This window comes from Marmota flaviventris, chromosome 9 (assembly GCF_047511675.1).
Source record: "Marmota flaviventris isolate mMarFla1 chromosome 9, mMarFla1.hap1, whole genome shotgun sequence".
Taxonomy (NCBI): Eukaryota; Metazoa; Chordata; class Mammalia; order Rodentia; family Sciuridae; genus Marmota; species Marmota flaviventris.
This window is the reverse complement of record NC_092506.1, coordinates 125,395,743-125,467,831: the sequence shown is the minus strand read 5'-3', so window position 1 is coordinate 125,467,831 and position 72,089 is coordinate 125,395,743. Positions and strand designations below refer to the sequence as shown.

Sequence of the window (72,089 nt, the reverse complement as noted above, 5' to 3'; positions counted from 1 at the left end):
TAAGTAAGGCGCCTCTTCCTCTTCTTCTTCCTCCTTTTCTTCTCCTCCTTGTTCTCCTTCTTGTTTTTCCTTTGCGATCGCTTAGAGCTTTTTGGTTTTTGGCTCGATGGAGAGCGTAAGTTCTCAGAGCTTTTTGGTTTTTGGCTCGGTGGAGAGCGTAAGTTCTCAGAGCTTTTTGGTTCAGGTTTGGTCTTTGGCTTGGATTGGTTTGGTTGGGTTGGCAGCGTGGCCGTCAGTGGAGAGTGTAAATTCTCCCTGGCAGTGGTGACAGACGTGTCCTAATCCACAGGCCACTCCTCTTAGGGACGCCTTAGAGGATTCGGGGGGGGGGGGGGGTGGCAAAAGTGCCCCCAGTTGGTAGAGGGACAAGAGTGCCCTCGTTTGTACTCTGCTGCCAACCCGTTTGGTTTCGCCGGCAATTCTTTCTCTCAGATTGGATTCACAGTCTGTCTTTAATCTTTGCCTCTAAACTTGTGATAACCGTTTACTGTTTGTCCTTGTCTCTGTGTCACGTTTGTATTGTCCCTGTCTCTGCCTGAGTAACTCCCAGTATGGGACAAAGCCATTCCACGCCTCTGTCCCTGAAGCCTTTCTTGGTCCCTACCTCCACTCCGACCCCTTCCCCCAAGATCCTATCACTCAATCCTTCTGCTTCTCCCCCTTTTCCCTCCATTCTCCTTGAATCACAAGATTGTAGATCTTGGGGTTGTGAACGGGAGCTGCATGATGATCTTTGTGTGTCATTTTGTCTGTGTCTCTGTTAAGTGTGATGGCATTGTTTTACTTTGGACCGATGCAGAGTCCCAAATTCCAAACGGCCTTAGATGTGTGGAAGTAACTTTAGCTAAATTTTAACCTAATGCTTCTCCTGTGAGGGACCAAAAGTCAATAGAACTGCCAGCTTTTCTGTTCTCACCTTTACACCTCTCTTAGCTGTGTTTTAAAGAACTTTGATAAACTTTACCCCCCTTTGTTAAGCGAGATTAGGGAAGCAGTGTTTTCTTTTCTTCCCGTAGTTGGCTTGAGCACACCCACTGCAGAGGGAAATGCCTGGGGTCTAAAAACTTTGATATCTCGCTTAAACTTTTCTCAAACTTGAAACAACTGCAAGCAGAAGATGAACTTTTTGGGAAGCTGACTACTGAAAAGTTAGAAGATGTGAGAAATGCCTAGTGTCTGGGGTCAGACCAAGCCAGAGGAACTAATCCTATAAGTAAAAGGTGGAACTAAGGGGCTCCCAGCAGCTGCCAAAGCCATTTTGCTTTGGGGAGTCTCCTCCTTCCTTACCTGCACTTTAGGGATTACCCCACCTCTGTTTGCTTAACTAAAACGTTGGTCTGGCTTATTGAAATGACATTAATTAGCAACAGTCTTGGAAATTTTTAAGGCTTGATTTTGGATGTACATGATAAAACTTAATACTACTTTAGAAACTTCAGAACAAAGGAAGCAGCTTAATGATCCTGAGGGAATTTCCTCTGATGGTGGCCTTTATATTATTTTCAGTTTTGCGTGAGCAAGTGTTTCTAATGCAAAAAGATATAAAGATATAAAATTTTGAAAATTACATCTTAAACCTCGAAATTATGACTTATAGCTAAAATGCCTTAGGCATGAGGTTTCTGCTCAGAATTCCAGTTTTCCCAGTTCCTTCCAGACCTCAGCCAGGACTTAAGCTGATATGCAAATAGAAGAAGCCTGGGGCTCAACAGAGGGCAGATTTCAGGCCCAAGGAAAAAAAAAGTGTCTTTTTACCTGAACTCAAACTAGACCCCAACCCTAAAGTAAATTATATGGTATTTATTAATTACTGGCCAGTCATCTTTTTTAGGACTCTTGCTTTTTCTTAGATTCTGCATTTTTTTTTTTGGAGTTCATGATTTTAATCCCACAGACGGGTTAATGTTTTCTGATCAGTTCTATTTCTGATCAACTGTGGAGATTTCAATGGAGATTTCACCTGAAAAAGCTACAAGGGTGTTACACTTGTGTTATGTGTTGTATGTCGGTATGTCTATATGTGTGTATGTCCATATATCCTGCAGTGATATGACAATTGACAGATGAGGAGCGCTCATAAAAAATGGATCCAAATATCTTTGATTCACGTGATTCAAATGGTTCAATTTAAATTGGGTAAACAGATAAAATGATGGTGTCTATAAAATAATCTGCTTAAATTCAGAAATTTACAGATATTGTTTTAAAGTGTAAACAGAAGGATGTTAACAGATAAAAAAAACTAGAAAGTTTTAGGTATGGATTTAATAGAGGGAAAATGTGTTTCTGGATAAGAGAGTCAATGTGATTAAGTAATTAAGGTTTAAGTAAGTGATAAAAAAGGTTTGTTTAAGTTGGTTATGTGTGTAAGTTTTTTGAGCAAATAATCTTAAAGAAATTAAAGATTATACAACTATGGTCAAACAACAGCTGTTATTTTTCAATATTGTAATGTTGTTACTTTAAAAGCTAACCTCGGTAAATATAAAAACATCAATGTAATTATGGTGCTATTAATGTGTTCATATCTTCCAGGTATACAAGTCTATAAGGTAGAAGCTTCAAAAGAACATTGTATCAAGCTGGTGTTCTAAAGTTGTATGGTAATTTTAGGCTTTAAAAAAAAAACATGTTGGAGATTTATTCATATCATTTGTGTTCTACAACTGGACTTGTTATCAATAAGATATGTACGGTTCCATGTTACTTTCTACTCTAAGATACAATTTATGTATTTTTAAGTTAATGAGAGCCTAATCTGTGTGAAGGTTTTATTGTAAAACACCAAAGTACTTTGCTACTTTTCTACAAAAGGTTAAAAGCTTTCAGCCTTTAATTCATGTTTTAGGTGTGATATTATGTTGTGTTAGCTAATGTTCATGTAAACTTGAACAACAATTTATGTAAACTTTGTAAAATGATCAGCTTCAGAACTATAGTACTTGAGAATTATAAAGAGCCCTGCCTTACTTGAGATAAGGCTCTATCCCATCTCACTACATGTGAAAGTGGCTATGAAAGAAGTAAGCCAGATTTCAGTACAGTTAAAGTTGTGTCCAAAAGTAGGTTTTTGCCAAGATTACTAGGATCTCAAACAGGGAATTATGATGTATAACTCTGCCAGAATTCAAGGTAGCTATTATATAAGCTAAATATGTTTTTACCCTAGTTAGTTTTGTTTTGTAGTTTGCTTATAGATGGTTTAAGGATTGCCTGTTAATGTTTTAAAGAGGTATTGCTTTAAGAACACAACCTGGGTCAACATAAGATAAGGAGTTATCACCTACAGGATAGAGAGATAGACATTAAAGCCCAGTGCTCTTAATATAAGGCTGTTAACTTATTTGCTGGATGTTTAAGATCAAGTTTTTAAAATTAGTTAAATTAAAAGGGCCAAGAAAACCAATATTCGGCTCTTGCCCTCTGAGTCAGTCTGAATCAGGGAATAGGGGACTTCTCCAAAGGGCTCAGCAACTCTAGGCCACATAACCTCCTGAGCAGGGAGATTAATGAGACCAGTGGAGGACAGAGAGCCAATTGGTGCATTTGCTGTAAAGAGGAGGGTCATTAGAAAGGGGAGACATCCCTGATGCTTCCGAGGGAAGCCACATGGTCAAGCAAGACCTGGACCCATCCTAAGGTAAATGGCACTAGCAGAACTGAGAAACTGCTATGAAGTTCCCCGAGGACTCCCAGGGAAACTCAGCTGACTGTTGACAATAGATAAGAACAAAAGTCAGTTTGACTTGCTTCATCTTAAACACTTAGCAAAGATAGTTAAAGCCAAAGCACAGCTGTTCCTAGACATTTTAAATTAAATAATAATTAAATGTATCTTCCAAAAATAAGTAAACTGGAGGCTACAAAAGAGATTCTCAGACAGGAATGTCTGATAACTATTAAAAGGAACTACCAGAGTAGTTTTCAGTTTAAGGCCCACAGATATTCCTAACCTACACAGGTAGGCTTGGTGTTTGCTAGTATGGTTATCCAGCCCTAAGTAGCAAAATTAAAGGTTTCTCTATTAGACATAGGTCATACTAGTAAAAAGGACATCTGTAAACCTAAATGTTAGTTGTTGTGTTTACATCCCTGACATTTCTGGCAAGGTGACAAATATCCTTAAAGATTTACATGCTTAGATAGAAGCCATGTCCTCAGCAACTTTGTCGTGGAAACAATATCTTAGCTTCTGGTTCTTGGTACTTCCTGGTGGAAAACATTGTTAGTCTCTGTCTTGGCCATTATACTCATTGGCATATTCCTGTGCTGTGACATTTATTGCTGCATCAATATGGTTCCAGTAAATTAATAAATTCTTGTTTCTCTTATAGACCACCTATCACTCGAATGGCCCTCCAGCCTAATACTTCTCAATTGAACTTTTATCATGGACCACTCGATAGACCCGATATTTTTAAAGGGGGACTCCAAACTGCTTGCCCCACACCGTCCCTTTTCAGCCTGAAGAAGCCAGAAAGATTCTCTTCGCCCCCCCTTCCTTACAGCAGTAAGGAGTTCCCAAATTAGAGGGGGGAATAAAGCCAGATTTTAAGTTAGGTAGTCAGTGTAGTTAGATAAATCGGGGTCTAATACTGAGTGGAATCTAAAATGGAGGCCATGCTGAAAATGATTCCAGGGAACGCAAAACAACTCATGAAATGTGAAACCCTTCAATAATCATGATGCATTACTTTTAAGATTAAAAGTAGACAGAAAAAAGGAGTGGGGAATGTAAGGGTAAAAGAAATTGAAGTTAAAGCGTAAAAGTTAAAGCGTAAAAGATCGGGTGTTGTAAAAGTTTCTAAGCTGCAAGGTCTGAGTTAGCTGTTAAGACAATGCTTAGAACCACCCAGTAAACATTTCCCCTGATTGGTTGTTTAATAACTGAAGGGGTCTGTGTGGTTGCACGCAGGCATTGCAGGGCCTGGACCAATCAGTTTAAATGTAACCCCCTCCTTAGGAATGACCTATCACTACAGCCTGACCTGTTCCCGCCAATGAATGAACCAATCATGTTTAGGAGTTGTTGTTCAATTTTCCCGTGCCTCATGATGATTTGTTCTGATGTATACAAAGCCCTCCGCCCTCCCCAAAAAGTGTACTTAAGCAATCCTCAGCCCCTGCTCAGGGCTCTGGGCTGCTTTCCCTTCTTTAGTGGGCACGGAGCCCCAGCATGCTGGTTCAATAAACCCCCCCTTCTGCCAATTGCATGAGTGGTCACTTGGTGGTCTCTTTCTCCGACGTTTCGCGGGACCCTTACAATCATCTTTGTAGGAATGGTGGAAACACTCCATAAACTCAACAAGCAGGACTGTAGAGGCCTGTCACAGAAGAGAAGGGGGAAGGGGGAAGAAGAGAGAGGGAAGGGGGAAGAGAGGGGGAGGGAGATGGGGAGAGGGAGAGGGAGAGGGTGTTGATATTTATGAGCTCAATGGGGATGAGGAGGAGCAGTGGGGAGTGGGCTCTTACTTCTTTATTGGCTGAGAGTTCACGCCACTTTGGGGATTTGGAGGTGTGCCATTGTGCCATTAAAAGTTCACGCTATTCAGTGTCATGGACCTGAGCTCCTGGAAGAGAAATGCTCCAGGCACCATCTTTTTTTTTTAAGAGAGAGAGAGAGAGAGAGAGAGAGAGAGAGGAGAGAGAGAGAGAGAGAGAGAGAGAGAGAGAGAGAGAGAAAGAATTCTTTTATTTTTTATTTTAGTTTTCAGTGGACACAACATCTTGTTTGTAGGTGGTGCTGAGGGTGGAACCTGGGCCTCACACATGCCAGGTGAGTGCTCTACCACTTGAGCCACATTTCCAGCCCCTTCAGGCACCATCTTTACCAACAATCCGAGCTTTTTACATATGAATAAAGCAGAATAAAATTAGTTGACATTAAAAAGTATTAATCTCTTCTAAATGAGGTAGTGTAATTTATGTGTCCCAACAAAGGTCCTCAATTCATTTTGTTTTCATATGTAAATCCTTTTTATTAAAATAGCCCTGACACATAGAAACATTCCAAACATTTCAGTATACACCTTTCTCTGGTGTGGCAGGAAAATAAAAGTGGGACTAACTTGAATTCAAACGACATGAACGATCAATCTCTCTCTTTCTTTCCTTTTTTTGTTTTTGTTTTTGTGGTACTGGGAATTAAACTCAGGGCCTCATGCTTAGAAGGCAAGCACTCTACCAGCTGAGATATATCCCCAGTCCCATATTTTGGGAGGCAAAACCAGGGATTGAAGTCATGGGCGCTCTACCACTGAGCCACATCCCTCCCTTATTTTTTATTTTTACTTAGAGAAATGTTTTCACTGAGTTGCTTAGCTTCTCACCATTGCTGAGACTGACTTCAAATTCAGGATCCTCCTATCTCAGGCATGCACCACCATGCATGGTCAACTTCCATCTCAAAAACTAAAGTACACAGCAAGTTAGGTCACAGGCTGTCAACAAATAGGTACACTATGTAAAAAACTATTTTTTAGTTGTTGATAGACCTTTATTTTATTTACTTATATGTAGTGCTGAGAATTAAGCCAAGTGTCAGACAAGTTAGCTACTGTTAGACCAGGACACAAGAAAAGACCACCGACTCCAATTAAAATCAAATTAAAGCAAGCTTATTATTTCGACCGGCTGGGCTGCCTCTCCCTCCCAAAACGGCGGGAACAAGACAGCACTCCAGCTTTCCTGAAGCCCAGCTTTATAGCCCAGAAAGTTACACAAAGGGGGGTTACAGATAACAGAACTCTGACAAGCATCACACTAATGGTAGTTTACATTTTTTTGCTGGCCCCAACATCAGAATTTATGAGGACCATTAAAGCCTCAGAGAGGGTCGTTGTCTGGCCAGGGAAGGCCAATATTTATGAGGTGTCACTAAGTTTCAGAGAGGGCTGCTATCTGGTCAGAAAGCCAGGCATGGGTGAGTTCAAGGCATGGGCAGTCATTTCAAGTAGGTTCAGAATTTGCAGTAATTTATAGTAAAGCTGAAATGATCTTTTCATGGTTTTGTGGCGAGATGCCCAATTTTAAGAAAAGATCAGGTTGGGTCTATCACTACCACTAAGCTCCAGCCCCAGCCCCCTGGTATATATATATATATATATATATATATATATATATATGGTGGATACTAGAGATTGAATTTAGGAACACTGGACTACTGAGACTCAGTCTCAGGGTTATTTTTTACTTCATTTAGAGATGAGGTTTCACTGAGTCATTTAGCACCTCACTTTTGCTAAGGCTGTTTTGAAACTTGATCCTTTTGCCTCATCCTCTCCAGCAACTGGGATTACAGGCCTGCACCAACACACCCAGCCTTTGATATATTTTCAATACCTATTATAAATAGATTTTAACCAGTAGCCTTAAGTCTTTTCTAATATATGTTTGGATTCAACCCATAACCCAGAAATCAGTGAAACAGAGAATCTAGTTTTATCTCCAAAACTGTTTCATCTATTAGAGTGTCTGAGTTAAGATTACCCGTTGAAGAATTTACTGTATATTGTGGTTTCATCCTGACCTCCCATATGTACCTCATTCTGAGTTTTAGAACAGTCTGAAAAAAGGTGCCCACAGATACCAAATATCTCGGAGTACTTAAAAAACACCAGTATCTGAGTCTTGCCTTCTAGGGACCAGTTTTAATTTTAAGTGTGTAGTTTCTAAAGGCATTAGTTGAATAATCTGCAGCTGGGAGGCATTTTCTGATAATACCTTTTATCTAAAAGGCACTTAATTTGTTTCCTTTTATTAGATACTGTGAATGAAGATACAAAAAAAATAGAAGTGCAGCAATATCTTCAGCAAAAGGATTTCAATTGTTTTACATATATACCCATTTTTTTAATTTATTTTGAATTTAAATTACATGCAAGTTCAATCTATCTCTTTCTCTCTTTTATTTTATTTATTTACTTATTTGTGGTACTGAGGATTGAACCCAGGGATTAACCCATGGGCATTTTACCAATGTGCTACATACCCAGTCTCCACCACTTTTATTTATTTATTTATTACTGAGACAGGGTTTACTGATATGCTTAGGACTTTGCCAAGTTTTTGAGTCTGGTCTCTAACTTGAGATCCTCCTCTCTCACCCTTCTAAGCCACAGAGAGTACAGGCATGTACAACCTTGTGGTAGTACCCCAAATTATTATGTAGCATTTTTATTTTGGGCTTTTAAAGAACCTTAACACTTTTTTCAAAAATATATTTATTAATTTATGCTATTGCCAACATTTTTTACATGTTTTTGTACCCTGAATCCTTATGTTTATTATTATTATTATTATTTTTTAATTTTTGGTTTGGTGCTGAGTATTGAACCCAGGGGTGCTTTCCACTGATACACATCCACTGTCTTTTTAATGTTATATTTTGAGACAGGCTCTCACTAAGTTTCTTGGAGCCTTGTTAAGTGAATGAGGCTGTCTTCAAACTACCTATTCTCCTGCCTCATTTTCCTGAACTTCTAGGATTCCAGGCATGTTTCACCACTCATGACAATTTTACATTATTATAATAGCCATTACAACAGCACTGTACAGGCTGCAGGAAATTCATTTGATTCATGAATTAAATTGCTGAGGCAAGTTTATGTGAATTAGCCAGTGTAAAAGTGTTGTGTAAAGATTCCTTGGGAATAAACAGGGATTTTTTTTCTAACCTCTTTTGTGAATGACTGTTGGAAACCATAGTCCATAAAAGTCCTAGAAAAAAGAATGTATATTTATTTGTTTGCAGTTTACAGATATTTGCACATGCCCAGTCGCCTTTGCATCTAAAACTTTAAACTTCAGAACATAGTAACTCGAACAAAATTTGTTAAAATTGAGACACTGCACAAACAAAAATTTTTAGGAGCAATTGGTAGTTGTGGAGTTATTACTGTGGTCAGCAGAGTTGGGCCAGGGCTCTGGAAGGTCTCACTCAGGGTATTGGTGATTTACTTTATTCTACATTATTACACCCACAATACAATACTCCCAGCAATAGTAATTGAGAAAATATGCTGATAATGTCTTGAGCTAAACTGGCACCTTTGATATTTGCCTACTTCCCTGCACTGATCCCAGCTGAGTAATTAACATGCAACCAGAATGTGAATAGGGTATTTCCTGGGCCTATTGTTTTGGGGTCAGCTGCTCCATTAGTGTGTGTGGGGGGGTCTGAAACCAGGCTGGTGCAAGTATTTTTGTATATGTTCCTTTGCTCTGGCTGAGGTCTATCATTTTAAATGACAAAAGATTTAGAGTAATGTGCTTGGACTTATTTTTCATACACTTCACAGTTTACATCAAGAAGAAATGCTGCAGTCTGTCTGGGCACGAAGCCTTGTAGGTTCAAACAGCAGCACTTTATTTCAACTCTCACCAGCACCGCACGCGTGCTTTTTCGCCAACACCACTCACATGGCCCTTCCAGCAACCCCCCACACTGGAAATCCCTCCTCCAGCACTTCCCCAATCAATGGGCACTCTCTGGGAATCCCCAGGAGAACTCCAAAGTAGAGCAAGAACTTCAAAGTAGCGGGCGCCCAAGGCAGCAAGAGCCACCCCATTGCCTGACAGTAAAGGTCAAATATACAATGCAATCAATCCAGCATCATAGCAATTGGATATAGCTTAACTCAAATCATCATCTCAATGGTTCCCTGGCATAACCTTTCAAACATTCCCTCTGGCAAATGCCAGGCGTCATTCTGACTGGCTGTGGCTCTCAACAAAGAAACAACAGCTAGAATTTATCTCAACACCCCTTTACATACAAAATATAGGTTGTCATTGAATATGTTGGAAGTTTAATCAAGGTTTATTAATTAGAGAACAGGCTGATCTAGAGAGAATGTAAAGTACCACCAAGTCCTATGTTTTCAAAACAAAAAGAAATGTGAGATATATAGGCATGCAGAATATTTTTTTAAATTTTTTCTTTGTTTATTTTATTTCATTTTTAAATAGAAAGCAAATAGAGGAAAAAGGAGACCAAGGTGGGAAATATAATTACTGGCAAGACTATGAAACATTAAAAAATAGAATCTAGATTTCAGTAAAGAAAGATTTGACATATTGTATTTGGAGATGTGGATGGCATGAGTGTCCATGATAAGAATGTTGTAAGCTTCTGAAAGAAAATTGATATGGTGAAAGAAGCTTATGTAACCCAGATCCTTACTTAAGCCATTTTCTGCCCCCCAAATAAGCCATGCTAGGTAAACCACTGCTTGACTCTACTGCTGAATACTGAATAAAGAAAAGATTGCCAATGAGAGGTTTGCTTCATACCTTCCACCTTTGTCATGTTTGTGTCATTTATGCTATTGTTAATCAATCCAAAATTATACAAACAGTAATGACATTTCAGCCCCTTTGAAATTTGTCAGTGGATTCCTGACCACTTTGATGGAGGCTCATAGCAGGCCTATCAGGTGCCCTGGAGAAGACTTGGACCTGAATGGCAGCATTAGAACCTTATTTTCCTCCTTCTGAAATTAATCAATATTTTGAGATGATTTTCTGGCTGGAGGCAGAAAACAGGAATCATTTCAGAAGAATTGAGTCAGCTCAGAAATGAGTCAAACCTAGCTGGGCACTCAGCTCAGTAGTTCACTGGTTACAAATATCTGCAGTGGCCTCATGATTGGCAGCCTTGCACAAAGAAAGATCAACCTTGGTGCTTTCCCAGTTTCCAGGTAAGTCACATGGATCCCAGGCATTGGGCACTCATCTGCCTTCCTAATAAACCTGCAAAGCCACTTTCCAGTTGTTCATTCTTAATAGTTGCTGAACACTCTGTGCTTTTCAAGGCGAATAAATAAATAAATAACAGCATCATGACTGCTCACCTGTTGGCAGCAGGTCCACCCTGGCCCCTGGAGCCCAACCTCCACTAGTTTGTTCTGCATGCCAGTGTGGCCAGCTCACAAGGCCATGGCGAACTTGCAGTTTTTCTGTTCCTGCTTATCCGTCTGAGACATATGTGTCCCACGGGAATGCCTTGACCTTTTCTGGTCTGATGGACTTCTTGTTAAGGGAGGTTTCGGTACCTGACAATAACAGATGTTGAAACTAAATTTCTCCCCCCTCCCTTCTGCTTTTGGGTAGTTTTCCACTTCTGCTGCTTGGGGTATAAAAGAAAGTGTGTTAGCAATAAAGTGTGTGACTCCTGGATGAAGAACCTTGGTGTCCTGTGTGTCTTTTAACCTCGCCATCCCTCACTGGACTCGGCTCCCTTGGCCGGACGCGGCAATTGGAGGTTCCACCGAGATCTGGAAAGCAGGGGTAAGCGGACGGGGCTCACCTTCTAAGAAAGAAGGGGGAGGATTGGTTTAAAGAGACAGGGTACGTACCATGGGTAACTCAACAGTGAAGGTTCATCTGGCCAATGAACTGAAAGAGCTGTTAAATACACAAGGAACAGGAATAAAAACTAAGACTGCAACCGAATTCGTTGAAATTATTGCCCAGGCTTGTCTTTGGTTTCTGACAGGAGGATTTCTTAATAATAGTGACTGGGACCTGGTGAGACATGACCTTCAGAAATTATTGAGGGACCGGGGCTCGGACAGTGTCCCGGTTGCCACCTTTTCCTTATGGAGGTTGGTAAAGGATGCTTTATTAACAGATAAAGTAAAGATCAAGTATCAACTTGCTGAATGTGAACAGGCCCTTAATCAGGTGCAGGAAGAGCAAATGGCAGAATCCTTAAAGGATGAGGGTCCTCTTGAGGACTTGGGCTCGGGGGTTAGGAATTGTCTCCAGATTTCTAAGCCCGAAAAGGATCCTGAGGACCTCAGTTCTCTCTCTGAGGAAGAGGAGGGATTAGAAAGGGAGATAGAAGAACTAGAACATCGCCTTAAAAGGGCAAATGTGAGGGTGCCTAGGGCCCCCTCAATTGCCGCACCTCCTCCCTATAATCCTGATTGGAATGAGGATGCCCCTACTAGATGGGCGGGGGTCCACTGGGGTTCTAGAGCGGCTCAGGTTTTTCCAATGATTGAAAACGTCGATGCTGATGGACAGCCGGCCAGAGCCCATGTCCCCCTAGCCTTCAAGGACATAAAATAGCTTAAGGAGGCGGTCATTAATTATGGACCTCATGCCCCTTTCACATTGACCCTCTTCGAGTCTTTCTCAGCCAGTCAACTGATACCCAATGATTGGCAGCAACTTTGCAGGGCTGTGTTATCTGGAGGGGATTTCTTATTGTGGAAAAGTGAATATCATGAAAGGTGCCACGAGCTGGCTCGGATTAACCTGAATGCGGGCCATCAACGGCGAAATGCCGAAATGTTGACAGGAACTGGGCAGTATGCCACCATAAGCCAACAAATTAGTTACGACCCAGGTGTTTATGCTCAAATAGCCTCAACTGCGGTCCATGCCTGGAAAGCCCTGCCCATTTCTAAGACTGAAGCAAAAATTTCCAAGATCTCTCAAGGGCCCTCTGAACCTTATTCGGACTTTATAGCCTGCCTAATGCAGGCGGCTAGAAAAATATTCCCTAATCTGGAACAGGCTGTGCCACTTATTAGACATCTGGCATATGAAAACACCAACACTTACTGCCAAAATGCTATTCAGTCCTCCCGGGCCAAAAGTATAGATGACATGATTCGAGCATGCAAAGATATAGATGGGTCTCATATTACTGGTCAGGTTTTGGCTGCTGCCCTTAAGACTGGAATGCAAAAATCTGATAACAGTGGAACCCACTCTAAGGGGTGTTTTAAATGTGGAAAAGAGGGACATATAAGGAGAAACTGCCCGGAAAGGAGCGAGGGTGCTGGCAGAGAAATGCCTGGACTTTGTCCTCGATGTCATAAAGGAAATCATTGGAGTAGTGAGTGCAGGTCAAAATTTGACATCCAGGGTAACCCAATACCTTCGGGAAACGGGAGCAGGGACCTGCCCCGGGCCCCGGAAGACGACGTGTACGGGGCAGTGCAGGAACAAAACAGTGCCCTGGGGAGTGGGCGTCTCCGCCGCCTCCCCCTGACCAACCCCTTTCTATCTGGGAACTCCTCAGGGGAACACCAGGAAGCGCAGGACTGGACCTCAGTTCCACCTCCCGAGCAGTATTAACTCCCCAAATGGGACCCCAGACGCTGCCTACTGGGGTTTTTGGACCCCTGCCAGAGGGGACGGTGGGACCAGTGTTGGGACGAGGTAGCACACCTCAGTGGGGCTTGAAGATTCTTACGGGGGTTGTTGATGCTGATTATCAGGGAGAGATAAAAATAGTAGTAGAAGCTACCCAAGGAATTGTTATTCTTCCCCCCGGGGAGCGTATAGGTCAATTGCTGCTGCTACCCTTAGCTTCCATTCCTGGGCACACCCTCCGTGGGACCCAGGGCGATGGCAGCTTTGGCTCCACTGGAACTCCCCAGGCCTTTTGGGTAGCTCATTTGGATTCGCGTCCCAACCTGACCATTGAGATACAGGACAAGGCTTTCAAGGGAATACTAGATACGGGGGAGGATGTCTCTGTCATTTCTGAAAAACAATGGCCACCTGCCTGGCCCCTCCAGATTCCCTCGGCCATATTACAGGGGATAGGACAAATCCGACCAAAAAGAAGTGCCTCCTTTTTAAAATGGAGAGATGGCGAAGGACATAGTGGCCATTTCCAGCCTTATGTAGTGACTGGACTCCCCACGAACCTTTGGGGGAGGGACTTGCTTCATCAAATGGGGGCTATTCTCACTACCCAGACTTTGAAAGGAAATAATGACTTTGTTAATGATACAATGCTAGACATGGGATGGATCCCCGGAAGGGGACTAGGAAAGAGACATGAGGGCAGAATATCACCCGTGGATCCAGCGGAACAGGTTACCCATCAGGGAAGAGACCGGAGAGGACTGGGAAATTTATCCTAGGGGCCCCTGAAGTGCAGCCGCCTCCACTGTCCATTACTTGGTTATCAGATGACCCTGTGTGGGTAGAACAGTGGTCCCTATCAAGGACAAATTACAGGTCGCTTCCCTATTAGTTCAAGACCAGCTTAAGTTAGGACACGTGGTGCCCTCTACCTCCCCTTGGAATACCCCTATTTTTGTTATACAAAAGGGGTCTGGAAAGTGGAGGCTTCTTCAGGACCTACGGGCTCTTAATAAAACTATGCAACCCATGGGACCCTTACAGCCAGGGCTACCCTTTCCTACTGCGATCCCAAAGGATTGGCACCTTATTGTCATAGATTTAAAAGATTGTTTCTTCTCTATCCCCTTAGACCCAAGAGACCGAAAGCGTTTCACTTTTTCCTTGCCTTCAACAAACTTTAGGGAACCTTACCAACTGAATGGACCGTCCTACCTCAAGGGATGACTAATAGTCCTACAATGTGCCAACATTTTGTAGCTGAGGTCTTACGACCCTTTCGACAGCAGTTCCCACAGCTCTACCTCATTCATTATATTGATTACATCTTACTGGCAGGGCCCAAGAAAGAAAGGCTTCTTCAATCTTATGAAGTCTTCCAATCCCTTCTAAAAGGGGCAGGGCTGGTCATAGCGCCCGAAAAGGTCCAATTTCAACACCCTTACAATTATTTGGGATACATCATTAATAACAGGAATCTTTCCCCAGAGACCCCAGTTCCAGATAAATCAGCTCAAAACTTTACATCAGTGGCAGACATTCCTCGGAGAAATACAGTGGCTGTGCCCGTCCTTTCATATTCCAACTGGAGAGCTCAAACCCCTGTATGACCTCTTGCGAGGAGATCCTTCTCCTACGTCATGTAGAGTACCTACACCAGAAGCCTTACGAGCACTGAGGCTAATAGAAGAGGCTCTACAGGACATGCAGATTAAGCAGATAGATTATTCTCTGCCCTTGTCATTTATAGTTCTACCTTCTAAAATTACTCTCACGGGAGTGTTTTGGCAAACGGGTCCCATTTATTGGGTCCACTTGCCGGCTTCTAACCCCTGGGTACTGACTCCCTTTTATGAGCTAGTTATTAACTTAATTTGGGAGGCTAAATATTTGGGTGATGCATTGTTTGGAAAAACCTTTGACATACTTATTCAACCTTACACTCAAGATATGATACACAAGTTACAACAAGAACATGACCTTTGGTGTCTTTTCCTGTGCAGCTTCAAGGGTCAGATTGATAATCACTTCCCAACATAGACTTTTGGAGAGCTTTAAAAGGTGTCCCATTATCTTCCCAAAGATTATGAAATGGGAACCTATTCCAAAGGCCCAAACTGTATATACAGATGGGGCCAAAAATGGATTTGCCGTCATTTTTGATGGATCTCAAATTCTCCGACAACCTGTGTCAGGTCAGTCGGCCCAAAAGGCGGAAGTTGAAGCTTTAATCATAGTTCTCAAAGTCTATAGTTCTATTCCTCTTAATGTATATACTGACAGCTTGTATGTAGCCAATCTGGCTCTAGTCATAGAAACAGCATCATATATTGGAAAGCAATCAACCATCACAGAACAACTACAGGTAGTTCAGCTTCTCATTTGGGCTAGACGAGATCCTTTATACATCGGCCACATCCGAAGACATTCAGGGCTCCCTGGACCTTTGTCAGAGGGCAACGCAAAAGCAGATGCTGCTGCTCATGCTGTCGGCCTTTCCTGTGTGACGACCGAATATGATAAGGCCTTACAATTCCATAATAAATTTCATTTAAATGCACAGTCTTTACGCTTCCACACAGGATGTTCACGAGACCAAGCTTTACAGATTGTCTCATTATGTCCATCCTGTGCACCATTTATTCATTCTCCTTCCCTTGGGGTTAATCCAAGAGGACTACAACCTAATGATGTCTGGCAAACTGATGTTACACACTTCCCTAGCTTTGGTAAGCTCTCCTTTATACATGTTTCCACTGACACATATTCTGGCTTCATTTTTGCCACCTTACATACTGGAGAGAAGGCTAAGGTCGTTATCAGTCATCTTCTAAAAGCCTTTTCCTCCATGGGCACCCCACGATGCCTCAAAACCGATAATGGTCCCGCATATGTAAGCCAGGTGGTTCAACGGTTTTGCACCCAATGGGAAATTAATCATAAGACTGGAATCCCCTATAATTCACAGGGACAGGCTATCGTGGAACGAGCCCATCAACATTTAAAAACTTATTTACAAAAAACAAAAGAGGGGGAGATATACCGGAATTGTCAGGGACCACAAGCACTTCTAAGCATAATCCTATTTACTTTAAATTTTTTACTCACTGACACTGGAGGGCGCAGGGCTGCACAATGCCACTTTTCCCCTCCCACTGTACAAGATGCTCAAATAAGGTGGAAAGATTTATCCACCGGAAAGTGGCAACCCCCGGCTCCACTCTTAGCTAGAGTGAGGGGAGCTGTATGTGTTTTCCCCCAGGAACTGAGAAGCCCATTTGGATCCCAGAGCACTGCACCAGACCGGTGAATGAAAATTCAAGACAAAATGAAGTTCCCAAAATGGCTGATCCTGCCGCTGTTGTTCTCACCCCTTCAAGTGAGTGCCGAGACACACCTCATGAGCTGGACCCTGCTTGTGGCATTCCTTCTGGACAGGTTTGCTGAAGGAGGGCTTGACTCCCCACCTGGGAATATTCATGAATATCTTTTTGGAGCCCCTTGTGAGTGTAAGGGAGGGCCCTGGCACTCGGCCCCCTCTGTTTATATCCAGAGCATTGATTGTGGGACTAAAGTAGCCTATATGGCGGCTGAACTCAATCAAAACATTGGAGGATTTAAGCAACCAAAATGGGTATGTGTTAATAAGCCCGGACTTGTTGTCCCTAATCCGACCGAGACTCTTGGAAGCTGTTCTGCCACTTGTCGTTACAGCCTGGCGATGCACATCTCCTGTTATACATCGGCCTCAATTTGTGTTAATAATCAAGGAAAACAGTATTTTGAGGCCATCCTAACTAACCCCTGTGGAGAAGGGGGGACCACTTATAATTTTATTCCTTTTCTTGGTGACCGGGAAGGGGAAGGCATCACGACTCGGTTAACGGAGGCGGGATGTGAGGGCGTCATGGGTAAACCTTCCTGCTGGCCCATGCAGGCCCCCATCGGAGTCTCTGACGGAGGGGGACCGACTGATGCTATCAAACACCTTCAGGTGATTAAGCTTTTAAAGCCAGAGATCCCTAAGCCTACATACCACCCCTTGATATTGCCCAAATCCCAGTTTCCTGATTTAGATGCCAATACATTAGATATCCTAGAAACTACCTTTTCTTTACTTAACAGTTCCAATCCTACCCTTGCTGGTGATTGCTGGCTCTGCATGACGGCAGGTGCAGTCATGCCATTGGTGGTCCCAATTAATTATGCCATTGGTGATGACAACACATGTCAATCTGGGCTACCCTTTAAGGTGCAGCCTTTAGGTGGTTTTATGTCATGCCTTCTGGGCATGATGCAGAATAATACCTATGATGTTGATGTTGGAGTCTCTTCCTTTGGGAACTGCTCATTAGTAAAGAATTACTCCTCACCTACTCCGCCCATTTGTCCCCCTAATGGTACAGTTTTTATGTGTGGTGGAAATTTAGCTTTTCCCAGGCTCCCAGCAAATTGGACTGGTGGTTGCGTTCTGGCATTACTACTTCCTGATACCACGATTATCTCAGGAGATGAACCCCTACCCATTCCTAGCCTAGACACCTTAGTTAGAAGACACAAGAGAGCTGTGCAGGCCTTACCACTCCTTGTTGGCCTTGGAATAACCGCTGCTGTGGGTACAGGCACGGCGGAATTGGGTACGGCTATACATTCTTACCGCTGCCTATCTCAACAGCTTATAGATGATGTGCAAACCCTATCGGGAACCGTTAAAGACTTACAAGACCAGATAGACTCCCTAGCAGAAGTAGTTCTTCAGAACAGGTGGGGTTTAGACTTGCTTACTGCCAATCAAGGGGGAATTTGTTTAGCCCTTGGGGAGAGGTGCTGTTTTTATGCTAACAAATCTGGCATAGTTCGCACAAAAATTAAACAACTCCAAGAAGACCTAGAAAAAAGGAGGAGGGAATTATTTGAGAACCCTCTCTGGACTGGACTTAATGGATTTTTGCCTTATCTTCTTCCCTTATTGGGGCCATTGTTAGGCCTCCTTCTAGTAGTGGCAATAGGACCCTGCATTGTAAATAAGATAGTACAATTCATTAAGGATCAAATTAATATCGTAGCCTCTAAGCCGATACAGGTTCACTGTCAACGCTTGAAGATGGATGATCGCCCCTCTGAGATATACTTCAGACTTATCCGAAGATGAGTGTCCTCCTTAAAAGAAGAACTCCTGCCATATCTTTTCTCTATGCATACCTCTCCCTCTTGCCTTCCTGTACTAGGATCTTTGCTGTCTAATCTCTTGGTCCAATCACATCTGCCATTCGGCGGAGATGGTCGTGGGTCCCGTAGGTGGAGACGGTTAAGCGTTCACCACAATAATGTCTTGATAGGTCATAACACCTTGAGCTGATCTTGTAGTACCCAGTGACGGGCAACTTTCACGCTTGCTGTGCGACCTAAGCCAGGGAATCGGGGCCTTCCCAGAGACGGGTAAGCATCACAAGGGCTGTGAATGACCTAAGACCGGGGCTACTTGACTCCCACTGGCATGCAAAAAACAAAAGAGGGGGACTTGTTGGCAGCAGGTCCACCCTGGGCCCTGGAGCCCAACCTCCACTAGTTTGTTCTGCATGCCAGTGTGGCCAGATCACAAGGCCATGGCGAACTTGCGGTTTTTCTGTTCCTGCTTGTCCGTCTGAGACATATGTGTCCCACGGGAATGCCTTGACATTTTCTGGTCTGATGGATTTCTTGTTAAGGGAGGTTTCGGTACCTGACAATAACAGATGTTGAAACTAAATTTCTCCCCCCTCCCTCCTGCTTTTGGGTAGTTTTCCACTTCTGCTGCTTGGGGTATAAAAGAAAGTGTGTTAGCAATAAAGTGTGTGACTCCTGGATGAAGAACCTTGGTGTCCTGTGTGTCTTTTAACCTCGCCATCCCTCGCTGGACTCGGCTCTCTTGGCCGGACGCGGCACTCACCCCAGTCTGCTTGTTTTTATGCAAACAGAGTTGATCTGTTTCAAAACGAGCTAAGTGGGGCTGGGATCCTGACTCAGTGGTAGAGCACTTACCTAGCATGTGTGAGGTCCTGGTTTCGATCCTCAGCATCACATTAAATAAATAAGTAAATGTATTGTGTTCATCCACAACTAAAAATTATTTTTTAAAAAGAGGCTAAGTGTTCTGTTTTGCTCCCCAAGTGGTGCAAAAAGTCACATAATCATTAAGAGAGACTCAAGAAAGGTGCGGGCAGGGCGCGCCAGCAGGAAGAAGTCCACAGCTGAGGAGGGTCTGACTCCTGGAGCTCAGGTATTTCTAGAGGTAAGAAAAGGAACCCAGCGCCTCCCTGGGAACCGCGCCCCAGCGGCGGGCGGCTGGGTTCCCTGTCAGCCAAACTGGATGGGTTTCCAAAGGGTTTCTCGAGGTCCCCAGTCCTGGGAAGGCAGTGTTCCCTTCTCGGTCTTTCTTCTTCTTTTAGTTCCCTCGGGTCTAGGGTGGGCACCAGGTGAGCAAGTTGCCTCTGGAGTCAGAGTTCGCCCATGCTGGGGCTGGAGGTCAGGCCCGAGGGCAGCAGAGCCTGGAGCAGGAGAGGCTGGAGCTCCCAGTCCCCTCTGTGGAGAGGGCAGGAGGCCTGTATTGGCTGTGGGCTGTGCTCCGGGCTCCATGCACCGGGTCTCGTCCCCGGATCGCTGGGCTCCGCAGGTTCCAGGGCTTGATGGTGTCTCTGGCACTCTGTTCTAGGGCTCTTACTTGTCACTCTCCGTCACTGTGAAGGGAGCAGTGTTGGAGCCCGCTTTCCTAAGGCTGTGGGTGCTACCTGCTGTGTGCCCTTGAGGCCAGGCTGCCTGGCTTCTGGAAAGGACCAGAGCGCAGTGTCTGCTCCAAGACCCTGAAAGTGCCTCATTGGGGAAACCGACACCAGTATGGAGCTCCTGGTCCTGAAGGGATCTCAGGGGACATGTGAGTTAGGGTGTGGCCTGCAGAATGTGGGTCTTGGGAGGAGTTGGCAGACCTTATGCCAGGTGACAGCAAAGAAGCCCCCCAGTTTACTCTCTGGGCTGGCTGCCGGCACTGTCATGTAGGGTCACCTGGGGCCAGAGGTGGGAGATCAAAAGGATGAAAACAACACCTCCAGTCCCAGAATGGCAGAGCCTAATAGAGGGACATTTTCTAAAAGATGAAGAGATGGAAAATGGTCAAAACTAGTATATTTTAAAGTTGAAATGAAAGCTTGCAAAATTTTGGGACTGTATTTTTGTGTAACTTGTGCCTAAATAAATATTAGGTCATTGACTGTCTTCTACATTTTTTTAGTTTTTGCTTTTATTTTATTTTAGCAAAGAATAGGTTTTGCCAGCATTTTCCTCAGGAGCTGAGCATTACCCACAGCAGGGAAGACAAACTTACAATTCTTACATTGATTTTGACTTCAAGTCTGGGATCTAGCACTTCTAAATGTAGAGGAAAATCATTTCTTGCTGTATTTTCCATGTGTGATTCCTTCCCTTATCCTCAAGGACCCAGTGATATTTGTTTATTGGTTTATTGGTTTCATAAGCATCTATTTAAATGTAGATTTTGTATGAAATACTCCCAGTTGCCACAGCGTGTAGTTTTTCAGAGAAAGCTGCTAGTGGCTTCACTTTCCAAGAATGTAAGTCATTTCCTTTCTTTGATTTCAGGGAGTTGATATTACACAGCATCTGAACTTTGTGGGGACAATTTTCCATAGTACATCTGTCATTAAAAAGGCTTTTGGGTTTCCTTCCTAAGAGTAGTGCATAAATTTAAGCCAAGCAATGTTAAAGGATAAGAAGTTTTTCAGCATCTAGGGTATTATAAGACTACTATAGAAATAAATTTTAACAACCAAGACCTACTAAAACCACCTCCACATGGTACCCAGACAAGCTTATCATTCATGCAAATGATCATTGGTCAGTTGCTTTGTAGGTGCAACTTCAGAAAGCATATGTACTGAAGCCATACTAATATTATTTTAATCATCTAGAATACATATGCAACTAAATCTGTTACATACTCATCATTGTGCTGCTGTAAACAAACAAAATGTCATGTGCTTATGCAACACAATATTATATATCTGATATTTTTTTTTCATTCACTAGAAATAGATCCTTCAGTCTATGACTTAAGGCTAGTGTTGTATGCTCTCTCAAAGCAATTATCTGCATCTTAGTCACCATGGATGAATTTTAAAAAAGAAAAAAAAAATGTACCTCATCCTTGGGAGTAACTAGAGTTATAGGAATGTACCATTAGGTGAGTTTGTATACTCAACTTTAAGAATGCTACAAAATAGCCATGTACACGGTCATGCACTTCAATACCAGTGATACAGGTTTCTGATGCTTGAGGATCAAAAGTTTGAGATTAGCCTTGACAACTGAGAAAAACCCTGTCATAAAACAAAGAAGAAAAAGATCTGGGAGTATAACTCAGTGATAGAGGAGTTATGAGTTCAATTCTTCATATTGCTAACTAAGTTAGAAATATGAAACAAAGAATATGATTAAAATTAATACTATTAATATTTTATTATATAGACTTCTCTCTAGCTGTAAATTCATCATAATTTTGCTCAGGCATTGAAACCAGTGTTCTAACAGAAAGCACAGAAATTTTACAGGATGAATTATATTTTCAAATTAAATCAAGTTTTGAACTGTAACAAATTGTATAGATAAAATGAGAATCAACAGTCTCCTGATTAAAATAATATTTCCTCATTATGTGTCAAAACAAGTCCAATGTTTAAATATTAGGAAATAAGACACCATTTAAGATGGGGTGATTTTAACAGCTCTCTTTCTGTTTGACATCCCAATTCTGCCTTTGTATGAACTGAAAAGAACAGGTATGGTGATGTGTTTCTGTAATTTCAGTGACTCAGAAGATTTAGGCAGGGAGATTTCACATTCAAGGACAGCTTCAGCAACTGAATAAATACTAAAGCAAGCAAACAAACAAAACGACGACTGTGTTGGTCAAGGTGCACACAACCATAATCCCAGAAGGATGGGAAAATGAGGCAAGAAGATGGTAAATTCAAAGTCACCCTCAGCCAAAGTGAGACCCTAGACAACTCAGTGAGACTCTGTCTCTAAGTATAATACAAAATAGGGCTGGGGATGTGGCCCAGGGTTAAGTGCCCCTGGCTTCAATCCCTGGTACACAAAATAAAATAAAATAAAATGGGGCTGGAGGTGTGACTTTGTGTTTAAATGCCCCTGGGTAAGATCTCTGGTACAAAAGAAACAAAAATTCTGCTCTTTTGAATAAGTGTCACTATCTAACATCCAAGAGAATATGAAAATATTGATAACTCATGCAACCTAGAGGAGGGGAGTTTTGGCTTTGAGATAAGGTAAAGTTGAAACTGAATTCAAGTAAAGTTACTTAGAAAATATTCTTGTGAGACTTAGCAAATATTCTTTCACACTGAACACCTATGTGAACCTCATCTATTATAAAAGGTACAATAATCATAAATGCCAACATGTAACAATTCTTCAGCTTCATTTATATACAGAAAGTAGATGATATGTTTTTACTCCTACTCTAGAAAAATGGAGAATGTGTTTCCAAAACTTTGAACATGGTCTGTTATTATTTTTTATGAATTATGTAATGGTGTTTGCTATGAGAGTATTAGTCAGGTATCTGGTCAAGAAACATTTGAATGTTTTTGTTTTTGCTTTCAGAACACTGGTACCTCCATGAGAACAAGCCCACAATACTTTTTTTTTTTTTTTAATTTTATTTTTTTTTTCAGTTTTCGGCAGACACAACATCGTTGTTTGTATGTGGTGCTGAGGATTGAACCCGGGCCGCACGCATGCCAGGTGAGCACGCTACCGCTTGATCCACATCCCCAGCCCCCCACAATATTTTTTAATCATGAGTTATTTTGGGAAAAACATCAGGGTGTTTTATTGGCAGCCAGATTACACTCTAAAGTTCAGTGTATTTACCAAACATCAGCTAATTATATGCAGCAAAGATTCCAGGTGAACTGAGCCTAAATTGACGACCATCCCAAATATGAGCTAATAAGTTTTAGAATGAGTTAATTAGTGACAGATAATTAGTTAATTTATTCACTATAGGCTGGATGCCAGGATTCAATCACATGATGTGCAGAGGTTGTATGAAAAACAGCAGTCATCTTATAGACAGTGATTTATTTTTTCTTCATTAAAATTTTGTTGACTCTCTTAATAAACTGTATTGAACTATAGAAAAAATATTTATAGACATATATGCCTTTAATTGTGAAAATATTCTCCCACTACCTTATAAATTTGGTATGAATATTAGCACAATTATAAAAGCCAAATATTTCAATCCTGCCTCTAGGGTCAAGGTAAAATTGCAAATAAGTTTCCCTTTAATGCACTTATATTGTAGAGTCTGGGCTACTGAAAAATCTGAAGACCTGGCACCATCCACCTCCTGTGACACCAATTCTTTATGTTTACCATGTGGGATCTGAAATGGGAATGAATCTGTTCTTAGAATCTAGTGAGAAATAATGCCCACATTTGTACAGTTCTGGGTTAGAGCTGCCAGCTGTCTCAATGTGCACTGTCTCTCCTGTTCTTTGGCCCTGTTGAGAATATGTCCAGGAAGTGTATTCCATCACCTAGGACATAAAAAATGAGTGGTTCAGGCCTTTCATCTTGCTGATGTGAATGAATCCATAGCTCTCAATGTGAAATTTGGATACAGTAAACTGAGATATGCCTGAGACTTCAGGTAAATAGTGAATATTAAGATGGTTTTCCAAAAGTGCATGTATGTATTAATAAATTCATAGTGTCAAGCCATGATAATATATTGAATATAGAGTTTTTAGTTACAATTTGTTTAAGCTCTTATTTTCTTCTCCTTCTCCTCCTTTTCCTCCTCCTCTTCCTCCTCCTCCTTCTTTTTCATTTAAGGACACGGTCTTACTGAGTTTCTTAGTGCCTTACTTTTTGCTGAAGGTAACATTGAACTCAGAGTTCTCCTGCAAACACATCCTGAGCCACTTGGATTACAGGTGTATGTCACTGTGGCTGACTTTTGTTTTTCATTTTTAATTTGAATAGAAAAAACTTTAAAATTATACTTGTGAGTCTCTTTTTAGGGGTGAGAGATATGGGGACCATGATGCCTAAGGAAATTGCTAATGAGTTTAAACCTCAAGCTGTTTTTCATAAGATCAGTGAACAGAAAAGTTAAATAAAATTTTAAACTAACTGTGATATCATTTCCATCAATAAAAATATATACATATTTATTCACAAATTGCTTTAACCTTATATACAGTGATAAATGTCAATGCACTTCTGTCTGGGTTAGGTCCTACTATTGGAAGGAAATTCTCCCTCAAAGTAAATCAACCCAAGGCACTTAATGCAATTCACAGCCACTCAAAATAATAATAATAATAAGAAGAAGGGTAGGGGGATTGTAGAATTGTGATGCACACCTGTAATATAAGTTTCTTGAAAAAGCATCAAAGGAAAAATTTATACTCTCTCTCTCTCTCTCTCTCTCTCTCTCTATATATATATATATATATATATATATATATATATATATATATATATATATATGTTTATGGGTACACAAGTAGTGAGGGTACACAAGTCTAAGACAGTCCTTTTTTTCTTGAATTTTTATTTGTTGCTGTAGATGGATATAATATCATTATTAGTTTGTTTCTTTGTTGTTTTTTTAATGTGCTGCTGAGTGTTCAACCAGTACCTCACACATAATAGAAATGCACTCTACCAGAAGATTCTGACCCCTTTTTTCTTTGATATTGAGGGCCTGCTATCCTCTCATATTTTTAATTGCTGGACTCAGCAGTTTTAGGTGTGCTTCTTTTCACATTTTGACACCATTGTCAGCAGATCCAAGATCTTAAATTAGATAGTCCTTAATACAAAGTTTCACATTTTGACTTCTTAGTTAAAGATTAAAGATTAGTTTCCAAGTATATTTAGATGCAAAGTATTATTGAATTAAATAGTTTTTATTTGAGTTTCTTTACAAAGGTCTTTTTTTGTTTCTTTTCTTAGGTCACTATGTTCTCAGGATAGAGTATTAACAGGAGATGCTTTCAGTTCATGGGAAATATAATTTTTTTAAATAACAAAAAAGAATTCTTTGAGGGCTGGGGATGTGGCTCAAGCGGTAGCAGGCTCGCCTGGCATGCGTGCGGCCCGGGTTCGATCCTCAGCACCACATACAAACAAAGATGTTGTGTCTGCCGAGAACTAAAATAAATAAATATATATATATATATATATATATATATATATATATATATATATATATATGAATTCTTTGAATGAATAATAATGATTTTAATGGAGGAAAAAATGATTTGTTGAGACACATAAGGAAAATTGACAATATTAAAATCATGTTTAGGATAGACTAGAAAAAAAATCATAATTAATAAAAGAATAAGTGCAAATCATCCAGAAAAATTTTTAAAAATTTGAAAATGCCTTTCCCCCATAAGCCTGCAGAACCATCATTGGATGATGATAGTAGCATAAAATGTTTTAGGTTCTAAGGTGGAGACTAAAGAAAAAGAAAAATGTTGATGGCTTCAGAAGTTCTTTTTCTCCTTATGAGTTTTTTAAAAAATTTTTTTATTACTTTTAATTTGGTGGAGAGATACTGAAAAACTTCCATGGCCCAGGGAGAATTGCCCCACCTCTCCACCTCCTATGCCCTCCACCCATATTTCTTTTTTTTTCCTCAGTCCACCTTTGCCCCCTCCTCCGCCCTGTCCTTTCCCCAGTGACAGGACTTGGCAGCGGTCACTGCTGGGGAGGAGGAGGGAGGGATGGCCTTGCTCCTGAGCCTCCTCCTCTGCTCCAGAGCTCTGGGCAAATGCTGAGATGAGGAGGAGGAGGGGGAGGGGTGGAGCAGGAAGAGGAGGAAGAGGAGGAGGGGAGGGGGGGAGGAGTGGAGCAGGAGGAGTTGCTAACTGGAGGAGTTACAGCATGGGAACTTGGCTGCAGCCTCAGGTACAGCTTCAGCGGCAAAGGTCAGCGCCCTGGGCAGCCGGCACCTGAAGGAGGATGACAGTAGCCAGTCACCGCGCCTTCCCCAGGGGCTGCGAGGGCGGGTGGGAGGTAGGCGGGGGCTCTGGGTCCCCACCCCCTGCTGTGAGTGCCCGCGCGGATCCTGGAGGAGCCGACCGCCCCCAAGAGGGCTGTTTCTGGGTGCGGGCACCGCTGTCTGAGTGTGCGGAAAAGGGGAGTTGCATCCCGGAGGCGCCATGGAGCTGGGGAGTTGGGGTTTGGGGTGGGGAGGGCGGGAAGCGGCGGGGGAGAGGCGGAGTCGCGGGAGAGAAAGGAGGCCTCCAGCGCCTTGGGAGAACTCGGGAGACGAGTCCCGGACCCCGGTGCAGGCCAGAGGTGAGCGCCCAAGCGGGGGGGGGGGGGGGGGGGGGGGGCACAGGCATGGACCCCACTGGAGAAGCGAGTGCCTGCTGCCCAGACTGGTGCGGTGTTGGAGACAGCCTAGGCTCCAGCTCTCCCCAGGGCAGCCAGGGGAGGCAGGACTCGGGAAGTGCTGGGGGTGTGTGAAGGTGAAGCCCAGTGTCAGAGGCGGCTACCGGCTGAGACTCTAGGAGGAGAAGGAGGAGGAGGGGAGCCCCGCCCCGCAGACAGCCGCCCTTGTCAGCGCCAGGGGCGCTGCACAACAGGAGCTGCAGCAGGCGGGCCTGCTGAGGCTCCCGCAGAGCAGGCCAGGCTGCGGTTGGGAGCCTGGCCAGCAGCGGTGGGGGTGGGAGCCAGGGGCGGGGATCGGGGGCGGGGCCTCAGAGGCACCAAGGTCGCTCCCCCGTGACTTAACTTTCTGGGTAGACATGTGTGCCAGAGGTGCGCTGGGGCCAGACGGGGCAGGAGGAGTCCACCCATATTTCAGCTCAAGGAGTTCTTGATGTCTAAAAATTTTGCTTTATGAAAAGAACCAACTACTCTCAACTTATCTTTTATTCATTGTAATTAAATTATTCCTTTGTACATGGAATAAAAAAAGAAATTATTAAATTTATTTGAAGACATCCGAATAACATTTGGTTATGCAGTCTGCCTATTTTAATATGACTTGCAAAATTGAAAACTGCAGAGAAATTCTAAGTCAATAGAAAAATCTCTAAACTTTTTTAAGGACATTCATCTCAAAATGTGGTTTTAAACTTAGGCACTTCTCCATCTGACACAGGAAGAGAAAGATAAGAAACCAAATAAAATACTAGCAAAGTCTGACAAAACTCTCTTTCCAAAATTAGACTTATTAATCTTCACATGAGAGACCCCATTTTCTACAGAGGGCTTATTTTTTAATATACTGGACCCCCTCTCCTCCCCACTAAACTCAGAAAATTACACTGGTTTCTTGGGGCTTCTGCCCAAGTTTCTTCCTTATGTACCACTGACATTTCTGCAAACCTCCTCTAAATATTGTGAGAGATAGAAGTGGCTTTTTATTTGGAAAAGTAGTTGTGATTTAGGATTATCAGTGAAACCCCTTGGGGCTTTATTGAATCATGTCAACAGCTGTCAGTAATAATATGTACTTTGCTGGCCACAACATAATGTATTGATACGTATAAAACAATGTTACAAACTGGAAAAAATATGTTTTTTTTTTAATAATTTATATGCAGTCTTATGAATAATACAGAGCTCTTTGTGAGCATTATGGTGCTGTAGATAATAAATTTATCCTGTTCTCCGGCCTGCCAAGAGAGTTGTAAAGCAGAATATATTGGTTCACCTTTGTGAAAATAAACAATTTTAGTATGTCAGTACGTTCTAGCTAACATTTACTTCTGAGGTCTTAAAGAATAGTGTGCTCTAAATGGTTCTGGGAGTGTTTATACTGGCTCTGACTCTCCTGGGTAATGTTTCAGTGAGTGATATGATCAGATAACAAGTGGCACTATTTCTCAAGTATTGATATTGTGATATCTCCTGTAGTTTTATTGCCTGGAGTAGCTGATTTTTTCTTAACTGGATCTGTAGTTCTGTGTATGCATTTTTAATATGATTTTTTAAAAGTGGTTTATAGACTTGTGTACATTTTCTAAGTGATATCACCCTTCTTTCTCAGTTATTTTTGCATGGATCAGGAATCAATAAGTCCTTACTGTTCTTGTTTTATCTTCTTGACAAAATACAGACACCCTTATAGGAAATGTTTCTCTTGAAACTGTAATAGAGATCAATTCATCACCTCTTCATGTGTTCCAAATGGTAACAAGACATCTGTATTCATAGCAAATCATAATTGATTATATAAATTAATTTATAGTAACATGTTTACATAAACTTTGTGAGAATAGCCAAGCTTTCTGTGTTTATTAATTTCTCCTACAATAACAGTAAGGGTGGTGATTTTTGCATAGGAAGAAAAACTCTGATATTCAATCAATCTTTTGGCTGATAACATACAACTGAAATTTTAACATGTTGTAATTTCCTCACAGGATAACAAAGAAGAAATAAATTTATAAGCAGCACTTTATAGAAGGTAATAGCTTTTCTACAAGGGGTGAAACATTTCATTTTGTTCTTATTTTCTTAAAACTGCATAGACTAATTCTGAGAAAGTACTGAAGCACTTTCTTTATTTATATACATTTTTGGATGTTGATGGGTCTTTATTTTGTTTATTTTGTTTATATGCAGTGCTTAGATGAAACCCTGTGCCTCAAACATGCTAAGCAAGTGTTCTACCATTGAGTCACAATCCCAGCTCCAGGCACAAACACAGGTCTTTCAGCTCTTTCTTGATGTGTAGAATTTTTCACCCATGCCTCTGCTGTCTTGATCTAAGTATCCATACATTTACTTCACACTGATACAGTGATTTGATGCACATACACAATACCATTTACTGCAACAAAACAGCATGGTTTATAACTTAAATCCATTTTAAGCATTCAAGCTAATTAGAGTCATAAAGCTATAAGAATAGGGCCTTTTAATCCACTGGTATATTAACCTATATAAGATGGGTGGGCGTTATATACAAAAAATCCTGAAGTAGTCCTGAAGAATATTTTGATTGAAACAGGTGAAAAAAAAATGGTTGAGGCCCACTGCTCTTTTGTGTTTCACTAGTATTAATGCAGAGACCATTAGGAGCAGCACACTAGCTGAGCTGAATAAAGATGGCCAATTTAAAAGAAAATCAGAATTTCTATAATACAGGACCTTTTAGATCACATCAGGTTGACTCCTTTGGAAAGCAAATGTGTAAGCCATGCAGCTCACAAGACATGGCATGGATCATCCACATTCCGCATGGCTTGTGAGGCCTCTGTTTGGCAGCAGAAGACCCTCAACACTGGCTCCCACAAAAGAGGATCCTGCAGTCCAATATTGGGATTAGAAAATTGTAGTAAACTATGGTGAAAGCAATTTTGAAGACAGATGCCTTCTGTTTGTTTCCAGAAAAAAGACAGTAAGGAAAATATGAGTGAAACAGTCCTTTTCCATGAACTCCTATTTGTTTTGCTTTATGAGCATACCCTATAGAAGAAAATAGAATTCTGACTGTGAGGGGAAATCTGGACCTTCAGTGATTGTTATAGAAGAATAGGAAATGTTGACACCAAGGGTATGCTATCAAATACTTAGCATAGGACTGCCTACTTCTTTGAGAGAGGCTTTGTGGTAAATAGAAAATGCTGGTAAAATCTTTTCTTTTGGTTTCATGAAGCCTAGAGTTTTATTTGATGTTTGAGATCCATTGTGCTTTGAAATATAATCTTCTTAGCATCCCTGCCATAGGTTTATGTGAAAGGTGATTTAGCGTACTGTGGTGGGCTAACCTCCATTGCTTCTTTCCATGGGAAATATTTTGTACTAAAAAAAATAAATACTCTTTAATAGGGAATTTTATTCATCATTGAGTGCAGGCTTTCTTAAAATGCTTTTATTCAAACACACCTTTTTTGAGAGAGAGAGAGAGAGAGAGAGAGATTAAATATTTATTTTTTTTTAGTTTTTGGCGGACACAACATCTTTATTTGTACGTGGTGCTGAGGATTGAACCCAGTGCCATGCGCATGCCAGGCGAGCATGCTACTGCTTGAGCCACATCCCCAGCCCCCTCAAACACACCTTTTATTTAAAATATAGAAATGACTGGCTTACAAAGCCAGTTATGTAAAAAAAAAAATCAGACACTTTAAAATAAAGTAAACAGATCACTCATATTAAATTTTCTACAAAAATATTTCAGTTACCATTATATTTAGAAAAATATAAAAGAATCAAATTATTTTACATACATAGAAAAGTTAACCTTAGATAAAACATATATACATTTATACATAGTGTTCTAGAGTGCACATGCACATACATATTCTAAAATATATATATAAGATTTCAACGACTTGGAGAAAAATTCCAGGAAGTATCTAGTATTGATATTATTTAATAAACTTTCATGAATAAGTAATTACAAAATCGTGTCTAAACTTGTGAGTAATAGTTTCATATGTTATCTATATCCCAAGAAAATAAGTTTTCAGAGATTTATCAGAGGATAAATAATCTGTCATTCCTCACAGTCTTATCATGCATTCACTACTTTTCTTATTTTTAGCATGGATTCTCTAGTACATTAAGACTTCTTTCTTCATTTGTATATTTAGTTTTCCACTTCTACCTATTTTGTTTTACTTTCTTAATCACTCTTTGTATTCTGTCTTTCTGTATCTCACTCAAAGAATAGATTTAAATGAGACAATATATTATTTTTTAATAAATGAATATATTTTAGTTGCTTCAAAAGTATTTGCTTTTTTTCATAATATGTTACACTTATTCTTGAGTATTACAAACTCCACAATGGAATATATAAAACATTTCAACATATATAAACATGCTTTTTTATTTTTGTATATAAATATTTTATTTCCTCTGAATTTGCTCACAATCTTTTATAACATAATTTTTAGATTTTATTCTAATTTGTTATAAAATACAGTAGAATGCATTGTAATTCATATTACCCAAATAGAGTACAATTTTTCATATCTCTTGTACACAACAGAGTCACACCATTCATGTCTTCATACATGTACTTAGGATAATGACATCCATCTCATTCCATCACTTTCCTATCCCCATGCTCCCTTTCTTCCCCTTCCTCCCCACTGCCTTATCTATAGTTTTTTTCTATTCCTCCCATGCTTCTCCCTCCTTTCCATTACATATCAGCAATTTTATGTGAGAGAAAACATTCAGCATTTGGTTTGGGGGGATTGGCTTACTCCACTTAGCATAATATTCTTCAGCTCCATCCATTTACTTGCATATGCCATGATTTCATTCTCTTTAATGATGAGCATTATCCTATTTTGTATAAAAAGAACATTTTATTTATCAATTCATATACTGAAGGGCATCACAGCATACGACAAAAATGCAGCTACAACAATGTTTATAATAGCACAATTTAAAAAATGATTTTAACTATCAGATTATAAATGCTTTTTCTAAAAATCTAATATAAAGGTATAAAAACGCTACATGGTTTCTATTGAACATTGTGGATGTTGAAGGTGTTGAATATTTTCTTATATATTTATCATCAGAAATACTATTATTTCTACTAATAAAATGTTTCTAAAATGAAAATATTAAATGGAGAAGCCAATAAAGTAATAGCCTTGCCTCATAATGTATTAGGTGTAAGAATTTGTGAATATTATAGTATTTTTTAGGTGTAAAACCTTAGCTAGATTTCATTTGAATCTTAGCTTTTCTCACTTAGTAACTTTATAAACTATGATATATCACTTAACTCTGGGATTCTCAGTTTGCTTATCTGTCAATCATTAATAATTGCTCTCAGATTTTTCTGGAAAATTTGAACATGCCCAACATTGTTTTCTTTTTCTTTTTTAAAAATATTTATTTATTTATTTTTGAGAGAGAGAGAGAGAGAGAGAGAGAGAGAGAGAGAGAGAGAGAATTTTAATTTTATTTTATTTTATTTATTTATTTTTTTTGTCTTTGGTGGACACAACATCGTTGTTTGTATGTGGTGCTGAGGATCAAACCCAGGCTGCACACACTCCAGGAGAGCGCTCTACCTCTTGAGCCACATCCCCAGCCCTGTTTTCTTTACTTATATGTTATAAAAGAATTTTTCAGAGTTCTCTAAAGTAAAGTAGCCCTGAAAAAAAGCAAGTGCTCTATACAATGTAGACATGCAGTGGTCATAACTTTTGAGATCAGAACTACATGAAGCTTGGTTTGTATACTCCATCAATTCAAATTTTGTAAACAAGGGACAAGACAATGTTTTTATACCATGAAGAAGACCTCATAGCAGGACAGGTACACACTACAGTCACTTATCTCCATGAAGTCCCAATATCACATCCACTTATCACATCCACCACATTTGCAAAAAGACATCTCATTACATCAAAACTGGTATATGAGATGTAACCTCACTAAAAGTCTCACCAAGCACAAAAATATTTGGACACCATACATGGGAGGGAGGAAGCCAGGACCAGATCAAACAGAAACTGCTTGCATTAAGACCTGTAACCACCTTGGTGATGTAGCTGAACACAAAGAAAAACCAAAGCATGAGTATTGGGGTTTAGAGATAAGTGTGCAAAAGGCTTAATTGTTCTAAGGCAAGGAAGCAATGTAAACCATAATTGTAACTATGCAGTTATAAATCACAATTTTTTAAAAAAGGACAGAAAAACAGGCAGAAGTACCGAATTAAAGAACAGGATAGAGTTTTTAACTCATAATAGAAGACTTGACAATCCTTACCAAAGGGGTGAATATGTCCAGAAATTTTCCTTTATGAAGGTAATTTGTGGAAGGAGTGAGTTTTTCGTTTCTGAAGAAAATTTTGGCAGAAAGTATAGGATAAGAGAAGGAATAGCAAAAGCACAAAAGTCACAGAAGGAAACTAAAGTCTAGTAAGATGTTCAGTTATAGGGTTGGGGATATAACTCAGTTGCTAGAGTGCTGGCCTCACATTCACAAGGCCCTGGGTTTAATCCCCAGTACCACCAAAAAAAAGTTCAGTTACAAATTTTTATTGTGTTTATCATGATGTCATTTAGAATTATTATTAGTATTATTATTTAAATCAGGAATTGAACCCACAGGTGCTTAACTACTGACCCAAACCCCAGCTCTTTCTTTTCTTTTTTCTTTCTTTCTTTTCTTTTTTTTGAGACTTAATCTTGCAGAATTTCTGAGACTGGCTTTGAGCTTGCAATTCTCATGCCTTAGTCTCTAGAGCCAACCAAGATTACAGGCATTCGCCACCATGTCCAGCTTGGAATTTTTTTAAGTTATTTTATTTTTATATATCAGGACTTCATCTGACAATGATTGTATTTTCTTTTGCTAATGTTTTGAATAGAATCTGTACCTTATACCACAAATAACCTAAAAACTCACTCTTTATGTAAATATGATATCATCTTGGCGTGAGTGGAATGACTCTACAGTTCTTGAAGTGACTCCCCAAGTATTGTCAAGCATAATGTCAAATCTTTGATATCGTTCCATAAGAAATTTGGAAAAGAATGTGGCACATTAAATGTATATTCTAAAAAATTAAAAAGCCTTGAAAAATATGTTCCAGATGCTTGTGCTTTAATCCATTAGGAGTAATGTTTTAGACTGTATAGTTGAGAAAATAAATGTTGTTTAGAACCCCACATCTCAGTGATTTATTTAATCAATGTTTATTTCCCACTCTAAAAGGTCTAAAGTGAACAAAATCTAATGGTCAGGCAGGTCTACTGGGTGGCTTACATCTGAGATAGTTTTCAGAACTCTGGAGTTCCTGCATTTCATGGGTTTTATGAATCATTTTTCCTCTACAATTTGTTAGTATCACAAGAGTAGGTGTTTCCATCAAAAATATCCACCTTAGTCTCCCAGACTTTAGAAATCTTCACTTTGTGATGGTGTGCTGTGGGAGAGGCATTAGCTTTCAGAATCAATTTCAGCCTTCAGCACACTTGTTTGTGCTACTTGCCATCTTGAAGTATTTTTCCAGCATAAAGTATGCTTAGACAGTTATTTTGTGTATGGAGAAAAACTTGAATTTTTATTTAACTTGCCTCTTGGCTGACTCATGTCTCTTAACCAGTGATGAATTTCTATTAATAATTTTACATGAATAATAAATGAAAAGGCATATTTAATAGGATAAAATTATAAGTAATAATAGAATGAGCCATTATGACTTCATTAAGATTGCCAAATGAGAAAGAAAATTAATGTATTTTAAATATTTGTAATTTAAAATTATTGTACTTAAAATATAGCAAATACGGTAATTTTAAAACTGTTTCTTTATCTTAATATATATGATTGAAACTTTATAACTTAAAGATTATTTTTTCAAACCTGAACTCAATGAATCACACCTCACCAGGTGCAAAACTCAAAAATGAAGGCAGAGAATTTGTATATTAAGAACAAGATTAAAAAATTAAAAAGAAAAAATAGATGGCTATTATAAAACCTGGAAGATAATGTTGAAAAGATTCTTCAGAATGAAAACAGAAGATTGGACAAGGAGAATAAATTTTCCTAACATGATTCTAAAATGAGAGAAATGAGATATGGAAAAGGGGAGATAGAACATGAAAAAATAAAATTCTCTACTGCTGAGTGGGAATGTGAATCTTCAAAGAGTTTTAAGTCTTTCCACAAAGTAAAAAGTGATCATGAATAAAGGTGCCAAACCCACAGTTGTCCCTGAGTTACCACCAGTCTCCCTGTCTAAAGACACAGGAGAAGTTCTTTCAAGTTTTTTGAGATAAGGTTTAAAACTAAACATCCAAGCCACTCAACCTTTCTTTAAACTAGGAGCTAAACATAAAGACCATGGTGTCTACACAGACTTTATATCCTGTGATATGACTGTGTCTGTGTTTTAAATAATTTCATCCGTTGCTTTATGAATTTTTAAAAATGACTATATTCTGTAATGGAGTCCTTTGTAAATTACCTGATAAATGTTGAATAAGAAAAACTTATCTACCATATCTAGAATATGGTGAAAGGCATTAAAATTAATTAATCTAGAGAACTAGAAGTAAAAGTGTCCCAGAAATGAATGTAAATTTGCTAGTTTACATTTAACTTCTGGATTCTTACCATGTACCCATAAAAATATAAGATTTGAAGAAAAATATGTTTTAAGACAGTATGTACTAGTCCTTTGTCTTGGCTAAGGGAAGTCAGACCTCTTAAGACCAACTCCATTCCTCTTTGATATAGCCCTAAATGCTGTGTGGTCCTGCACTGGCTTTGGCCTTGTTTTTCAGTTCTTACTGTCCTGTAGCACTTTTTGTTCTGACATTATTTAAATAGTGCTCTCATTCTGGATGGTTCTGCACATTCTGTATTATGAGCAACATGCACAGGGTAATCATTAATTATTGAAGAAATACTAAGAAAAATTACTTCTAAAAATAGATAAAGAGAGCTAATTATTTTCTTTAACCATTTTAAGACCTAAATATAATTACTCAAAAACTTGTTCTTAATTTTTTTTTTTTTTTGATGTCACAGTGGAAAGACGTGAGAGAGACACATGGACAGACACAGGGGATGTATAAAATTTTCTGAGGTTAAACCTTGTTGTGCACACCTATTTCTCAAGTATTTGCTTAGAATTCTGACTTTTTTTCTCTAATATATTAAATCATTAAGATTTGGTAAATTAGAATGCTTATTAGTTTTGACTTTACATCAAAATTGATTCTGATATTTTCTTGCCAAGAATTTATTTATTTCATGATCCTCAGATTTTGGGGGCTTACTTAATATTCTTATCATCTCTCTCTTCTGCTTGCATTACTTAGAGACAGAATTGCTGTACTCTTTCATATGTATTTCTTAAGAGTGAAAACTTCAGAGTATTTGTTCGGGTATCAAAACTATTTTAAATTAATCTCATGGTAAAACAACTCTAAATACTCCTTTCTATGTTTTTACATTTTCAAATTGAGGTTTTCTTCAGAGCATATTTTACTGAATATTTGTGTTTTACAATAACAGACTCAGAAATTTCAGTCACTAAAAGCCATTTATTTACTGATATATGTACAATTTGGATTTTTAATTTTGTGCAGCTACAATAATATTTGATAATAATATTTATGATGCTTTCATGAACAAAAGTATATTACAAAAATAGATGTATTTCACTATACCTTAATAAAAATGGACATGTACATTTATCATTATTTAAATGTTTATTTTCACCTCTGGGTATATTTTACCAATATTATTATAAAATAAATCATATAACATTTATTACTTTATGTTTATTTCTTTGTACCATATTTATTTATTATGTTATTGTTCTATACATATTGCTGGTTAACACATTCTTTTTTTTAAAGAGAGAGTGAGAGAATTTTCATATTTATTTTTTAGTTTTCGGTGGACACAACATCTTTGTTTGTATGTGGTACTGAGGATGAAACCCAGGCCGCACACATGCCAGGCAAGTGTGCTACTGCTTGAGCCACATCCCCAGCCCCAGGTTAATACATTCTTAAAAAGAAAATGCTATTTAATAACCATAGCAATGGTATATTAAAGAGCTTTTTAAACTACTCCTTTAATACATATTTTCTTTTATCTTTCTAAAACCTTCTAGAATCTATAAATTTATAAATATACACATTGAGAAACAAGAGATCCTATGGAAATAAGTAATATACCAAAGTTTCAAAACCTTATAAATTCAGTGCTAGAATTAACAGTTTTCCTGAACTGCAGTTCAATGATGTCTCTAATGCAGTTAGTAAGCAAAACATTAAAATAACTGTAATTGAAATGATTCAGCAAACTATTTGGCATGACTATATATGTCCTCAATTTTAATCAAATATATATTAGATTTATTTATAATATATAGGTTAATTTATTCCTTTATGATCATTATCTCTTTTTTGAGAAATGACCTCTGGTAAACAGCCTCATTTGGCCTCAGGATGTGTGTACAGTAAGAAAAAAATTCTCAAGAGTTCTCTCTATTATATTCATAATATATTCACATATCCCCAAGGCCTTTCACATACTGGTCAGTCACCCACAGCAAGCAATTTGAAAGTTCATGAAGTTTTGCAATATAACATTGTTATCCTTTCAAGCTATTTCTAAGAATTCTGTGTGCTTTATTGAAAACATCAAGGAAAATGAATATATCTTTTTAAACCCAGAACTTGAAATGACACTGGACTCAAGAGATCGAGTATATGAAGACAGGAGTTATGTGTTATGGCTTCTGTTTATCTGCAGAAGAGCTGTCAAGGTGAAAGGGGTTGTGTGAGAATGGCCTTAGGCCTGAGCCTAAGCAACTCCTGTAATGCCAGATTCATGGGACCCCAATAGACCTCCAGGAGCTGAATCTGATGCAATCACACAAGAGTGTTTATTGTAAGCTCAAGCCTGGACTCACAACCATTTCAGATACAGTGGTCCCAAAGAGTGAGTCTTGACCCTTAATTCAGTGAGGATTAATAGATTTTGGGGGACACTGTATGCATCACGACATCACACAGCCAATCATTTCACATCACAGAAAAGTCAAACAACAACTCTTAACATTGATTAGCACATTCATTGGCAGGAACAAGTTGTGTAAGGGTGATTGGTTAGTTCAAGTTGTGGATACATTTGAACTGGTTGGTTTAGGCCATGAGAGGTTGCAAGAGTGTATATGATAAACTTGCCTAATCATTTTACCAATCAACAAAACTACTGGGAAGGTTACCTGGTGTTTCAGGTATTTTCTGTGTCTCATGCATTTTGTGGTAGCTAGGGGGTTGCTATGGGTCCTAACATAGTGCAACTGAGTCAGGATCACTTGGCATGGAAGATCTCTCCAGTTATTCACAGCCAAACAACTCAGCAGGGTGGGTATATGCCTAGGAGCACTCTGAGTTTTTCCATGGACAAGGGTAACTCCCCGCTTTGGACAGGCTTTGCTCTGACGTAGAGGCAGGTTTCTCAAAAATTGAGTCACATCAGTTTCTCACTCCACTTAAAAAACTCAAGTTTGAAACCTGAGGTCATTATTAGAGGTCATTTATCACCAGGCACACCCACAGAGCCCTCTAATATGGCCTCAGACAAATTACTTCCCCTCACCCTGATAAAGTGAATAAAGCCTCTGGCAGGCTTTCCTCTCCTGATAAGAGTGAAAGGTGAGAATATCAGGATGGAGACCACCAGACCAGATATTTCTGACCTCAGGGTAAATGAGAAATCTGGTGACACCTGATAATTACAAGGTGTGGTAAAAAAAAAAAATAGTATAAAACTAGAGTGAATAAACAGGGATTCAGCCAGCCTAAACAAGTATGTACTCCAGCTGGAGAGCCTGATGAGGACCTACACTGACATCCCATCACTTGCCATCATTTTCCTATTCTCTGTGTGATCCTCACTGCTCTCAAACTCTACCACCTTGTCTGGGCCTTTGTGAGAGCTGCAACTTCTCCCTGTGACCCTCTCCTCAACTGGTCATCCACTCCCCACCAGAAAAAGCCTGTTTTGGTTTGGGACCTGATCACTGCTGTCTTAGTGAGTGTGCATCTGCAGGACATAAAGCCTAAGGCTTGAGAGTTTTGAACTTAGCATTCAGAGGAAATGTCTGTCACTAGCTTGTCATGATTAAATCTGTTTTGCAATGTTCCGAATAAATCTAAAATTGTTTTCTGGGAATTAATTAATCTAGAATTGCTTGGTGTTATTTAATTATCTCCACTGCAGTGCCCATCATTAAGGATTGTTGTTTTATTCATTAGGAACCTATAGAGTAAAGTTGTATTAAAATTTGAGTGAATAAAGAATTGAAAGGGGCAGAAACGCATGGACATTCTTTATTTCTCCCCTTGACTGCATATGTCACAAATTTGCTCCCTGGCAACATGTTGTTATTATTTTTAAAGTATTAAATTAAGGAATTTGTATCAATAAAGATTATTATTATCTTCAGTTCTAAATGTTGACTTTACTTTTGGCATTATCTCTGTCCTCTGACTGTTATTGTTACTGGTGTTTACTGGTAATGAGGCCTTGCTTTCCCAATGCTGAAGTATAACACCAGAGAAGCATGTCAAGGCAAGTTTAGAGAGGAAAGTTGAAGCTTTATTAAAGGACAGCAGAAAAGACTTCTCCCTGGAGGAAGAGGGGGACCCAATGAAGTGGTACCCCCTTTCTCCACAGAAAAGTCCACTTCACCATGGCTGATTTGGGGACTGTCAGCCAAAGAGTCTCTGCAAAAGAGTTCAATGTAGATAATCTTTCTATTTTTGTGTTGCCCTGTTTACTTGGCCACTGGCCAGGAAGATACCAGTACTCCGGGTGCTGGACACCCCCTTACTATTTTCACAAATATATCCAGTATAGTACTTTGAAGAAATGTGCAAACAAGGCCTTTGGACTTGAGCTGGGCTTCACAGAGATGTCCACATTTTAAAGATAAGTTACAAATGGGCTCCATGGTAACAGCTGGCAGAGGGAGAAAGAAAGGGAAGAAGTTCTCCTCTTCTCAAGTGTTGTCCTTGAAGGGTTAACTTGCCCAGAACAGTAAAAGAGAAAGCTGCTTTTATGTGAACTTCTGCAGACCGTGAACTTCTGAGCCCCTCTACTTACATGCTGGGTATAAAACTCTGAAACTCCCTGAACTTGGAGAGATTGATTGATAACAGCAAAAGCTGTGCTCTCTGAACCAGGCTGCAGCCAAGTAAAACTCTTTCCTGCGATATTCAGTGCCTTGCTTCATTTGTCCCTACAACAAACTGGGACACAGCACTGGAGGGAGTTCTGTCACATGTGGTGAGTCAGGTTTTGCAAGAGAAAACACCGACTGGGCTGCTATCCCATACATCTTTCCCACTTAGAGTAGCAATCTGATTCTGATTATCACCCCAAAGCCTCTCCCCACAACAAGAGGCCTTTACATATAAGGGTCTGTTGACTGCCCCATGTCAGTCACATGTCATTTGGAAGCCAATGACAGATCCACATGGCTCCACCATAGATCTTTTATCATAAACCTGCACTCTACTGCTCCAGGCCCAGTTCCCAGCAGGCTCCAACTCAATGGCATCTCTGTTCTACACCATTTTCATGAATTCTAGTCAAAAAATGCACTATCTGGTTCAGTCATGATGAGCAACAGGAGATCCGATGGATCTCCAGTGCTTCCTGGTCATGAGAATTTCAAATATTACACTGTATTGGTCTAGACATCATTCAAGGATGAAGTAGGTGGCACTGTGGGTCTCGATTCTTTCAGGAACCATTAAGGGGTGAGAAAACTCCTTTCAATGAATAATATATATGAGAGAGAGAGAGAGAGAAATATATATATATATATAAAATGCATGTAAAAGTAGCAATAGATATTCAAATCCAAATTCTTAATGGAACATATATCATTCAAAGATCACAAAAATATTCATTTGACTCTACATGGGGTTATGTATAAACTTGTTCAACTATGGAGCTCACCATTGGTGGAACTTTCAGTTTCCGTGGGGTTTTGAGGGAGTGATCTGTTCATGGAATTTGTATTTGCAAAAGTCAGAGTACACACATGAATGTACCTGTGATAGCAGGAAGGGCAATATATATGTATATAACAATACATGTTCTGACCCAGCCTACAGAGAAAGGGAATCCATAAGTTATATATTTGTTAAATTTGACGATCCATGGAGAAGTATTAGAATGAAAACGTGACTAGTGTTATAACACATACCCTTGATAAAGCAAAAGGAAAATCAAAGTATACACAATTCCTCCTATGAACTGCCTGCATTTCTTTATTTTAGGTTTGCTTTTATGCATATGTTAGGATTAGTACTCAGAGTCTAGTAGGGTATGGGTTAGGGTCAGAGATTCAATACTTCAAAGGGAAAATATTAAAATCAATCCAATGTGTATATGAACATGTGCTACACAAGATCACTTCCCACTGTCATCCAGAACAATGCCTTGACATTACCATCACCCCAAGTTATACACAATTAGAGGGAGAAGAAGAAGAATATCTGTGAATACATACTGGAATGGAAAATGCTCAGCAGTTCACAACCTTGTAGGTGGCAGAGGAGATTACAGTGACTGAGCCTTTAATCTCTCCTACTCTTGGCTGTGCCCTTCCAAAACCTGATCTCAGGTAGTTTTTACTGAGTCTCTGGAAACAAAGAATTGAGAAACAGAATGCATTAGTGGAAAGCTTTCCAGCACTCATCCTGGTGAATATATGAATAGACTGCTGCTTGCTTTGCAGATGGGCAACACCTACTATGTTCCTAAGTTCCTGAATTTTTCCTGAATTTTGGCCACTCTCCAGAAGGGGCTCGTGATTTTGTGTCCAAGATATGTACCAGCTCCAAGCTCTGTGAAATGACCATTTCCTGGATTGTTGAAAGGAATGCCAAGCATCTCAGAAAACTCAGAAATCACTGTGACTGGTAAGGGTCTCAGTGGAGAAAACCTGCTTGGATAGATAGCAACCTAAGTAGCATGATCAGGAGCTGTCAATGCCCTAGTGTTCATCTTGTGGAAAAGTCTGTCCCCGGGCTGTTTTCTTACCTATTGTTCAATTCCCCTTCATGACAGGAAGGTCTTCGCCTCAGACCATCCCTTTGTGAAGCCTCAAGAAAACAGTTTCAAAATGGAAATGAAGGGGCCTCACCTGTGACTCTTTGGTAAAGTGCTTTGTGAAGGGATGTGTCTGAATCAACCTCTTGGCACTGTGTGAGGCTGTGGATTAGATTCTCAGCACCCCATGAAACTAAATAAAGATCCCATATGTCCATCCAAAACTAAAATTACAGAAAAGAACAGTAATTTTGAATTAAGTCTCTCGCCTTATTCTGGTAAGGCTCCTGACCTCCATTTAGTTTGAAGGGATTCTTTGGTCAAATGAGGTGTTCCAAGCCCTGCAGTAGCTAGAATATAAGTGGTTGTGTTTTCTGCCTTGGACTTTGAATAGCTGGGATAACAGGTATACACCATATCATAACACATAAAGAATCTACCCCCAACAGTCAGTAGGCTTCTAATTTGAGAAGTAGGGCAGTATTAAACAAATTCTTCTACTTAATCTCATCTAAAATTAGTCAAGTTCCCAATGAAGCTACAGAAACAAAATTTCTATCAACATTCTCTGTTGATAGAAATTTTTATTTGCCAAACTTAGTTGTAGTCATATCCTATGGAGTGATAGTCATATCCTATCACTAACTTTAGCATCCCAGATCAAGTATCTATTTCTCAAAGCCAGCTTCCCAGTTCCTTCTCTGCCTCAAGGCCTCCCATTCCCATGGGTGAGCCCACTGCCCCTTATCTAAGGCAGTGTACTCTCACTTCAGTAACTCCTCATGCTCTGTCTAGTGAGTGTCTCCTTCAATTATCTGTTCACAAAAAGAACCTTGAACTACAAACCTTGTCATTGCATCCATCTTGTAAGAAAATCTTTCATGATTAGAAGTTGAAAACAACTAGAAATAGAAGAAAGAAAAACAGCTGGATGATATGGTGTATACCTGTAATCCCAGCTATTCAAAGTCCAAGGCAGAAAACACATAAGTTCTAAACCACCCTGAACCCCTTGACCAGATTCTGTCTCAACATTTTTAAGAGGGTCAAGATTTAGTTCTGTTGTTGGGAGAATGCATGCCTAGCATATGTGAGACCATGAATGCAATTCTTGATACTGAAAAAAAATGAAAAATGCAAACAACAACAAAATAAAGATCACACATGAGAAATTACCTTCTAATACATTAAATAATCAAAAAACAAAATATTTTCTTCCCAAAATGGAAAGAAGACAAATTTACATGCTTTCACTTGTTCTTTTTAACATATTGGAAATCCTGGCCAGATCAATCTGCAAGAAGTACAGGCAGAGGGCATGCCAAATGGAAAGGTAGAAGTATAAAAACCTCTGTTTATCAGCGAGATAAAGTTATATTTGGAGAATCTCAAGATTCCAAGAAAATAATCACCACAATGAATAAATTCAGCAAAGGTGCCAATACAAAACCCCCCCCCACACAAAGTGTGTTTCTATACACTAATAATAAATAAATATATATATATATATATATATATATATATATATATATATATATATATATATATATATATAAAGAAAATCAAGAAAACAATTTCATCTGACAAGTAAAATAAAATGTAATACTAGACCCAATGTAATACCACCCAATCAAGTAGATCAAACGTGAAGACTTTAAAACAAGCAATGAAACTTAGAATAACACCAAAAAGTGAAAGATATCATGGGCAGGAACACTTAAATTTGTTAACATATCAACATTATCCAAAGAAATCTACAGTTTCTGTTCCATCCCTAAAAAAATTCCTAACTTCTTTTTTTCATGAATACCATTTTTATTTCATATTTTTATTTACTCATATTCATTTTACATTATAGTAGAGAATATTTTAATTTATTCATAAAAACATGGAATACATCTTATTCTAATTAAGATCCCAGTCTTGTTGTACATGATGCAGAGATTATTCATTGCAAAAATTTAAAATTCCAACCTAAAATGATAGGGAATGTGAAAACAACCAACTTCAGAAACATTTTGAACAAGAACAAAATTGGTGGTCTAACCTGTCATAATTTCAAAACTCCATGCTATATAGTTACCAGTCATACAAACACAAAAGATAGAAATGTTGATTAATAAAAAAGGGTAAGAAATTCAGAAATGAAAAAAAAAATAAATTCTCAAGTGATTTCTGACAACAGCATTCCATGGAAATGGACAGTATTTTCCACAAATACTGTTGAGAAAACTGAATAGATAGCAACACATCAAACAAGGAAGTTGGGCCCTTATCTGACACCATGGACTAAAATTCACTCAACATAAATAGAGGACCTAAGTGTAAGATCTGAAATATAAAACTCATAACACACAATAGAAAAAGCCCATGACAAGGGATTTTGACCGGGACTTTTTGAACAGCACATCAAAAGCACAGGCACCAAAAGGAAGAAACAAACTGAACTACATCAACCCCAAAACTTTGATTCATCAATGGACACAGTCATTAGTGAAAAGATGACTCACTAAATGTAAGAAAGCATTTGAAAATTATATTTGTGATTAGAATTTAAGATCTATGATATAAAGAACCCCTATATCTCAATAAGAAGAAAACAACAAATCAATATTAAAATGGGCAAAGGACTTGCACAGATATTTCTCCAAAGAAGATATGCAAATGGCTGAGAAGCACATGGGAAGATGTTCAATATCAATAATAAGTGGAGAAATCAAAATCAAAATCACAATGAGATCCAGCTTCAAACACATGATGAAACAGAAAGAAACAGAAAACAGAAAAATCCCTGATCGGCTCCCATTCTCCAGTCCAGGAACAAAGAGGCACATCCACCCACCACCACAACTAAAACAGAAAACACCAGTGCTGCTGAGAATGTGATGGAGCCAGAACCCTAGTGGGTTAGAATGCAAAGTAGTGCAGGCTCTATGGGAAACTGATTGGTTTTTCCCCAAATTATCAAAAGGATCATTCAAATGACCCTTCAATTCTACTTCTTTTGAAGAGATATTTATATGCTTGTAATTACTACAGGATTATTTATTATACTCAAGGGTACATTGAGGAAGAATATTTTTATTTTTAGCTGTGCATTATAGTTATACAAAAGCATGGAATATAGTTTGTTCCAAGTCAGTCTCGAGAACTTGCCCTTTCCCTCCCTTCCTCCCTGACCCAGTTTCCTTTCTTCTTCTATACTGGTCTTCCATCCATGTATTTATAATTTTCTTAACTCGTGCTTTACAGATATACATAAAGATAAAACTCACTGTGGTCTCTTCATATATGTATATAGGATAGTATGGTCAATTTTATTCTACAATTTTCCCCTTTTCCTATCCCAAGGAATAATTTTTTACATGTAGCACATGATGAAGTATTATTTGGTCTAAAAAACAAAGAAAATCCTGACCCATAGTAGAGTAGGGATGGACCTTGAGAATACAGACTGTACGATCCTACTTATATGAAGTACAGTACACAGAGTAATTAAGATAATACAGAAAGGAGAATGGTGACTTCTTAGAGCATGAGGGAAATTGATGATTACTGTCTAACAAATGAGCTTCAAATTTGCAAGATGAGAAAAGTTCTGTGGCTGCATGCTGGTTTCCAAAGAATGGAAAAATAAGTGTAATGGACACCACTGATGTGCCTTCCCAAATAGCTGACATGGCAAAACTTTGCTGTGAATATTTGAAAATGTATATAAAATTAAACTCATTCTGCTTATTTCCACACAAATAAAAACCAAGTAAATTCTCCACTAGTAGAAACTGATCAGAAGGAAGTTCTCTATGAGTAGAAATGTGAAAGGATCATTCAGGTTGAAAAGATGGATCACTCACTTGGTCATGCCAAGAAATAAAGAATACAAAGAGGGTAGCTCCTCAGGAAAATTTAAAGCAAGTATCATTGTACAGACAGTTTTTAACTCCTCTCCTAATCTGACTGAGGTGCAGTGGTGTAATAATTATAGAGCTCTTGATATTGCCAGAGCATGCACACCATGAGGCCAGTCATGTGCACGTATGGGCCAAGGACACTACCAAGCTGGGAGGGCTCTGTGGAGACTTGTGCTTAGGGTCTCTGTCTTTGTCTTGGCAGAGGGAAACATGCAAGGGAGGATGCAACAGGTGGACAAACAAACAACTCTCTCAACAATTGTCCTTGGATCTGTGAAACTCCTGGCAGTTTCCTTCCAGAGTCAGTCCCTTTGAACCACAATGGCCATACCTCACATCTTGGAGGAAAAGCTCCCCCCACCACTCCTGAGGGACCATCCCTGATCAGCTCCCATCCACCAGCCCAGGATCCAAGAGGCACATCCACCCACCACCACAACTAATGTAGACAGATGTCAGATAATAATGAAAACACAGAAATCACTGTTGGAGCTCCAGATCAACAGGAACAAGCATCAGTGCACTTGGGAAATGCTTGCCATCACCAATGTGTTCCTGTCATCCCCTTTAGCCACAGATGGACACATGCCACCCAGCCACAGAGACCTGTGAACATCTCTTGCTGAGGCACGTACATGTAAAGATGCACACTCATTACAACCCCTTCCACCACAGATATCATTAAACACCTCACATTTAGAAACAGGTGCATGACCCACAACTCACTGCCATCCCACCGAAAACACAGATGCATAAATCACCTTTATCCCTTCTTTCCCTGAATACACACACCACCACTTCCTTTCTAAAAAAAATATACTCTATACATACCCACAAATACACATGCCTGTTATCACCCAGGTACTGACAGACATGCAACTATAATGAATACTTTTCCAAATGCAGGCTTATACATTTCTATATACTCTACACTTCCTGAAGGCATGCACATGATATAACCAAACACTTAGTATGCATGCACACCGAAATACAACATACAACCCCCCTACACACACACACACACAAAATAAACCCTATTTGTTACCAGAAGTCACATAAACAAAACCCTAAGTACTCTGGAAAAACTCACAGACTTGATCCTCTCATCAGAAATACAATATACACAAAAATCTCTTTGAACTTCTACAAGATTGAGTGCAACCAGAAATACCCTGATTACAAAAATGTAACATCCTTAACCCTAAATGACACAGGTACAACCACCAACATACACACATAAACATGAGTCCATATTCCCAGAATCACTTGATATGCAAACACCAACTCCCAAAAACACATAGTTTCCCAACCCTTTCCAAATGTACACAACAATGATGTCACCTACAAGCTACTCATTGTCATTTCCCAAATACATACATAACACATGTGTGGCCTTAATACACATATTTTACCCTGCACTCTAATGTCACACCCTTCCCTAAACAAAAAAAATTAAATTCAATTAAAAAAATCAATATTTTGTGAATATCAAATGTATTCACCAAAATACTCCATTCAAACACTCTTCTTAATAATTATTCACAAGTCCCACCATGTCATAATAACCCATATACACTGTCAGTACCCAATCCTCCTAACTTGTATTCCCATATAAATATAACTACTATATTCTCAAAGTGGAAACACACACTACCCATCTACAGTTTGAGAATGAATATTCAGCCATCACACTTCCTAAATACATTCACAGTCCTAGATTATACAAGTCTGGAAACACACGTGTCCATCTGAATCTACAAATCCACAGTACTCCCACAGATCCAAAGTACATGCAGCCACTCTCTCACTATTAAAGGGCACAGAACTCACTATTAATGTACAAAACTGCTCATACTTTCTGATATACTCAGTCAACAGCACACAACACTGTGGAGCTCTGAAAATCCTCAATAGCATAAACTTCCTATCTTCCAGATGCCTGACTGTAAACCCAGAGTTTCTCATGCCCAAATTAAAACAAATACACAGCAAAATCCAAACAATTCCAATCAATAACCTTCCTTACAAAGTCTCATACATATTCCAGTCACCTCCAAGAAACACTTAAAATAGATATGAAGTAGAACCGAAGAGGCTGGATACCAGAGGAATTTTCAGAAAGCAGGTTTATTGGCTATTGCCAACCAGTCCAGAGTGTGTTTCATGCCTGAAACATTCTATGGACAGATAATTTCAAAATATTTTGACTTTTATGTCCCATGGGGGAAAAGGGCTTGAAGATTCACTTGACAAGTGTTTTTCATTCCATTCTCTAGGCCAGACAGAGGTTTCACATGTATTTACAAAAAAAAAAAAAAAAAAAAAAAAAAAAGTCTGGCATTTACAAGAAAGAGGAAGCTACCAACCACAGTAACCTTTGCATACTTGCTGCTGATCTGACAAGAGAAGAAGCTTAATTATGGCAAGGGTCTTTTGGTTGAGAGTATCTGGTGTGCTTCAGATACACATATCTTCAGACCACACATCAATCAGTATCACCCAAAAAGCAATCACACAAACACTCCCTCAGTAACTGAATGGAGCAAACAAATTACTTATTAACATGACAACAATTTGTATTCTCAAATGAAAACATATACAATTACCTCTATGTTGCACATACACAGAATGCCTCAGAATATGAAGTTCAACAACATATTTCAGATGTACAGACACTGCTAACTCTTCCTACATACTCACAAAGGATACCCCTCCATTTCCAAGAATAACATGATCACCTCAAAGCCCTAAACAAGAAAATACACAGCAGTCCACTTGAGACATTATCAACAGAATCTATACACATCTATGTGCCACATATACATAATTCCAAACACCCCAACATACCCCATGATTCCATTCTCTCCAAATCTCTGAACACCAAAGATTATGACCCTAAATTCTGACCTAGACATCATGAACATACACATACATTCTAAAATCTGAAAATGCACAGATCCAACACATAATAGTAAGACAACATCCTAACTCCTCTCAAATGCATTCACAATTGTCATGTTCACAATAGTCCACAATGCCAACAACACCTACAGATGCACCACTAAAACCCTAAACACATGTCCTGCCAGAAAGGTACTCAGCCAACACTGACCAAAGAAATCACTCAGAAAATATTTACACACGACAACCAAACAGTCCCACACAAGAGAATTTATGGTGTCTTGTTTCATATCCTTTCCATAGCTATACACATGAAACACATGAGAGCACAAAGTCCTGGTGCTAGAGGGAAAAATTCTTGTGTTTTCTCTCTCTCTCTCTCTCTCTCTCTCTCTCTCTCTCTCTCTCTCTCACACACACACACACACACACACACACACACACTCAGAACATTACATACATAATCTGAACACTGACACACCCAGTTCAAGGATATTATCTTGTGGGCCCTGCACACAGAGGTAGAGGGGTGAAGATGCAGATTTCAGGCACATACCTTGTTGAAAATGTAAGAAAATATAAAAGTGCAAAGGAAAGAGCACATTCCCTCCTATAAAACTGAAAGGTACTTGCCAGCCATTCAGTAACTGCTCAATATAGAGAAAAAACTCTTCAGATAATAAGAGAGTACTCTCAGATAATGCTTCTGGAGATGAAGGTACTCTGGGACATTTAAGGGGTTTCTAAAAGAGAGAATCACCCCTAATAGATTCTTTGGAGTATCCACCGTCAGCCCAGATGGATGTCTTCTAGCTGGAAAGCCAGACCATTGTGCAATGTGTGTTCCCATGCCAGGGCTGGGCATGTTCACCTGGGCTCCTCCCTAAGCCACATCAGCTCCAATTTCTGAATGGGGTCTGCAGTGTTCTCACACAAGAGGCCTTTGGCATCCTTACATGCCCAAATTCTAACCTGAAGATATTACTGGCATGTTTGTTGCTCAAAAAATTAGTGAGTAAATTGTCAGCTTTTCTGTGTTACATTCAGACAGAAGGGGTGAATCTGGTTAGAGGAAGGTCTGGGGCCTCTTATATTTTGGACAGCAGCTGTCCTAATCACTTTCCAAACCTGTGAAAATATACCTGAGATTGCCACATTCAAAGGAGCAGAGATTTATTTTGGCTCATGATTTCAGAGATTAGAGTCCATGGTCACTTGGCCCTCTTACCTCTGGACCTGTAGCAAAGCAGAACATCTGGCCAAGAGTGTATGACATAGGAAAAGTGACCACCTCATGGCTGCTAGGAGGCAGAGAGAGAGACAGAGACAGAAGTGCATTAGGGTCCCACTACCCCATCAGTGGCATATCCTCAATGAGGTAATTTTCATCAAATGGGCCCCATTTTCCACAAGCTTCCAACACCTCCCAATAATGACTTCAGCTGGGAACCAGATGTTTAAGAGGTGAACCTTTGAGGAACACCAAATGTTAACCAGAACATCTATCCCTTTTCCCCAAAAGCTCATGTCTGTCTCACAGCAATAAATAATTAAAAATAAATAAATAAAAAGCATTTGGACTCCAAGAGTCCACAAATATCAACAGTGCATTCTCAATAGTTTTTGTCCAAAGTCTCTTCTGAGACTCAAGGGAACAGAGTGATGCTGAACCCTGAATTGAACGGTTTATTTTTTCTGCAATTCTCTTCTTTTTAATTCATGAGTATAGCTTTCTTTTCTCCCCACACCCTCAACCCTATCTTAATGACTAACCATAGAGTCAGTTAAAAGCACTAAAGTCAGTTAAAAGGGCCCTTGCACTGGGCACTCCACCTTACTATATCAAAGGAAATGTCCAAATTAAAAGGTATTGGCAGAAGTGTACAAAAGACACTGACTAGGAGGGAAACCAGACACACACACCTTCAGAATTGCAAGCATATAAAAAATCACATTATCTTAGATTCACAGGTCTGGGATGTATCAGGGTCCACTGGACCCAGATATAACCCACAGAATCCCAACTTCTTTAAATAACAGTGTTTTAAGAGAGAGAGAGAGAGAGAGAGAGAGAGAGAGAGAGAGAGAGAGAGAGAGAATTTTCTAATATTTATTTATTAGTTTTGGGCAGACACAACATCTTTATTTTTATGTGGTGCTGAGGATCGAACCTAGTGCTGCACACATGCCAGTCGAGTGTGCTACCACTTGAGCCACATCCCCAGCTCCTTAGTGACATTTTTTAATATATATTTTTAGTTGTCTATGAATATTTATTGATTTATATATGGTTCTAAGAATTGACCCCTGTGCCTCACACATGCCAGGCAAGCTCTCTACCACTGATCCATGACCCCAGACCCCTCTAAAGGACAGTCTGTCAACACTAGTAAACTGTGCTTGTGTCCACCTGCCCAAGACTGAGAGGACAATTCCACATAACACACTGTATACACTTTCACTCAGAAGTACTAAGCAAGATGAAACCAGGAGCTACCATTCATCTCTGAAATGCTGAATTGTTCCCAATGAAGCCTTTTCCTCTCCCTCCTCTCTGCCTCTTCAGTTGCTGACTTTCATGAGTGGAAGCAAAGCAGCAGAATCAAACCTTTTGTAGCTGCATTGGCTGCAATCATTAATAATCAAAAAGAAAGTTAACACATTTCAAAGATACAACTACGCAGGGGAAACACAACTAGCCCCAAAGGGAAGAAGAGGACAGTAGTAATGAGGAAACTGAAAAAGCACAGCAGGGCACACGTTAAGTCTAGTGCTCCATTAAGTCTAGTGCTCCAGGTGGGAAACTAGGGCACCTGATGGTGTAATATAGGTCCCCTAGAGCTTGAGCATCCTTACCCTCCAGCCTGGTCTGATGTGGGACCACTCCCTAGAGCTTCTGTGCTCACTCACTTTCACTTACCTGAGCAGGTGTTCATAGGCCTGCCACTGCTCACCTACTGAGCTCTCCACCACAACACTGGCTCCACTCTCATAATTTGATAAATCACTGTTTCTGGGGTTACTGGGTTGCACTCTGAATGTGATATGCACATCCTGGTCACCAGCCTTTCCTCTGAAGTATGAATGCAAACCTTCACAACCCCTCAACTCTTCACTCTGTAAGCCTGATAACCAGCATCACATGGACAATACCAAGGTCAGCTGGGAATGAGGACAGTTGCCAGACCCACCTAGACCATGGCCTCTGTGAGCCGATATGATGTTAGTTACACAGCAAAAAGAATCTGGACATAGGATTCTGAGGCTGCCTTTTGCAAGCCGGGCACCCTGATAATCTCTCCACAAGTCATTGAGCCTGCTAAGGGTGGTGTCCTTCCCATTCCGGAGATGTCTAAAGGTGGCTTCTGTGTAATGGAACTAATCTCTTTACCAACCACACCATCCTTGGCCCCAACATTACCAAGTTTTCTTTTCTGAAAAATCTGCAAGTATTTTAAATCTTTCTACCCTGGCTTTTGCTCCTGAGCCCCATGGTATATCAGGCTGAAAGCAGCTAGAAATACCCAGGCTATATCTCAAATGCTGTACTGCCTTGAATATTCCCTGCTGGATAAATTAGTCTGCGTTTTAGTTGCCTTTTACATCACTGTGACAAAAAAAATCTAACAACAACAATTAGAGCAGGACAAGTTTATGTAGCTCATAGTTTCAGGTCTCACTCCACTGACCCCCAACTCCATAGCTCTGGGGCCAAGGTGAGGCACAACATACTGGTGGAATTGTAAGGAGTGGGAAAGCAGCTCAGCATACGGCAATGAGGAAGCAGAGAGAGAACTCTGCACTCCAGGGACAAACTATGAACCCCAAAGGCATGACCCCTCTGATTGACTACTTCTAGGTCTACCATACTTGCTACAGTTACCATCCAGTTAGTCCATACCCGTGGATTGATGCACTCATTAGGATTAAGCTCTCAAAACCCAATCATTTCACCTCAAAACTTTCCTGCATTGTCTTATACCTGAGCTTTCCAGAGACAACTCATATCTAAAGTATGACCGTCTCTTACCTTTAAATAAGCCTCCCATGAATTCTAAGGACATGTGCAATGTAGGCCAATTCTTTCTTTTTAAAGAGAGAGAGAGTGAGAGAGAAAGACAGAGAATTTTTTAATATTTATTTATTTATTTATTTATTTTTCGGCAGACACAACATCTTTGTTTGTAGGTGGTGCTGAGGATCGAACCCTGGCCGCACGCATGCCAGGCGAGCGCGCTACAGCTTCAGCCACATCCCCAGCCCTATGTAGGCCAGGTCAGGTGCAAAAGAAAATAGAAAGGGGACACACACCCTCCAGGGACTTGGGTGGAAACGGAAATGAAGGGTTCCGTTGGCTTCGGTCTGTGGCTCCTCTCCCCCACCCACCCCCATTTTCTATTCTTTGTAAGAAATTATGATGCCCCCCAACATGAAGCCCCTTGCAGCACAGAGGTCAGCCTGGAGAGGGGTCCTGGTCTCTCTAGTCCGTCGACACTGTGCTTTGGGCAAAATGGGCACCTGGGTCCAGGTCAGCCTTCCCAGGCCTGATGCCCTGATTCACGTCTCTGTCCCCAGCCCAATTCCACCCCTCCTGAAATGAATCGGTTCATTACTAACTATCTCTGAGCTTGGAGGGGACCCAAAAGCACCGTCACTGCTGTCCCTGTGTGACAATGATCAGGACCCACCTGCACAACCCTTGGAAGGACAGGAGTGAGGACATCAGGTTGGTCCCACCCCATCCACGGAGCACCCTGTGTGGGCCAGGCTGTGTGCCAGGTGCGGAGGGGACAGTCAGGAGCCAGACCGTCAGGCGAAAGTCCCGGCTTTAGAGAAAATGGACAAGAATCAATAGCGTGAACACCTTAAAAGGAGACTTTCTAAAATATTCTGTTTTTAGTTGTAGTCAGACACAATACCTTTATTCTACTTATTTATTTTTATGTGGTACTGAGACTTGAACCCAGGGCATTGCACGTGCTAGTCGAGCACTCTACGATGGAGCCATGACCCATCATGAGGCTTCAAGTGCTCCCATAACTCAGCCCGGCCCTGCGTGGTGACCCGCCCAGTTCCCTGGCAGAGTGGCCCATAACCCCCTGGAGTCCATGGATTGACTACGTTTATTTATTGGGATTTGGAGAAATATACCTGGTCCCCAGAGGCCTCTGGATTTGGGGACATAATTTTGAAACACAGGTCGTTGGAGGGAAGGAGAACTATAAGGCAGAGTTGCAGCTCAACTCTCCCAGAGAGCAGGAGGGATGCCACTGTCATTAATGACCAGAGTCAATGTGGTGTCACAGGAGCCACGTGGAGAAGTCCCGAGCAGAGGCTGGCAAGGTCCCCAAATCCAGTTCCATGTCCCCAGCAGGCTGACTCCACACCAGCCCTTGGAACTCACTATTCCCTCTGCCTGGTCCTCTGTTCCCTGCAGCCCTGACACCAGGCTCTACTCATGATGGGGTCAGTGCTGAGACCAAGCACCATGTCCTCCTGGAGGGCTGTCTCCTCCGCCCTCCTGACGCTGTCCCCTTCTCATAGAAATCTTGTCACCATCCCATCGCTGAACATAAGTGTGGGCTTGGCTACTGTCCTCCCCAGAGAATGGAAGCCTTTGTCCCTCTCTGTCACCTATGTGTTCCCAATGCTGAGCTTCAGGCAGGCACACAGTGGGAGTGCAGGGCACACGGTGTTTGTTGAATGAGTGAGTGAGCGGGGTCACCGAGGGCTGTGGCGACCCCTGGCTCCTGTTCTCCCCTCTTCTTCTGCTGTCAACCCCAGAAACTGTGCAGGCAACTCTCAGGACATACGGGGACACTGAGGTTCCGCGTGTCCTGAGGCCACACTGTGTGCGGTGGCAGGGCAGAAACCAGGACCCAAGTGGCAGAGCGGAGACAAGAGGAATTTAGAGTCCCACCCTCTGGTCTGGGGCCCGGGCTCTGTCCCGTCACTTGGCCTCTCAGAGACTCGATCCCCTCCTCTGTAGAATGGGGACAGTCCCATCAGACCTGAAGAACACACAGTAGGTGCTCACCAAACGGTGCCACAGCCCAGACCCACCTTGAGCGCTACGTTGTTCGTCGTTTGTAGCCTGTCATTTCCCCTGACCACATGTGCCCAGAGAGATTGCCTCCCAGAGAGCAGGCCCCTCAGAGGCACTGGTCACCCGAGGCAGGACAGCCAACGGGGGTCCTGACAGTGACCCTGAGCTCTTTGTCATTTCTCCTGCGATGGAGGCTCCTCCATCTGTAAAATGGGACAGCCCGGGCTGGGGTCACCTTGCAAACCCTGGGGTGGGCGGGGAAGAAGGTTGGGGATGGCATGGCGGGCGGATGAGAGAAGAGAGAAGGTGGACGGCTGAGTGGACAAATGGGTGGGTAGACGGATGGATGATATGGCTAGTTTTCCCTTTTTGGTTATATTTTTTTCCTTCCCTTTAATGAGTTACCTCCCACTGTTAGTTTGGGGTGCTGTTTTTCAATTCCTCTTCTTGTAGTGTTTTGCTCAAGATGCCATGCAGTGCTGGTTTTCTGTCTGCAAATTCTTTTAACTTTTGTTTATCATGAAATATTTTAATATCATTGTCAAATCTGAAGCTTAATTTTGCTGGATACAGTATTCTTGGTTGGAATCCATTATTTTTTAGCGTTGGAAATACGTTGTTCCAGGATATTCTCGCTTCCAACATCTGTGATGAAAAATCAGCCGTTAACCTAATTGGTTTACCCATGAATGTAATCTGCCTCCTTTCTCTCATAGCTTTTAATATCTCTCCTTGTTCTGTATGTTGGGTATCTTCATAATTATGTGTCTTGGAGTTGGTCTATTACGGTTTTGAATGTTTGGGGTCCTGTAGGCTTCCAGGATTTGGCAATCCATTCTCCATCTTTCATATCTGGGAAGTTTTCTAGGATTATTTCATTCAATAGATTGTTCATTCTTTTGGTTTGAACCTCTATGCCTTCTTCTAACCCAATGACTCTCAAGTTTGTTTTTTTTTTTTTTTATGACATCCCATATCTCTTGGATAGATTGCTCGTGTCTTTTAAGCATCCTTTCTGTGTTGACTATATTCTTTTCAAGTTGATAAACTTTGTCTTCATTATCTGATGTTCTGGCTTCTACTTGATCTAGTCTATTTGTAATATTCTCGTTTGAGTTTTTAATTTGGTTTATGGTTTCCTGCATTTCTAGGATTACTGTTTGGTTTGTTTTTAAATCTCTATTTCCTGATAGAGCTCGTTCTTTGACATTTGAATTTTCTTATTTAATTTGTTTTCAAAATATACTTTCATTGTTTGAACTTGCTGTCTAAAGTCTTCTCTAAGATTCCATTCCATCTGAATTAGGTATGCTTTGACTTCTTTCTCTGTCCATTTTTCTGGTGCCTCTAGGTTCTCCTTTGTATTTAAGTTGTCCTGCATTGTTTGTGCTCCTTTTTTTTCTTGTATTTTCATGGTGCTCAAGTTACTTTCCAACTCTGTTTGACTGCTGTGTTTCTGTTTTCTCCTTTAAATTTGTTTTGGTTTTTATAGTTCCACTATCTCTCCTTTGTGTTAGGAGACAATGTTTAGAGATGTTGCATTTACTTGTCATTTAAGGTAAATTCATTGGTTTCATTAAAGGCCTTCAGATTTTGATGGCATATAGAGAACTGAGGTTTGGACTTAGGATTTTATGTTAAGGTCGGGTGATTTGATTGTATGGAGGTTAGTATGTGTTAGCTTCTTTGGGGGGTTACTCAAATGCAGGCGGATATTAACAAGAAAATAGACAGGACTATTTGGGGGTATTTAAGGGCTTAGGTGGAGTACAGACTTATTCTTAGTATTCATCTATTTGCATTTAGTAAGTTATATGTAGTCTGGTTGTTCATGCTGTTTTATTGTTGCAATCTGTAGGAACCTGGCGATGTGGTGGCTGCTGGCTTCCTTGGTGGACTTTCTGTTGTGGGGGATAGAACTGGACCGCTTCCTTACCCCGAACTCAGCCCAGAGCTCAGTGAGGGCACAGCCAGCAGGACTCCACAGAATCTGTAGCACCGTTTCTCTCTGCTTGCTGGTCACTTCTCGGCGGCATCCCGCCGTCTGTAGCCGCGGGGTGGGCCGCAGGGCGGGCGGCGGATCAGTCAGCCCGGATCTCTGGTCGCACAGTTTGCTCGCATTTGAGACTCAGTAACCAGTCCTCGGTGATGGAAATCCTTCATCTAGGTTTCGGTGCACCCCAATTTTGCTGGAAATTCCTAACAAGATAGCTTTTTGTCGTTCTAACCCTGTATTCACCTGTGCAGTGATGCGGTACACAGGGTGTGATGCACTCTATTCGCAGCCATCTCTCATTCTTCTTCTTATCTTTGCTGTATATTTTCACTGATATCCATATCAAGAAATGACCTGAACTATTCATAAGCCTTAAATCAGTATACTAATCATTATTCTGCATCCTCCTAGTTCCCCCAAATGACATGGTGGAGTTCATTCCTGGAGAAAGCATGGGTCAGGAGGCCCCATCAAAAGCCATGGTAAGGTTGCTTATCTTCCTCTGAAATCCAAGTGTTGCTCTTTAGTTTCTCTTTCTCTTGTAATATGATATGGTTTCCTGGAGATGACATACACAATTTCCTGAGTGTGCAGATTCTCATCAGGGTGTCTGTTGCCAAATGAGACCTCACTGAAGGCAACATTAACAAGAAACAGTGTAAAGTACACACTGTATGATAACAAGCTTTGTGCCTGGCTATGGTTTTCCCTCCTGGGCATCGAATTCCTTAATTATCACCTAACATAGTCCTGTGACACAAATCCCCTAGAAAAGCTTGTGTCATTTGGTGAGAGTACATTTGCTATCTGTTCCCTTGATTTGCCCACATTCTCATTGGATATTCTAATGTCACCAAGTAAACAAAAGACTTGTGCACACAGGACAGAGCATGGCTTGATCTTCATAGTGACTCCTTTTCTGTATTTACAGGAGGATTCAAGAGGATCCATAATTGGTATGTATCCTGGCCTCACTCTCTTCCTGTTGCAAAATGTAGATGATGCCAAGGGTCAGAGAGTCTTCCTTCCTTTTGAGTGCAGAGTCTCAGTGATTCCACTACCTCCTTGAGAACGAGAAGTGAGGGGTTTGTGGTCTAAATTGATTAAAAAAAAATCTATGGCCATTCTGCATATTTCCTTGAAGCACCTGTGTGAGTTGAGCAAAGTGGTTAGGTCAATGAGAGTTTTATACATGTGTCTCTGTGTGCATTCATGCAACATGATTCTGAGTGTGACTTTGTGTTCGTTTTTGCACATTTGTTTGTTTCTCCAGATATATACATGCCAACATGCCAATGTCCACATGTTTAAACAAAAAAAGCCATCTCCATTAGATCATGATTTTGTATATGTGTAAATAGATCAAACTGTAAACTCTCCATGTGTGCAGTTCATTGCACACCAATCCCTCAATTAACATGCAAAACATATCCCATCAAAACCCAGAAAATTTTCACGACACTCTATAAAGAAAAAGCTCCATTTCATTCCTGTCACTGCACCAGTAGCAACTTCATTTAATAGCAAACCTCACCTGTCAGTAGGTTCTATATTCAATCAGTGCATGTGATTGTTCACAACACTTCACTCATGAAAAATTTTCACGTTCATATACATTTTTTGTGAGAGGTGTCAGAATTCATCTTCCAATCCCCATTCTAGGCACAAGTTTCTGGACAGGGCCAATCCTTAACAGTGACCCTCAGGTCCACCAATGCACTATGCTCACTTATGGTGGGCATCTGAGACAGAGGAGATGCACAGGCCAGAGATTACTGTAGCTAAGGAAGGTCTTACTTTGCATGATCCAACTGACACTGAAAGCTACCTTATTGGGTCTTTTTGTAGACACTACTTTGTAGAAACATGTTTTAACTTGATGGATTTTCATGGGTCCTGATCAGCACAATTGCAGCTCATCTAGTTACAGAGCAAAAGGTGGGCTCTAGTGAAGGTCCAGCTCAGCACAGCAGTGGTGTCCGATCCCTATTTTAGGTCTGTGCTGCCCCCTGTGTGGCCTGCAGGATATCACATTGACAGTATATATGATAGGTCTTCATACTGTCAGTCTCAAATGCTGTCTAGGTCCTTCTATTCATACATACATGGATACTGACACTGACTGGTCACTGTGAGGGTAGAACCACTGTGGTCATCATTCCTTCTCATTCCTGAACTCCTCCCTGAGCAGAGTGTCTTCATCTTAGTCCACGACATTATTTGATAAATGCAACTCTGTGCTAAGATCTCACTTATTCAGCATGTGAGGCTCTACAATGAACCAGGTGTCCACCTGGGATCTGACCAGGACCAGCCAGAATCAGTAGGGAAGTTAAGAAGATAGCATTGTGTCCAAGCTTTTCACACACATTTCTTATGAGTTCTAGGTGGGATATGCTTGACTTTGAGGGGAGCCATCTGGATCTTAATGTTGACTTTGTTTATGTCGATTCCTCAGGCCCTCAGAGAGTTACTGGCACTTTTCACTTTTGCATGACACCACAGTCTACTTATAGATCAGGAGTATGAGGAGTGAGAACATGCTAACAATCTGACTCCACAGTCTACTTTTAAATGAGGATTATGAGGAGTGAGAACATGCTAGCAAACTGCTGTCCAAGGAAACCCAGGGGAAGGAAATTCTTGTCTGCTTCATCTTTGAACTCCTGGGCTTGGCCATCCAAAATAACAGTATTTTTAATTTTATTTTAATTTTAATATGAAACTTTCAAAGTGGCCAGTAGACCCATGTTCATCAAGCAGAGAACATTGCCATTCTCTTCTGGGCCGCTGCTCTGATGATGGCACAGTGTATGTTCTGTGAGTTTATATTCCTGAAACTGTTGGCATCACAGTTTGCATGTCAGCTTGGTCTGTTTCAATGAGAGAGGGATAATGTTCCAATGGAAGAAAGTAGTTAAAATTTGACTCCTTACAGCTCCACTCTCTCATTAGAAGGTTTGCAATTGTTTGCAGCATCCTGTTTGAGGCCTCTGACTTCCCAGAACTCAGAGAGGGTCTGAGAACCCAGAACAGAGGTGAAGATGATCCTGACTATTAATATTAGTATCACTATATTTTTCTTTCCAATAACGAAACCCAGAAATTGAATAAATTGTACAGGTGGGTGTGTTTAGCTTACAGTTCTGGAGATACAAGAGCATGGCACTGGCAAACACTTGGCTTTAGTGAATACCCTCTTAGCTGCATTGCATGATTGGTGGTGTCAGCAGGGATGCAGGTGCAGGAGAGAGACATCACATGGGGAGACACGAAGCCAGCAGGGATCAGTTGATTCATTTGCTCTTCTTATATAACAGGATCTAACAAGGGTTTGAGAAATCTATATTCTTACTTCTGACTCTCATACCGTCAAATGTCCTCAACACCTCCAAGCAGACCCTTCCTCACACATATTTCACAAATCTCATTGTGGCCATACTGAGGACCAATCCTCAGTCACACAATCCATTGTGGGATAAAAAAACATTCAACCCTAGCAGCCATCATAAGCTTAGTTGTGTAGAAGAAAGAATGAGTCAATCTTAAGTAACTCTGTTGATGGTGTCTGTGTCTCTAAAGGCTGGACATGGAGCAAAGATTATGATTCAAGCTGTGACGAGGAAGAGCCTGCAGGTAGGAACAGCCCTTGGGGTATGACAAAATGGGAAAGGTTTCATGGTAAGATTTGAGTTCAACTACTCATGTGGGAAATGAGGAATGGGAATAAAATAGAAAAAAAAACAGAATTATGTATTATTTTCATAAAAGAAGAGTTAGTAGACCTTCTGACATCCTGTTCATAAGAAGACAACTTTTGCTTTGCCAGGTAAACACAATCTTCCATGTTAAGTCCCATTCTGTCCTAAATTTGCCTCTAATAAACATCAAGTAGCTTGGCTTTCATTATTGATTATTTTTTGTCATTGTGCATGAAAGAAATAAGATCTGCACTTTAGGTTTGACCCACAATGGAAAGAATCTAGTGGGACATACTTTCTTAGAAGCACTTTGCAAACCTGTAATTGAAGCTCTCACTAGTGATAAGCAGTGAGTAAGAAGTCACAATTCCCCTCTGATTGTTATCCTTTTAGAGCAGCACTTTATATTCTGCGTTTTGTCTATTTCTGGTTGAAAATGAACTCTCAAATGTGGGCAACTTAAAGAAAATTGTTTCTGTGCTCCCTGGACAGGCCACTGTGTTCTCCTGTAAAAGAGTGGGGAGAAGTTCCTCCTTGAACATGTTTCTAACCTCCAGTCTTCGTCTAATTCCCAAGCCCTGGGACTAGGAGGAAAATCTGAATTTGCTTGTATTTAAGAGGCCTAAGTCCAGAAAATCAGGGAGACTGTGGCTGCCTCTTGGAGGAACAGGATGACACAGAATCCCTACCAAGTACAATGGCAGAATGTGAACTGGAAAAGAGCTCTTGGGATGCTAGATCTATTTCACATTGCAGAGGTGAGGTGATGGAGGCCAGGAGACAGGAATGCAGACAAGAGAAAGAATGGAGAGCTTTGACTGTGGGTTCTAGAACACCAGGAACAGGAGTAACTTAAGTTCTCACCTTGACTTTAACTCTGCCTTTCCTTTTTCTAAGGCCACATCATCACCATCACAGCCATGGTCCACAGAGAAAACAGAAAGTGATTCAGAGGATGAGGAGGAGGAAAAAAGGACAAGAAACCTGCAAGTAATTGATTTTCTATTGGTTTCTCTTAATTATTCTTTCTTATGTAAAGACTCTGTAGATTTTCCATGTTTCATCTTTCCCACATTTTATGACTTTTCTAAAGGTGCTTTCCTCATCCAGATCTTTGAGGTCCTTGGACCTTAAATGTCTGTTAAATCTCTCTGCACCAACATTCTTAGTCTTTCCCTACTTTTTTTACCACAGGCAATACCACTGAATCATGCTGAGTAATACTGCATACCCATACACTGAGTTTGAGTTGTAGGGAGCATCAGAAATACTGAGTTGTTGCCTGATACATGAGACACAAACAATCTGGTTCTGTTTTACTGACCACTGAATAGCTGGGTTCTCCTGCCTTTGCTGGCTCTGAGCATGCATGAATGTATCCTTCCTTTCCTAGGTCAAGATTACACAATTGGAATGTAGGTCCCCTAACATGAATTGTTTCCAGGGGCCCTCTCCTGTTTTAATATGTGGGCTCAATGCAACAAAGGTGATAAAGCAGTTTAGGAAGAGGAAATGTGAGTCTGGAAAGAATGGGAAGGAGAGCAGAGGTCAAATCAGTCCACATATTCTCCTTTGCTTTCGTAAGTTTCTTTGTTGCACTTTGTTGCAATCCATAAGAATCAATTAGAGCACTGAAGGTTCCATAGCTGCATGTGACCATGGCCATGCAAGGGAAGGTACAATTTGGTTAAAATCAGTGCAGGAAGCTCTCTGAGGAATGGCACTACAGAGGGTAGGGCTGGAGGAGCCAGGGTCCTTGCTCCACCCTGTGTCATCACAGATGCTGCTCTTCAGGGTCCCAGATGTATGCTACTCAGCCTTTACACCCAAATGTCCTAGAGAACTCTTCCCATTGCCTCATGTTCACTCTCTAGGTAAGCAGCCTCAGAAGGTTCTGAAGGTGAATATCCATGAGAATTTCCTCCTGAGGACATTCATAGACACTCTTCCCACAGACAACACCCTCAGCTGAGGGCAGCATACCAGCCTCAGTGCTCCCTGCCCAGACCCCAGGAGAGATCAGGGCCCAAGTTTATCTTGCATTTCCTGAGGACAATTGTGGTCCTGGCCACTCTCTGTGGCCAGCAACTCATCCCAAGTGACCTTTTTACCTTGTTCTGTTTTATAGACCCCATAAGACACCTGGGAGAGCAGAGATTTTGGCCCTGGGACACAGGAGAGATGATACCTGCAGTGCACAGCAGCTGAAATTAACCTGTAAGACTCGGAGCAGGAGCTTGTTTTTCGTTTCCAAAGACATAACTGTCTATATTGTATGGAATTTGCAGACTTATATGTTATTTGTTTAATAATTTTAATATTAGTAATTCATGTTAAATTTTTATATTAAATTATATTTACTTGGTAACAGTTGCTTTTTAAATTCATTCTGTAAAATAAAACACACTTGGGAAGAGAGGTTGGAGGGAAAGTGAGGGAGAAGTGGAATTGCACGGAAGATGGAAGGAGACCCTCATCGTTATACAGAATACATGTATGATGATGTGAGGGAAAAAAAGAAGTGTGTCACATTAGATTGGGTAGAGAGAACTGATGGGAGGGGAGGGGAGGGGAAGGAGGGAAAGGAAGGTCAGCAGAATAAAATAGACATTAGTATTGCTGTATGTATATACATGACTGCATGACCAATGTGATTCTGCAACCTGTACACTCAGAAAAATGAGAAATTATACCCCATATTATTCAAAAATATGATATGTCAAGATCATTGTACTGTCATGTTTAACTAATTAAAACAAATTTTAAAAACACACACACTAAAAGAGGAATATGTTCCTGAGGCAGATCTTGATGAATTATAAAGATTTTACCTGGTAACTTCCATCACCATCACTCCTCTCCTCTCATACCCCTCAGTTTGCTTTTTTAGTTGTTTTTTAGATTGGTATTATAACATTCACTAAATTATTGATGTGGGTGAATGGATGCAATAAAGAAACAAATAATTAAATTACAAGCTAAGTTAAATCCCAACTAAATTTCATAAGTGTTTAATTAATTTATCCATTCATTAGCTAACTGAATCTCAAGTCAAAACACCCAATATAAGAAAGGGCTGGGAAAAAATTGGCAATATTCATTTATGAAAAATTGTGGTTTTACATTTCATATCCTTTTTTCAATTAAGAACAATATTTTTTGTAATACATCACATACATGTAAAACAAGTTGGAAAACATACATTACAAACTTGTAACGATGGCTTTAAATACATTAACTGACATGTTTCTCATTGGAAATAGGTTGCTTGTTGTATATATATAGTGCATGAACACTACTGATATAATAAAGTCTAGACAAAATATAAATGTCTGCTCTATGGTAACATATGAGCATCACTCTAATCTAACCATGCTAAAAGTTACATAATACTGTAAAAAAATGTCTTAAAAACTATATACTTTAATAAGAAATAAATTCAATAAAGAATGATAATACAGGGATTGGGGTTGTGGCTAAGTAGTAGAGTACTTACCTCACACATGTGAGGCCATGGGTTTGATCCTAAGCACCACATGTAATAAACAAAATATATAAAGGCATTGATTCCATTTACAACTAAAAATATTTTTTTTTTTTAAAAAAGAATGATGGTGTTGGGTTGTAGCTCAATGGTAGAGCACTCCCCTCACATATGTGAGGCACTGGGTTTGATTCTCAGCACCTCATATAAATAAATAAAGGTCCATTGATAATTATATATATATATATATATATATATATATATATATATATATATATATATATATATATATATATATATGAAAAAAGAATGATAATACTGAGAACCAAGGCATTCAGATTTCAAAATTCATGCTTCTTTTCAGGTGATCCAATATTTTGTCAAATAAGTTTTCAAAATTTGTTCAAAGCCAACATTACTCATATATGCTACACATCTATTATTTCATAAATTTACTTTCCTCATAAAAGACCTTTGATAAACATCCAAAATATTCAGGTTAATTATATTTGAAATGGAGCTGAAAGAAATACTGGTATCAAATAAATATATTTGAAATGGAGCTGAAAGAAATACTGGTATGGTTTTTCACTGTGACCTCAAGCATTTAAGTATTACAAATTATTCAACCAACACAACAAAGTTAAAATCATAATGGCACAGCATGTATTGTAAATAAATCAAAACAACAGAATGTGTAACACAAAGACAGAGCAGTGGCACATTAAAGGAGAACTAGCTGAATACAAATAATTGACTACTGCAGAGCATAAAATTAAAAGAGTTCAAGTGAGACAAGGTGATGGAGAGGTCACCATGAAGGTGCCAACTGATGATTCTGCTGACCACTGTTGTCCAGAATGGAAATTAAAAAATCATATTTGTAAAAACTTTGATAGGTATACAATTATCTCCAGTATTAAAAAAAAAATAAAGATTTCCAATGCATCTGCCTTCTCTGAATAGAATAAAGCTCTAAGTTTGTCTGTCAACTGGTGTTTCGATCACACATAATTTTTACCTTTGAATTTTTTGGGTTGACATTGATGAATGTAACAACCAAAATTAGTCCATGATGACATGTTTTTAAAAGCTTTTTAAAAACTTACTACTCAGATATTAGAACAGTTATCAATTTTTTTACACTATCAAATTTGGCAAATTTGCATTAAGGTCATGTGGCACACATCATGTAATTCAAAGCCATAACTCATTTGTCCCTGTGATATCTTCTTTCACACACACACTCACACACACGCACACACACACAAACACATTTCTTCATCAGCAGTCTTGTATAGTAAAAGTGCCTAGTTTTTGTTCATTTTTAATGCAATACATTTCTATCTACAATTTCATTACATGCATACAGCAAAAAGGAAATTATGGGTTTTACATCCTCCATGATAATTTTATATACAGGGAGGTTTAAAACAGTACTTCAACAGTTTGCCTAGTAATGTGACACAGAATGATTGTATCTTGTTCTCAAAATTTTAATAAGGAGGTATAAAATACAGGTTCAATAATTTTAAATCAAGTATCCATCTTTTAAAAATAGTGTTGCAGCATTGTTCTTTGCATTACTTTTAAAACTTTTTAAGTTTTTCTCTCATGGCACAATCTTCTAATACTTCATATATGAGAGGAATTTTTTTTTTTAAATTGCAACTTCTGCCCTTGGAAGGGCTCTGTAGTGAGAATGGCATATGAATTTTTTATTGATTTTATATATTTACATATATACAACAGTGGAATGTATTCCAATTCTTATTACACATATAGAGCACAATTTTTCATACCTTTGTATATTAAGTATGTTCACACTAATTCATGCCTTAACACAATTACTTTCTGGGGTTTTTTTGCATTACAATTCTTATCCCACATATATACCACAATTTTTTCATATCTCAGGTTGCATATAAAGTATGTTGACCCCCAATTCAAGTCTTCATACATGTACTTTGAATAATGATGCCCATCACATTCCACCATCCTTTCTAATCCCCTGCCCCTCCCTTTACCTCCCACTCCTCTTTCCTATCTAGAATTCATCTACTCATCCCATGCTCCCCCTCCCTATCCCACTATGAGTCAGCCTCCTTGTATCAGAGAAAACATTTGGCTTTTTTTTTTGTGGATTGGCTAATTTCACTTAGCATTATCTTCTCCAATGCCATTCATTTACCTGCAAATGCCATGATTTTATTCTCTCTTATTGCTGAATAAAATCCTATTGTGTATATGTGCCACATTTTTAAATCCATTCATCCACTGAAGGGCATCTAGGTTGGCTCCACTGTTTAGCTATTGTGAATTGTGCTGCTATAAACATTGATGTGGCTGTGTCCCTGTTGTATGCTGTTTTTAATTCCTTTGGGTGTAGTCCAAGGAGAAGGGATACCTGAGTCAAATGGTGGTTCCATTCCCAGATTTCCAAAGAATCTCCATAATGCTTTCCATATTGGCTGCACCAATTTGCAGTCCAACCAGGAATGTATGAGTGTAGATTTTTCTCCACATCCTCGCCAACATTTTTGTTGTTTGTCTTCATAATAGCTGTCATTCTGACTGGAGTGAGATAATAACTTAGAGTAGTTTTTTTTAGAGAGAGGGAGAGAGAGAGAGAGAGAGAGAGAGAGAGAGAGAGAGAGAGAGAGAGAGAATGAATATATATATATATATATATATATATATATATATATATATATATATATATATATATAGTTTTCAGTGGACACAACATCTTTGTTTGTTTGTGGTGCTGAGAATCGAACCCAGGCCGCACGCATGCCAGGCGAGCGTGCTACCGCTTGAGCCACATCCCCAGCCCAAACTTAAAGAAGTTTTGATTGGCAGTTCTCTAATTGCTATAGATGATGAGCATTTTTAAAATATATTTCTTGATTGATTGTATATCCTCTTCTGAGAAGTGTTTTTTCAAGTCCTTGGCCCATGTGTTGATTGGGTTTTTTGAGTTTTTTTTGTTTTGTTTTGTTTTTTGTGCTTAGCTTTTTGAGTTCTTTATATATCCTAGAGATTAGTGTTCCATCTGATGTGTGAGGGGTAAAAATTTGCTCCCAGGATGTAGGCTCTCTGTTCACCTCACAGATTGTTTCTTTTGCTTCAAGAAACTTTTTGGTTTGATTCTATCCTATATATTGATTCTTGCTTTACATTTTTGTGCTATAGGAGTCTTATTAAGGAAGTTGGGCCTAATCCCACATGATGAAGATTAGGGCCTACTTTTTTACTCTATTAGGCACAGAGTTTCAGGTTTCATTCCTAGGTTCTTGATCCATTTTGAGTTTAGTCTTGTGCAGTTAAAAGATAAGGGTTTAATTTCATATTGTTGCATATGGGTTTCCAGTTTTCCTAGTACCATTTTTTGAAGATGCTCTCTTTTCTCCAGTGCAGGTTTTTGGGACCTTTTTAAAATATAAGATAATTGTAATTTGGGGGGTTACTCTCTGTGTCCTCTATTCTCTATCATTGGTCTACAAGACTGATTTGGTGTGAATAGCATGCTGTTTTTGATACTATTGCTCTGTAGTATAGTTTAAGGTCTGGTATAGTGATGCCACCTGCTTCACTTATCCTGCTAAGGATTGCTTTAGCTATTCTGAGTCTCTTATTTTTCCATATGAATTTCATGATTGCTTTTTCTATTTCTATGAGGAATGCCATTGGAATTTTGATGAGAAATGCATTAAACATGTATAGTGCTTTTGGTAGTATAGTCATTTTGATAATATTAATTCTGCCTAACCAAGAACAAGGTAGATCTTTCCATCTTCTAAGGTCTTCTTTGATTTCTCTCTTTAGGCTTCTGTAGTTTTTATTATACAGATCTTTCACCTCTTTTGTTAAGCTGATTCCCAATTATCTTATTTTTTAGGTTATTGTGAATGGGGTAGTTTTCCTCATTTCCTTCTCAGAGGATTTGTCACTGATATACAGAAATGCCTTTGATTTATGGGTTTTGATTTTATATACTGCTACTTTGATGAATTCAATTACTAGTTCTAGAAATTTTCTGGTGGAGTTTTGGGGGTCTTCTAGGTATAGAATCATATTGTCAGCAAATAGTGCTAATTTAAGTTCTTCTTTTCCTATGTGTATTCCTTTAATTTCTTTCATCTGTCTAATTGCTCTGGCCAATGTTTCAAGAACTATGTTGAATAGAAGTGGTGAGAGAGGGCATTCCTGTCTTGTTCCAGATTTTAGAGGGAATGCGTTCAATTTTTTGTCTGTTTAGAATGATGTTGGCCTGAGGATTAGCATAGATAGCCTTTAAAACGTTGAGATATGTTCCTGTTATCCCTAGTTTTTCTAGTGTTTTAACCTTAACTGGATGTTGTATTTTGTCAAATGCTTTTTCTGTGTCTATTGTGGTGACCATATGATTTTTACCTTTAAGTCTATTCACGTGGTGAGTTATATTTTTTGATTTCTGTATGTTGAACCAAACTTGCATCCCTGGGATGAATCCCACTTGATCACGGTGCACAAATTTTTTGATATGTTTTTGTATTAGATTTGCCAGAATTTTATTGAGAAATTTGCATCTATGTTCATTAGACATATTGGTCTAAAGTTTTCTTTTTTGATGTGTCTTTGCCTGGTTTGGAGATCAGGGTGATATTGGCATCATAAAATGAGTTTGGAATGACTGCCTATTTTACTATATCCTGAAATAAATTGAAGAGTGTTGGTATTAGTTCTTCTTTAAAGGACTTGTAGAACTCACCTGTGTAAACATCCGGTCCTGGGCTTTTTGTGGTTGGTAAGCCTCTGATGGCGTCTTTTGTTTTTTCATTTGATATTGGTCTGTTTAAATTGTTTATATCTTCCTGACTCAACCTGGGAAGATCATATGACTTAAGAAATCTGTCAATGCGTTCAATGCCTTCAATTTTATTGGAGTTTAAGATTTCAAAATAATTTCTAATGATCCTCTGTATTTCTGTAGTGTCAGTTGTGATATTATCTTTTTCATCATGTATGCTGGTAATTTGAGATCTCTCTTCTCTTCATTAGCGTGGCTAAGGGTCTATCAATTCTATTTATTTTTTCAAAGAACCAACTTTTTGTTTTGTCAATTTTTATATTGTTCCTTTTATTTTGATTTCATTGATTCCAGCTCTAATTTTAATTATTTCTTGTCTTCTTCTGCTTTTGCTACTGATTTGTTCTTCTTTTCCTAGGTCTTTGAGATGTAGGGTGAGGTCATATATTTTTTGACTTTTTTTTTTTAAGAAATAAAGTCCATGCAATGAATTTTCCTTTTAGTATTTCTTTCATAGTGTCCCAAAGATTTTGATATGTTGTGTCTATGTTCTCATTTAGTTATAGGAATTTTTTAATCTCCTCCGTGATGTCTTCTGGAACCCATTGTTCATTAAGTAGCATATTGTTTAGGCTCCAAGTGATGGAGAAAATTTTGTTTTTTATTTTGTTGTTGATTTCCAATTTCATTTCATTATGATCCAATAAAATGCATGGTAGTATCTCTAACTTTTTGTATTTGCTAAGAGTTGCTTTGTGGCACCTGTTGTGCACCTGTTGGTGCACAATTGTAATCCCAGTACCTTTGTAGGCTAAGACAGGTGTATTGTGAGCTCAAAGCCAGCATCAGCAAAAGAGCAAAAGTGAGGCCCTAAGCAACTCAGTGAGACACTGTCTCTAAATGTCATACAAAATAGGCTTGTTGATGTGGAAAAATTCCCCTGAGTTTAATTCCAAGTACCAAATAAAAGAAAAGAAGGGACCAAAAAAAATAAATTTATCTTAGAAATAAAATATATGTAAAATACCCCAAAACCTTTTAAAAAAGCAAATAATATAGTTATTGTAATGAGACACATTTAATGTATATTATGAAACTATATTGCAATAATACAGACCAATAAATCATAATATGAATCAAATCTGAAACCATATGTAGATCAATAGTATTGTTAAGAGCAATAGAAAGGCATATGTAAAACTAACCATATGAAAACTAACATTAAACATGAATGAATGAATCTATCCAACCTAAAGTTAGAAATGGGACATAGTGGCAAAGTTCACTGTTAGAGTGTGTGTGCAGAATGTGCAAGATAGTCAGTTCCAATATTAGCAACACTATAAAAAGCAAATATTAAGAGGGAATGATGTTGAAAATAAAGCAGAATATTAAATGAGACACTCTCCCTCCATCTATAGATACATTTAAGGAAAAAAAAAACTAATGTGAGTGTCTCTTTGGCAAAATCATGAGTGAGAAGAGAGATTTAGATACACTGGATATTAGTCCAGTCTTAAGAAATGTACCACATTTGGGACAAAATCCCCAATTACCATCATCACCTCTAGTGAACAGAAATGTGAGAGAGGGGCTGAGGATATAGCTCAGTTTTTAGAGGGCTTTCCTTGTATGCACAAGGCCCTGGGTTTAATCTCTAGCAACCCCCCTACAAAAAAAAAAAAAAAAAAAAGAAAAGAAAAGAAAAAGAAAAAGAAAGAAGGAAATATGAAAGAAATAATAAAAAAATTGGTGATATCTAGGAGCCATAAACGCTTTCACAAGTGTTTCATCAGCTGTGACCAAGACACAAAAATACCCAAATATCAAAGCTATCAATTTATCTCAAAACAACATCTGCCAGCATATTTTCCCAATTACTGTTGCTGACAGATGAAGTTCACTCTAGCTTGTATTGTAGGTGAAATTATGGAGGAATCCAGTAAACTACTCTTAGTTTGAGTGAGATTTTTGCACTTCCTGAATCCTGCCCCAACCCTGATACACTAGTAATAAGGCCAGAACTACCAATTCCTCCTAGAAAAAGTTTTTGGTTTTTTTTGGTGGGTGTGTGTATGTGTGTATTGAATGTTTCAAATTTAACATATTTTGTTTATGTTATTATGTCCCTGATACGCTAGTAATAATGCCAGAACTACCAATTGCTCCTAGAAAGTTTGTGTGTGTGTGTGTGTGTGTGTGTTTGGATGTGTGTGTGTGTGTGGATGTGTGTACTGAATGTCTCAACTTTAACATATTTTATTTATGTTACTATGTCCTGAAGTTCCAATCTCTAGAACAAAAGGTGACTGAGCTTATGTAAATCTCTGTAGATTTCAAACAAATGAATTTACAATCTTTCCCAGCACTTTTATGAACTATGATACCAAATAGTAGTTCAGAAAGGAGGTTAAAAAACAATGATCCCTGTTTATTCCAACAAATCTTTACAGAATAGTCCTAAATTGGCTACTTCATATAAACTTTCCACAGGGATAAAATGCATCAGTCAAAGAGATTTTCTGTAGCCTGGGCAGTGTTGTTGAAAAGGTTATTATAATAATCTGAAAGAGCTAGGTGTGGTGGCAAATATACTAGAGGCTAGACAGGCGAGTCAGGAGGATTGTGATTTGAAAGACAGCCTTAACAACATAGCAAGGCTATAAGCAACTTAGTGAGATATTAGTGATATATCACCTGTCTGAAAAAGAAAAAAAAAAAAAGGACTGGGGACATAACTCAGTGGAAAGCACCCCCCGAGTTCAATTCCTAGCACCAAACCACACCAAACCAAACAAATATCTGAAAGATAGTAGGGACTCCAGAGTATATGTGTATATGTATAGATAAAAATTTTGGTTAAAATATAAAGTTACTAAAGATAGTTTTGAAAAAACTAACATGGTTCTTTTTTTAAAGAGAGAGAGAAAGAGAGAGAGAGAGAGAGAGAGAGAGAGAGAATTTTAATATTTATTTATTCATTTTAGTTTTCAGAAGACACAACATCTTTGTTTGTATTTGGTGCTGAAGATCGAACCCAGCACCACACGCATGCCAGGCAAGCGCACTACTGCTTGAGCCACATTCCCAGGTCCTATCATGGTTCTTAAGACCTCAAAATAAAAATGCCATATAATCCACTAATAATATTTTTTTGAAGCAGGGTATTATTGTGAATGTCTGTACTCTCAGTGGCTCAGGAGGATGAAACAGGAGGAACTTAAATGCAAGACCAGCCTCAGAAACTTGGCAATAGCTTAAGTGACTCAGTGATATCCTGTCTTATTAAAAAAAAAGGGATGTAATGATAGACCCAACCTGATCTTTTCTTAAAATTGGGAGCCATCTCGCCACAAATCCATGAAAAGATAATTTCAGCTTTACTATAAATTATTGCAAATTCTGAATCTGCTTGGAATGCCTGCCTGTGTCTTGAACTCACCCATGCCTGGCTCTCGGACAAGATAGCAGCCCTCTCTAAAACTTTAATGACACCTCATAAATATTGGC

The 72,089-nt window shown here is 39.5% G+C and overlaps 2 long non-coding RNA genes across 2 annotated transcripts; both read left to right on the top strand.

Annotated features, from left to right (window-relative positions):
* The first annotated feature begins 26,428 nt into the window (after positions 1-26,428).
* Positions 26,429-57,560, top strand: LOC139707145 (uncharacterized). Its single transcript, XR_011708685.1, has 3 exons — positions 26,429-26,508; positions 57,014-57,084; positions 57,534-57,560. It is a non-coding gene; the product is annotated as an uncharacterized lncRNA (long non-coding RNA).
* Positions 57,561-60,183: 2,623 nt separating this feature from the next.
* Positions 60,184-62,622, top strand: LOC139707144 (uncharacterized). Its single transcript, XR_011708684.1, has 3 exons — positions 60,184-60,238; positions 61,201-61,293; positions 62,432-62,622. It is a non-coding gene; the product is annotated as an uncharacterized lncRNA (long non-coding RNA).
* The last annotated feature ends 9,467 nt before the right edge of the window (positions 62,623-72,089 follow it).